Source organism: Leiobunum rupestre, chromosome 7, assembly GCF_980474605.1.
Source record: "Leiobunum rupestre chromosome 7, qqLeiRupe1.1.hap1, whole genome shotgun sequence".
Classification (NCBI taxonomy): Eukaryota; Metazoa; Arthropoda; class Arachnida; order Opiliones; family Sclerosomatidae; genus Leiobunum; species Leiobunum rupestre.
In genome coordinates, this window is record NC_143390.1 from 42,382,226 (window position 1) to 42,448,195 (window position 65,970).

Here is a 65,970-nt window from a genome sequence, read left to right on the forward strand (position 1 = left end):
TTTGCATTTCAATTTTATCTCTTTCGTCACCACCCCTACTTTACCGAAAACGTATTAAAATATAGGAATATAAAGTCACTGGAAAATCGAAATTTGAAAAAATGCATTTCTTTGGAAATAATCATTTCTGCCAAAAAGTTTTACCATTAAAATAATCCACATCTTGCCCTCTATCAAAAAAAAAAAAATTAAAACAAATTGGGGTGCGGAAGCTATTTTTAACTTTGGAGTTTGGCCCTATAATATTCTTACAAATTAAAGGAATTATTAAAATGTCGTAAAATTGGGACACGTACTTTGGCGACTGGAGGTGGTTATCAATGGGCGCGAATAACATAAGCAATTTAGGCGGATGAATACTAAACTCATAAGTGATATCTTATATACTTCTGGTGTAATAAATGTTCATATTGCATTACTGCTAATGTTATTCACTTGAAACTTGTACCTTTACAGTTTCGACTGCTTTTACAAAAATCTTTCTGGAAAAAAAAGTGCCGGGAAAATACTATATGAATAACATAAGTAACATATTTACATAAGTATGACACTTAATGCTAATTTTCTTACCGAACTGTTTTCAACACTGACACATTCGCCCACCTCCGACTTGGGACTTACAAACTAGAGGACTTTGTGTTGAATTAGACTGTGATTGAGTAGTAACTGTGAAAATCAGTATAATGGTACACAAAGTGGTTTTTCGTTTATTTATCCTTTCGTTCATATAAAGTGGTTTTTTGTTTATTTATACTTTCGTTCATATAAAGTGGTTTTTCGTTTATTTATCCTTTCGTTCATATGTACAAGTGTGGTATAATTCTAATCAATTAGATTTTAATTAAGTTTTAATCAGTATAATCATAAGTCTATAATATTGTTCCATAAGTTTGTCACTTTGGGGAATATTTCACTGAGAGTTAGTAACGGAGTGACGTCATCACCAGAAGAAAATCTCGTCTCCGTTTTGAGTTCGCTCGCCCCCGCATCACACGAAGCCTTTGACAGCGCCTCGCTAGGGGAGAAGTGGAACTAAAAACGGGAACCTGGTACAAGTACCGTGTGTCGGAAAATGTGTAGTTTGAGATCGGGAACGTTGACCGCGTAAAAACGTTAACGATACGCGATGCCATTTCGGTACCACGACCGGAACATCGCTGATGCAAACTACCGCCATCACTGACGAGTCTTCCGATCTTTGTTAACGGAGCTCCACGACCGCAAGCCATCCCCTTGGACAATGTCGTAAAACCATTTTTATATTTTTTACTTTAAATTGCTTATTTATTTCCACGGTTGCTGATGCGTGTATTGGTCGCTATTGACCCTCCTAACTTGAGTTACCCATGGCAAATAACCCCCAGGGGTTATTTACAGGGGTTCGAAATAAAAAAAAATTCGTACGACCCAAAAGACACATTTATTTTAGTTTTAACACATGTTTATTCGTATTTAGTTGATATAATTTGGAGCGGTATTCAAAAATTTTAAATATATGGTTCATAGATTTTACTAGAAATGTCTTAAATTTTATTAATATCGCGAGTCGAAATACGTCGATTTTTGTAATGTTCAAGGGGCTCCAAAGTTCGGTGGCAAAAAAAAAAGAAAATTGAGCATGCTTTTCATCCCCCCAACCCCTCACTCGGCCTTGGCAGAGGTGGGCAGAGCATGGGCCAATGAAATCTTTTATTGGCCCATGGGCAGAGTCAACCGTAAATTTCGCACTTTACTGACTTTACACACATTTTGCCACCGAACTTTGGAGCCCCTTTAACTTGTTACCCTAAATTTAAAAAAACCCGATGGGTCTGTTTTTTTTTTCGGGCTTATTTAGTTATTTTTCTTTAACAACATTTATTTCGCTCACCCCGATAGTGAAAGTGACGCGACTAGTGTAGTGAAGATGGACTTCAACCTAACGCCTAACCACTTATAATTATTTGGAGTTAACTTTATATTTATTTCGATAAAAGTTCACTCATGATACTTATTTGCCACGCACGGACTCATATGGTGTCGCGTGTTCAGTCAATAGGTTGACTGAACCCTTGTGTTTGGTTTCCTATCTCTCGGCATTTTTGTAACCTATTTAACTGACAAGGGGGAAGTTTGTAGTAATCTCAGAAAACATGGTTGTGATTTTGAACTAGTTGCAGAAAAACTAAAACAGATAAAAATAAACGGTTTTCACTATTTTGTAGAAGAATAAGTAAGGTATTTAATGGGTTATTTTCATGTTTCAAATTTTTAAATTAAATTTAATACAATTCGTTAAACTTTTGATTCTTTTTGTCGCAATATCTTTAATACTACTGCTCCGATTACTATCGCTGAAACTTCAATAAGTGGCCAAATATATGGAGTATTATGTTACTTGAAATTGTCCAAAGGAAAAGATTAGACGGGCTTTAGTTTTGCATGGCAACCAAAAATGTTATTGATAACTTAAAACCTACTTTTCCCTATGGCAATTAACATTGAGAAATCGCAGACTTTAATGGTCCCACCAAGAATGTATTTATTTATATCTAGGGAGAATGTCTATGTCGAGACGGTTTTTAGCCTTTCTCTCAATCCACCCGTTGGTCCCCCCAGTACGCTCCTCCGCTTAAAATAAAATGAATATATATATATATATATATATATATATATATATATTAATATAAATAAATACATTCTTGGTCCCACCTTTGAAAATTTTTTAAATATTTAAAAAAAAAATTATATTAAAAAAATTGTACACTGGGTAATTTCAGGTTAATTTGGGTAAATGCGTGTACATTTGGGGGAAATAAGCAAATTGGGTAAATACAAGTAAATTTAGCCACTTTACTTGAGTTTACCCAAAATTTATCCAATTTAATGGCATTTACCAATTTTACTTCCATAACCAAAATTTAGTCAACTTTACTTGCATTTACCTAATTTACACATTTTACTAATATTTTCCGAAATGCACATGCGATTTATTCATGTTAATTTCCATAGCGTTAAGAAGATTTTAAGTAATCAAAAACATTTTTGGTTGCCATGGGCGGCAAAACTAAAGCACCAAAATTAAATAAATCGGTGAAAATCACCTCGGGTCGTCTCCTTGTAAGTATGAGCTTATAAAAATGTTTTGCCCCCGCTATCGTAAAAACATTGGCACGCCACTGGTGGCGACTTTTTCACCATTTTGTTTTTTGACCGCCCATAAAGACCATTTTATTTAATTTTTAATTCGTTTTTGACTCGAAGATCTATTTGGTCCGAGTTTCGCGTCTTCATTTGATTCCCGAAGCCATTTTGGTACGATATCGAGTAACTCGTAATTTCTTTAAATTATTTTATGGTGATTTATCATTCTTTGCATTGCCGTCCATAGCTGTTTCTTATTAACTTATTCTCATAAGATATATATTATATTCTGGTGTTACATAGTATATGTCGATGGTCAAACTTTAAAAATTCTTTAGAAATCAACTGATTAATATTTTAAAAGCAATTTTCGCTATAAAATTCAGTTTTTACATACAATCCTAAGGATTTGTGTGTATTAGTCTCACGTACAGTGTAGCCGATGCCGATGCCGCCGTGTCGCGCATATCTCTTCAACGGTTATAGCTAGAAGAGTCAATGATATCTCGTTCGAATGTACATACATCGCCATTGATAGCCTTTCATAAAGTTTTCAAATCGGAGCCCTAGAAGTTGGGCCCCAATTTACTATTTTCGGTGGTTTTGCTTTATGTGGTAGATATTTTATTTAAAATTAAGTCCGATTATTGGATAGGTTAGGATTCAGCGGACCAACAACTTCGGTTATATCAGTAAATATTAAATTTAAGTATAGTTTTCAGGGTAATTTACGGGACCCCAATTTTCGTGGTTTTATATTTTCGCCTAAAAATCTACATACATTCCTTAATTTAAGTCCGATTTCCATGAAAGTTATATTTTTGAATAGCTGTGGTTTACATATAACCTAGAGTTGAAAATACGTTCCTTAATATTAATTCTAAGTAAGGTTTTTTGGACAGCGTATACGGACCCCTGCAATTTCCAACATTGTAAATCAGCTTTCAAAGTATGACTAGACGTAACAAATAAGTGTAAATACAATTATGTGTGACCGTAGATATATATTGGTTGTGATACCGGCGTTGCAGGTAGCTGTGAATAGCTCAAACAAACTTAACACATTAGAAGGATTGTGTGTATTCTGACCGTCGTTCTTTATCTATATGGCCATTGAAAATTAGGATTTATAAAGAAATGATTTTCTGAAAGCCGGGAAAAAAGTTTTATTTTGGAAGAGTGAGAGTTGGCAATCGATATCTTTCTCCCCACTGATTAAAGGCGTTTTCCCCCAAACTCTTCGGTCTCCCCTTTCCATAAAAACTTGTCGAGGTTAACGTTAATTCTAACAATGTAAGTGTAGGGAGCTGTTGGCTCGCGTGGGATGAAGGGCTTGCCACCTCCCTCCTACGCATTGTAATCCTGCCACCTGAATTAATGGCTTTAAAAGTCGCTCGATGCCTTAGGCCTAAGGTGGTGCCTTGGGTATTAGCCTAGCTGATTATTATTATTTAAAATCTGTCTCTAATGGTGTAACTTCGAAAATTGAACCCCAAATCAGAAAATATTTACGTCACTGACCGTTTACTGGCTGAGCTTGTGGGTCCTATAAAAAACGAGGCTCCAATATCATATTTTATTAAAACAAAATTTATAAAAAATAATTAACATATTACTTTAACAGAATTAAGTCTATAACAACCCACTTCTGGGTAGAAGTCATATCTAGTAACAACAGAGTTCCACCGTGGAACTATATAACGGTGGCGGACGAGTACTGATTTTTCTTAAGAATTGTAATCCTGCGCGATGGTCTATTTGTAGCGTACGCTTTTAACAATTAGCCGTTTCAAAATGTTTTATAAAATTTGATATTATAAAACACAAAGTAGACGAAAATCCAGCAGTTTTTGAGGTTCTCGCGTTGGCCGCTACGTGGCTCTATGTACACTGGAAAGGCTAATTGGAAGGTAGCTATAGTTCAAATCCCGGCTGTGACAGAACGTTAATTTATCAAGTGCTTCAAAACTTCCCTAATATTATAAACACATTATTTTCTTTATGATTCTGTATATTATAACGTGTTTTAAAATTTAAATTTTTAATATTACAAGTTAAAATGTTTCTTGTATAAAAATTATTTTCAGTTTGGTGACGGAATTCGAACACACAGCATTCCGTTAGAAAAAATCTTATGCCAAGATTACAATGTCACCACTGCGCCGAAAGAGATGCACTGCTTTTACCAAGGAGGATGGGAAGGAAGGGAGGCGAAGTACGAGGGATGAACGCGCCAGCATCCTTGTAGTTTAGCGCGAACTCGCCGGGAAAATTTCGGAAAAATGGCGGCAACACGTAGCGTAGCGGCCGCAATCTTGCCGCCATTTTTCCGAAATTTTCCCGCCGAGCGCGCGCTAAGCTTCTTACAAGGATGCTGGCGCGTTCATCCCTCCTATTTCGCCTCCCTTCCTATCCTCCTTGCTTTCACAACGGCTTTTCCATCGTCAGAAGTTTATAAAATAAAAAGTGCTCTTGCCCAACTTGTTAAATTGTTGCTCTTACGTCACAATACCCAGCTTTATTAGTGTATTCTTCGCACGAGCGATTTGCACGCGCGCTAGAAAAATCTATATTCCTCTGGCGACTGTAGCGCGCGCTCGTTGACTTGTAAAAGTAAGAGACTGTGACGTAAGAGCAACATTTAAACAAGAACGCCACGTTACACTATAAAAATATCTATAATTTTACAGTTTATGACGAAACTTTGTTTTTCGTGATTTTTAACATGGCGGCTATTGGAGTTTTCATATTCCCACAGTAAAGATTACCAGTAAATATTTCGTGAAAATTTAAAATCGTATAAAAATTTACAAAAATATATGCCTAAAAATACGTTCATTTAGTTTTCAGTTAGCATTAATTCAGAAACGCTCTGAAAGTATCCTTTTTCATCTCTATCCTTACTCATGGACAAAAGCTGAATACTCTTAATACTATCCGATCCAAACTGAGTATCGTAGTATTCTTCGTATAAGCGAGGCTCTATAGTTCTGATCCCCTAAAAATGAAAAAATCGATAATAATTATTTAATTACAATATAATTCAAAATAACTTACAATTTTATATAGTTGGGGAGCTTTTGACAGTTTAAAAAGGGTCAAATGGGGGTTAAATGGGCGTCCTTCTCGCACCTTAAACCCGCTACTTTCAAAACTGGCCATCAGTAGCTCGGTCATATCGAGCAATTTCTTCTTGGCTTCATCTTCCCTGATTTCGGCCACGACAATCTTTACAAAATAATTTACTAATAAATAATAATAATATTTACCAATAAATAATAATAATATTTACCAATAAATAATAATAATATTTACCAATAAATAATAAAAATATTTACCAATAAATAATAATAATATTTACCAATAAATAATAATAATATTTACCAATAAATAATAATAATACAAAGTATTAGCCTAAATAATATAATTAACCATAAGTATGTTAGTAGGGTTTACTGTTTCATAAATTAGATTTGGACAGAGACGATAAATATTAGGGAAAAAGCGTTACACTTTGACGATCTCTCGCCTATGTGAACACGTAGCTACGCGGACTACATATTTCTGTCAAGATGGTGGTTCGACAGGCATGTAGTCATAAGTCCATAATAGTAGCCAAAAGTATGATATTTCTAGTTCTTTATATGTAAAATTAGTACTGACGCCGACAAAAATGCTATCGTGACCAAAACGAGTCTAGGTGGCGCTGCGGAATTTCCGATGTAGCGCCTAGCTGCGTTCTCTTCGTGTTTGTTGCCAGAACCGTCCCTTGGGTAGGGCGAGAGGGGCAGGGGCCCAGGGCGCCAAAATGCTAGGGGCACAAAATCGATGATTTTCATTTAAATTATAGATATTGAAAATTTAAAAATTTCTACTTAAGGTTCTAGGGGCGCCATTTTGGTTTTTGGCCCAGGGCGCCATTTGGACTAGGTACGGCTCTGTTTGTTGCTCCTAGGTGTTACCATGAAGGAAACAAAAAATGGTAGGACTGTGCGAGTATTCGAACATCATCGAGCACTTGACCTTTTTGAGGTCGAGTACTCGAACTCGACCTCGAATAAGTAACTGGTGAATACTCGTCGATTACCGAGTACCAAAAAATTGCATATTCGGGTACCCGATTACTCGAATAAGCTGCTCTCTAAACTCGTCGAGTATTTGTTTTTTCTATCCTCGTTGCTTCAAAGTTCAAAGAGGGGTTTTTACAACATTTTGCGGGGCAATAAACGGTACCTACAAAGTTGTGGAAACTGTGGTTCATTTAAATTAAAGGAATATTTTAATTTAATTTCATAATTTTTTTAATAAAACCATCTCCTAAACAAGTACTCGTTAAAAATATTACTTGAGGTTTTTTTTTAGTTACTCGACTCGAATTAAAAGAATATTTTTCATCATTGAAAGTTACTTTATACTCCTTTTAAATTTAACCGGCTCCTAATAAAGAATTCGATAACCCGACTAGTTAAAAATATTACTCAAAGTTTTTTTTTAGATAAAGTTTCCCCTTAATTAAGTACTCGATTACTCGACTCGAATACTCGATAAAAAAAAATTGATACTCGATAACCGACTCGACTGCCTAAAACCAAAAGTAAATAGGGGGAGAAAGTCTATCACTGCCTTCCGATTTTACCTTCCACCCTGCTTGACACCCTTTTTGAAGAGCTAGTGATCAAGTGATATTTCTAACCAATAAGGATAGCACATTACGCGCGAAGTAGTGCATTGTGGTATTCCGGTCCGCGCTCAAGATGAAAATTTTGAATTTTATTCCCTGGCAACCATGTCACCGCCTCGCGATTTCAAATAGTCTCTCCAGTAGCGGCGCTAAGGTTTTTTCACAGGTGGGCTAATTATTTTGTGGCCCCTAAGAATTTTGTGGCCCTTAGCGGTAACCTTTGATTGACCATATTTCGCAAAAGTGGTGAAATCGAATAAACCCACAATTTTCCAGGAAGCGAGAATAGCATGGTCGTTTTATTGTTGCGGCTCTCGTCGCGTTTTCTGGACCCCCTACTGACCTTGTATCTGACCTGGAGGGGACACGTGCATGCCTGGGGTATTTCCCTAAATTCCCATAAGCCCCTTTCTTTTCAACTTTCTCTCTATTTCCGCTACCTTCCTCCCGAATCTATACGTTTATGGTCTACTACCTTTTTGAGTAAACAAATTGATTTTGAAAGATTTTTTCCAGAAAAACGTTTCTTCGCAATAAAACAAATTTCTAGATATAATGAAAATTCATAAATTAAAATATGTGGCCTCTTAATTATGAATATGTGGCCCTTTCAATATAAATATGTGGCTATGTGGCCCCTCTCAGAAATGCAGGGGGGCTAAAGCCCACTTCAGCCCACCCTTAGCGCCGCTACTGAGTCTCTCTTTCAAATGCTGACCATTATTTTCTTCGATAACGGTTGATTTTAATTAATAATTTTTTTTTAAAAATAGAGCTAATACCCAAGGCACCACCTTCGACCACGTAAGCAATGTTGCTTGTGCGTGATCAAGTAACAGGTGGCCGGGTTACAATGCGTAGGAGGGTGGTGGCAAGCCCTTCGTGCCACGCGAGCCAACAGCTCCCTACACTAACTATTACCGTTAACCTCAGCAAGTTTTTATGGGAAGGGGAAACCGAAGATCTCGGTGGAAAACCCCTTTAACCAGTGGGGAGAGAACTTACAAACTCTACGTAGAAGGAGTGGTTCCGGATTTTCACCCAGTGCCACTAGCTGGGATCGAACCCGGCTCCTCTTTCTGCGAGGCGAAAGTGCTAACCAATTGTAAAATAAACAAAAAAAGCTCGTAGCTATAGCTATTATTTCAGTTAAACTTGCAAATTGTTAGGCCTTAACATCGTAGATTTACCAATTAGTCCCGATCTCTGCTCTTAGATGGCGCCACGCTCTCCACGATTTAAATGAGCGTTATTCTAGTTACGGCTTATTACTTTTCAAAAGACTTTATTTAGGAACTAAATTAACCAAATTATCGAAAGCAAAAGTTTAATATTCACGTATTTTATAGAGAACTATTTTTCATCGTGGCGGAGTACAACCGATACCTTTGTGTCCCTGTAAAGAGGCGAGGGGGAAGTCATTTCCGAAGCCCAAAAATTTTACCCCTCAAATAAGACGTCGTGCGGTTGGACCCAAGTGCCAGACTTTCTCCCCCTATTTACTTTTGCTAAAACGACTAACACAGCCCTACAAAATGGTGTAAAAGTATAATAATATTATCCTTCCATTTAATCCTATCATAACAACATAATACGCGTAATTGTGTGCCATAGAAAGTTATTACGCTAGTGGCTGCCAAGCACCAATAGTGTCTGCTACCTTTCTAGTTTTCATCGGCCGCCAAAAGAGGGCGTAGCGATAGTGTCTTCGTAGCAGTTTTGCGTCCGCTCACTCTAGGGAATTTTTAAACAAAAAGAGTAATTTTCCGCCTACGCTGACGTCGTACCGTGAGCAGCTTTCAGTAAAAGATTTCATACTCATTGGCTAATATTATTGACTTATGATTCCAACATCAGCGTGTTCTGTAGACCAATGTTCAGATAATTTGATCACTTATTAGATAACAGTAGTCTAAGATTGTACTATAAAAGGAAACAACAATCTATAATATTTATGTCATAAGATTCTTAGAAATCTCGTAATTAAAAACTAGGCTTAGCTAGTGGTCTGGCATGTTACTTTGGGTAATTATTTAGGGTAACTTTCAATAACGCTTTTGGAAATAAAGCCTGGTTTTCACTTGGCGGAAAATCACCGACAGAAAGTTTGACGTCGGCGATATGGTTTTCGACGTTTCGCTCACTGTCGGCGTTTTAGCATTTTCACTTGGCGTTTTTTTTAGGGCGGAAATAAAGCGATTTCTTTCTGGCAGCGAGTTCGTCGGTTTTCGTCTGATAGTGGAGATTTAAGCCTAGGCCTAAAATGGATGATTTATCTGATCATAATAGTGAACTATTGATTAAAGCTCATGTAAGCATTTTAAATTTAATGTTATTTTACATGATCTATCGTGTTCAAAGAAATATGAGTTATGAAAGATCGGTTTGTGTGAAAGAAACATACTGGAAAAGAAGGCAACAAGGGTATCAAGAAAAACACGTTCCAAAATTCACAGAAAAGCACGTGGCCGAGTTCCGGATGCAAGAAGCGGGAAATTAACCATCCCCCTGACGTCACAGTCACCTTTCGAAAATGGTTTTTGATTGGTTGAAAAAGAGCGAAATCGCCCAACTGAGCGAAAAAAATAGAAATGAAAATCGCCACACAAAACCGAAAACCGACGGAATTTCCGCCCGGCGTCGACGGAAATTTTCGCCCATTTTCCGTCGACGCCGGGCTTTTTCGCCCAAAAACCGCCAAGTGAAAACCAGGCTTAAGGCTTAACTTTTGTCGCTGGCCGTCATACTTATGCTTCATTATGTTACTTATAGCAAAAGTGAAAATTTTGCATAAATAAAATTTACTTTATTATTAAACGAAGAAACCTTGCAAATGTCGAGATTAATCGAATTTTCGATTAATTTCTTGATATTAGGTACAGCTTCCTCCAATGTTTCTTTAGCCCTGAAATTTTAATAGATATTACCATAAGTGTATAATATTGTGACACTTCCTATTCTTCACATGCAAAAGTTTTACTGAGAGCTATTCACAAGACAGACTGCATCGCCGTTTTGCTAACGCGTCAAACGTAGCCTTTGACAGCGCCTCACTAGGGGGAGATTTTCTTCTTGCGATGACGTCACTCCGTTACTAGCTCTCAGTAAAATATTCCCCAAAGTGACAAACTTATAGAGTAATAGAAGTTCTTATGATATTACGAACTGAAAATTAAGAGGAAAATATTCTTAATGGGTAATTACTTTTGCAATTTCTCATCGTCTTCCGCGTGAAATACTAATAAAGTAATGTGCAGTTTCTTCAAAGAAACGAGAGCTGGCTCCAATTTGGGCTCAATCTTTAGAATATGATCCTGCACTTCCTTCAATCCTTCGATAATCTACAAAAATGATGTTTCAGATCTAGCATTTTTTGAAATGTGTTGCTCTGCCCTACGTTTCAGAAACGCATTATCTCCAAAAATGGCATTTCTAGATAAATCGATTATCGGGTATTCTTATGAAAAATAACAATAGTACAATACTACAGTATTTAGTTAACTGAAAACTAGTTGTTAGGGGTTTCTTTTAGTCCGCTTTCTAAATATGACAACGACTATCACCAAAATTAATTAAATCTCAGAATAATTTGACATAATGCGTTTTGTACTTTTATATTTGGCTAAAACTCTTGGCAGAAACGCATTATGTGGTATAATAATACTGAGGCCATTGTGACTGTGACCCTGGGAATGCAGCTGAAGAAATTAGAGCAGACGACATTATAAGAAATGAAGACTGTAATTGGTTAATAACGACATAGTGGGGTGGCGGAGTGGTTAGCACTTTCGCCTCGCAGCAAGAGGAGCCGGGTTCGAACCCAGCAGGGAGCACTAACCCAGCTTGTGGCACTGAGTGAAAACTCGGAACAACTCCTTCCGCGTTGAGTTTGCAAGTTATCTCCTTGCTGGTTTAAGGGGTTTTCCCCCGAGCTCTTCGGTTTCCCCTTCCATAAAAACTTGTCGAGGTTAACGGTAATAGTTAGTATAGGGAGCTGTTGGCTCGCGTGGCATGCAGGGCTTGCCACCACCCTCCTACGCATTATAACCCGGCCACCTTGGGTATTAGCATAGCTGATTATTATTATTAGTGCGTTTCTGCAAATTTCCGACGGTCTTCGATTTTAACGCGTTTTTGCATTTTCGCAGATAGAAATTTAGAATTAACGCCTTAAAATTAGTACGAGGAGCATTCAAACTCAAAAAGTCAAAAATGGTCGAGAATGCGTTTCTGAAACGTAGGGCAGTGCTGTTTACTTTTGGATTATTTATTTGAAGAGCCAGAAAATGCGTTGGACGCTTTCGTTTTCCCCTACTTTGATAGGTCTCTTGTCTCGGAATTTGTTCGGTTCGAATTCTCCAATTATGATCTGTTCGATCGTGCTTTTTGTAACGATCTCCAAATCGACTTCCCATAATGAACACCTCCGTTTAGTACCAATAATCTCTGAAAACTAGTCATTTACATAAATCTGCGCACTTAAGCTCCAATGTAAAGGCGTTTCATTTTTCCGGTTGTTATAGAGGCGTTTCAAGGTGAGAGATAAGCTATAATTGTTTCCCCCACTTTAAAAATTCACTGATAGCGCGCGACTATACCATTACAAATTTATTACTTCTACCATAAGTAACATAATAACCATAAGTATGACACTTCCTATTGTTCTAATGCTAATTTCCTGACCGAACCTTTTTTCCGTTTATTCCCATTCGACCGAAATCCCATTCGACCGAATCCCATTCGACCGAAAGAATTTTAAAATGTAGCCCAATTGGCGGGTTGATTTGGTATTTTATTTATAAGATATGTACTATCGAAGATCCATGTTTAGGTTAGGTTAGGTTCGGTTAGGTTAGGTTAGGTTAGGTTAGGTTAGGTTAGAGTTGGTTAAGTTTACTATTTCAGTTTTGGTTCAGTTACTTTTCTTGACTAGGTGAAGATAAAAATATAATTCATGCTCATTCCAAAAGCCAATTTATATAGCAGCGTTCGGTCGAATGGGACACATAAAAGCGTTCGGTCGAATGGGACACATAAAAACCGCACGTTTCGGCGGAATTCGGTCAAATGGGACACCTCAAAAACCGCCTTCGGTCGAATGGGATTTCGGTCGAATGGGACTAAAGCCCTTTTTTCGACACTGACATTTTCGACAAACTCCGACTTGGATTCGCACTCGAACTGACTAGCGTGTTATCGGTCTTTGGTACGCTTAGCCATATTTAAATACTAGGGGGCTCTGTGCTGAGAACTAAACCTCTTGGTTGTTCGAAATGCTTTTTTTCAAAATGAAAAATACTTCCTCCATAACTCAAAATGAAAAAAAAACAAAATGCATTTTGAAAATGGTTCTTCAAAATGCAAAATGTTTTTACAAATGCACAGCTAGTTTGTAAATATTAATAATTAATTAGTAATTAATTATAAATGATTAATTAATAATTCATTATAAATAATTCATTACTAATCAATTATGAATAATTAATTACATTTTGAAAAAGTAATTTGAATTTTTTTTTCCACATATCAAATCCACAAAATGCAAAATGTAAAATGCAAAATAGTTTCCTAGAAACTCAAAATGCAAAATGTAACATGCAAAATACTTTTTCTAACGCAAAATGCAAAATGGTATTTTTTAATTTGCATTTTCGAAATGCTTTTTGAACAACCCTGCTAAACCTAAATTGCGCCATAGCTCTGAAAATCAGATCGGTGGTAATTTTTCCTAATTGACATACTTATTGTTGTTATGTTACTTACGCTTCTACTAACATCGATTTTATCATAAGTAAAATAAAATCCTAAGTATGACACTCGTCGGGTCGTCGATACAGTTTTTCTTAATACCACCAGAAGTATATAATATATACCTAACGAGAGAAGTATTCAGTCGCTTGAAACATGTTCCTACGATGGCTCCCGTTGATTTAAAAAAAAAGTTTGGGAAGAAAAAATAGTGCGCGGAGCGAAGAACGTCATATATTAATTTTCTAACGTTTGGTAAATATCCCTACGCAGTGTAACTATTACATTTTATACCTTTAAGCCAATTAATAGACTCGGCAAATTTGGAGTCCTATTTGTCCGAGTAACTCGTTTCTAATTTTTTTAAATTCTTTTAGGGTTTAGCTTTTTCTTGTCCCTCTAAATTATCGACTTGACAATCTTTTTCCGTATTTCATCATTCATTACATTTCAGTCCAAATTTTGAGCCGTAGTGAGGTGTACACATCCGAGATTTGGCGGGAAATTCGCGACCAACGGAATTTGCCAAATTACAAATTTATTTTAATGGCCTAGATGGATATATTATAAACTTCTGGTAGTATCACTAGGGCGGTAAGAACAGCACCGGGTGTCACCCACAGATAGGTTAGTGTAGTTAGGTTTCTCCGTCGTTTCATTAATCTTCCAAAATACTTCGAACGTTTCCATAAACTGTCTTCCATCATTTGGAACCAGGAATGCATACAGCGAATTTGGAATGCTTCTCAAATTTCGCCCATCCCCGACTTTATCGTGTAGCAGATTCGGCTGAATTATGCGTAAAAAATTATATTAAGTCATTATTAAATTTAATTAATGCTAATTGTTGTGTAAAAAAGTAATTTTTTATAATATAGCTAGCGCATCTACGCCTGTTTGATGTTGAGTAGTTTCGTCCAACAGTTTTCTATACTGATTCTATCCTTCGCGAGATCTACTGTATTGGAAAATTTTCTCTGGTAAAATAAATTTCGGCGAAATGACGGCGATTAATAATCCTATCTGGATATATCAATTGAAAAAAAACCTGACCAACAAATGGCTTTTGCAACAGCAGCGCCGCTTCGGCGAAGTTAGCGGAGAATTTCCAAAACTCCCGTAACACGTAGCCTAGGTTCTACAAGGCAGAACCCATAACAAACACTTAACAAATGCACGCGGAATCATAGAGATAGAAAAGAAATAGAGGGAAGATTTCCACGTTAAGGCACCCCTGTTTTTGACCGAGAATATTCATCCCCCCCACGCATGTATGAAAGCGGAGATGGGCAGAATTTGCAACGCCATCTATCCTTCCTTTGTTTACATCAAATGACAGCTGATTTTCCCAAAGGCATAATGTATTTCATTTCACCGCGTGTCGATGGCGCCACGTAATCTACCCATCTCATGGCTTCCTACATTGGCGAAAAGGGGGTCAGCACTCGCGGTCAACTTTGCCAGATACAATAGTGCCCCTATTTCTTTTCTATCTCTATGCGCGGAACTATATCCAGGTAGGAACTACTATTATTTATCCAAGGCCATACGCAGTTTTTTTCTACAAATCTTAATCTCTATTAAGACTATATTCATTGACATTTGTATGGTCAAAATTAAGTTGAAATATAGGGTGATGTTTTGGAAATATAAGGCGATCTTTAGGAAATATAGGGTGATCTTTTGGAAAAATAGACCCTCGTCCATTATAGACCTATCATTTCTCAAAACACCAGGAGGGTCGCTGGTCGCATTCCCCGATTTCATGATAAGTGAACGGTAGCACTGCAAATAATAGTTTTAAAGCAAAAGCGAGAGATGGCGATAGCGTCGCTACCCTATATTTCCTAAAGATAACCCTATATATTCAAAAAGGATCACCCTATATTTCCAAAAGATCACCTTATATTTCCAAAACATCACCTTATATTTCCAAAACATCACCTTATATTTCCAAAAGATCACCTTATATTTCCAAAACATCACCTTATATTTCCAAAACATCACCTTATATTTCCAAAAGATCACCTTATATTTCCAAAACATCACCTTATATTTCCAAAACATCACCTTATATTTCCAAAACATCACCTTATATTTCCAAAACATCACCCTATATTTCCAAACCCTATATTTCAACTTAATTTTGACCAGGATGGCATGCCATACTAAATTAACCAAATTATCGAAAGCAAAAATTTAATATCCACGTATTTTATATAGAACTATTTTTCCGATACCTTTGTGTCCCTGTAAAGAGGTGAGGGGGAAGTCATTTCCGAAGCCCAAAACTTTTACCCCTCAAATAAGACGTCGTGCGGTTGGACCCATAAGTGCCAGACTTTCTCCCCCTATTTACTTTTGATACCACCAACATAAGATTAATTATGGCTTTTTGCCCACCCAAAAATGTATGATTTATATAAACTTCCATATGATTTCCTCCCCCACCCCTATTATTTCCTGAAGTACGGGCCCACCTAAGAATAATTTTCTAGAACCGTGCCTGGCTTTTTGTGCAGCTCTTTTGCAATAAATATAATAAATAAATGCTTAGCATAAAGGTTAATCCGACAGTGTAGAAGGCTTGTGCTGGAAAATGATGTTTTGGCGGGTTTTAGTACTTTCTGACTTTTGGGCCTTCTGCTGTTTGTCATTTGGGTTGTTATTGAATTTTGGGCTGTTAATTATTTGCCCATTTTGGTTTTAGACCAGGTTTGACGGATTTTTTTTACATTAAGGCAATTACTGAAGTTTGGGGTGTTCCTTAAATATTGAATGTTTTTTTTAATCATTCGAAAATTTTCGGACCCAATTTCAGGTGCCTCTTCCCTTCTGTTACGTAACTCTGTCATAACTTCCCTCTTCCCAAAACACGTGATTGTTTAATACAACCCTCAAAATTTAAATTATTGGCTCTTTAAAAAGAGTTTGAGCTTCCATATTCATGATGGTTTTACAGAAGCTATGGGTGAACGTCGTTAGCGACGTTAAAAACAAGCGTTATCGCGTTTCAGCAGACGAATTTTCGATTGAGTTCCTATTCCCTTTAAGCAGTTGGCCGTTTCAGTAAATTCAGTTACTTGATTTTACTTTTGTGCTAGAATAAGAACCTGAAAAAAATTCTGAGACCCTATAAAACACTTTTAAAATTATAAAATTTCATTTATTAAAAACCGTGCACATAATCCAACCAGGAAATGATATATAAATACGTGGCACCAGAAGTATATATTGCTTACAGAGATAAAGTTGTTTGGAAATTTCAGGTTTGCATTGCTTTACCAAATTTTATGCCGTAACAAAAAAACACCCCATTTTGTGCAAAAGTAGAAAATTAAAAATCAACATGAAATTTGGGTGGGTAATTAGTGTTAAGGTTTTGGCTTTATGTTTTGGCCTAGATAGATATTTATCTCTATATTATCTACTTCTGGTGATACAGACATAACTCATAAAAAATACATTTTTATCCTTATATAATCCAAAAATAATCCTCTCACCAATGGCAGTATCAGTAAATATTGGATAAAAATTTTACATTGTGTAAATGATTATGATCTTCTTCAATATATCTGTTTTCAATTTACATTGTAAAATTTTATTCAAATTTCAGGTAGTATCAAAGTTTAATTCAGAAACACAGTGATAATAGCCTTTTTCATCTTTAGCCTTATTCATGGACAAAAGCTGAATACTTTTAATACTCTCCATCCCAAATTCAGTATCACAATGTTCTTCGTACAAATTACTCTCAATTTTTCTGATACCCTAAAAATTACAATAAAAAATTTCAATTAAAGCATAATTTAAATAAAAGCCATATAGAAGGCTAACTTTTTTAGCTAGTTTTGGCGCTTGTGACAATTTAAAAAGAGTCAAATGAGGGTTAAATGGGCGCCCTTCTCGCACTCCAAACCCACTATTTTCAAAACTAGTCATCAGTAGCTCTGTCAAATCATGTAATTTCTTCTTTTCTTCGTCTTCTTTGATTCCAGCAAACACAACCTTTCAAAGGTAATAAATTAAAAAATTACAATTTTTAATATTCAACATTTTGCCCAAATTACTTGGTTTTTGAAGGAAGAAACATGGCAAATATCTAAATTGATAGATTTTTCAATTAATTTCTTGATATTAGGCACAGCTTCCTCCAATGTTTCTTTTGCCCTGAAATTGCAATATTATGAACTAAGATTTGGGGGTAAAATTTTCTTAATGGGTAATTACTTTTGCAATTCCTCATCGTTTTCTGCATTAAATACTAATAAAGTAATGTGAATTTTTTTCAAAGAAACGAGAGCTGGCTGCAATTTTGGTTCACCTTTTAAAATATGATCCTGCACTTCCTTCAAACCTTCGATAATCTACAAAATAAAACAGTGTAATTCCAACTTTTTAATTCATTGTTTTATTTACTTTCGGATTGTTTATTTGAAGAGCGAGAAAGTGATTTGGAGGTTTTCTTTTTTTCTTATGCTCCTGATCAGGTCCTTAGAATGAAAATTTATTAATTCGTTCCTCCCAGTGTTTATTACGCAACATTAAAACTCTAATTTATTCGTGCCATGATAAAAACTCTGTTATCTGATAATACCTTGTGTGAACTTAAGTCTCTTTAGTGTTTTTGGTTCTTCGTCACCTGTATCTTTAGAACTTTCTGGGGTAATTTGTTCTGTAAACTTGCTTGACTCTGGAACTATATCAGCTTTCACTGATAGAATACTTGATGGTTTAATAGTCTGTTTTATATTAGAAGTAACACTAACACTTCCAGTTAAATTTGGGAAAGCCCCGCTAGCTTCGAAAGATTTTGAGAGATCCTCTGCTCCAATTTCTATGTTATCTTGAGCTTTTTTAGGTGAAAGGGAAGATAGCAGTTTTGTACGTTCAGTGGGCAAGCTATGAGATTCCTTGTTTTCATCATCATCAGTTTTTCTTTTCTTACATAATGAAAAACAACATCCTGCCAATATGCTTCCGATACTACCTCTTTTAGCCGCTACATTTTTGGCTGTATTTATTGTCTCTTTCGGAAAAGCCATCTTGATATTATAGTGGCAGGGTTTCTTACCAGTCAGTGAGTTTTTATCAACAAAATTGCTTTTGTTAATTGTTACATTGTACTTACAGCTTTCATTGCTTAAAGTTTTAAGACTTGAGATTTTAGGTAATTTCGTACAAAACCGAAAACTAAAGGCAATCATTTCTTAAATGACAAAATAAAAACAAAGATAAGTTATCTAATCTAGTTGGGAAATAATATAGATTGACTGTCATGTGATTTCTTGGGGGAAAAGAAGAAAAACTCGTTAGCGTGGCCATGACCGGCCGTGACTTCAAAATTATGGCATTGGCAGATTATTTTCATTTAACCAATCGACGGCCTAGGATACTAGAACCGGAAATAGTGTCCAGATTTGGCCAATGAAACGTTTGATTGCTCTTATAAGTAACATAATTTAAAAACGTTAGAGTTTTAAGATCTTGCAGCTGATGCGTTTGTATGGATTTTTTTGACAAATAAAAGACTTTATATTATATTAAACAATTATGAATTGTGTTTTTAAAAATAAATCCGAGATTTTTCTTAAAAGTACATGTAAGTTAAGAGTTTTTACATATTAAGTTTCAGTATATTGTTAAGACTTGTGTTTGTATTTAAACTATTTAGTATTTTAATTTGAATAGTATTTTATTTGGTCCTTTTTAAATGTTTGGCCTTGACTAAAAATCAAAAGCACATTACCATGAAGGGCTGCATAGGGCATGGGTCATTGGAAAGAACCCTCAGGAAACTTGAACTACTAACTCAAACATTTTGCGTATTAAATAAAAATGTTAAATCGAAAATATTATTATTGCATTATTTTTCATTTTCAGTGTCTGCTTTAAATGGAAAGACGAGACTTTTGTCTAGTAGAGAAAATCTTCGTAAAAAGTTTATCAAGTTCGAAGGAGGAAGTGTATCTCTTCATAAAGACAATAATAGTGGCATTGCAGAAATTATTTTTCAACATAAAGATAAAAAGAATGCTTTTAGTGGTAAGTATTTCTGTTTTTATGAATGGGAAGGTCAACAAACACAGGAGTAGTTTCTTTACTTTAAAATCGTCCTTGTGTATTATTGTTCTTTAAGGTAAAATGATGGTTGAGTTGACAGATATTGTATCTGAGCTACAATGTTGGAATGAAGGGAAATCTGTTATATTGCATTCTCCTGGAGAGGTATTTTGTTCCGGGGCTGATTTATCCATGGTTAAAAAAATATGTACGTCATCTGAGGGTTTGCAAATGGCTACTATAATGCACGAAGCACTAACCAAGCTTCATAATTTACCTTTAATAAGTGTAGCTTTGTTGAAAGGGAAAGCAATTGGAGGGGGTGCTGAATTGGCAACATCGTGTGATTTTCGACTTTTAACTCCTGAAGCTGAAATACAGTTTGTTCAAATAAAAATGGGGGTTGTAACTGGTTGGGGTGGAGGTACTAGGCTTACTCATCTTCTAAATAGCTCTGAAGCATTGAAATTACTAGTCTCAGGATCCAAAATAACGGCTGAAGAGTGTTTAAGAATAGGACTAGCTACTGATATTTTGAGAAGCGAAGATCCTTTGGAGGAAGCTAGGAAATGGCTTGCAGACCATACCAAAGGATCTAGTGATGTAGTTCAATGTGTCAAGAAGATCATAGTAAACTCGAGGTTGTTGACTTACGAGCAATCTTTAACTGAAGAAAGGCAACTATTTTCTTCTGTGTGGGGTGGTAAATCTCAATTACATATTCTTAGTAGTCTTTCTAAGAAGTAATTACTAAATTAAACAGTCTTGATTCATAGTTGAAGGTTTAACTCTTGTTACTCTCAATATTATAAATCCTATGAATAATGATATAAAAAAATTACAGTATTTTTTCAACTTATTACGACACTATAACTCCCGAAAGTTAAGTGTCGTGACAAACTCCTAAACTAACTTTTGCTAATGTCAATTTTTAGTTCTTTTACATGAGGCAAGTAATAAAAAATAATGGAAATTATGCCATGCCATGTTGTCATTTGAAAGATATATATTTTAAATTTTAATCAATTTTTTATACACGTTATTTGTTTGAAATTAAATATATAACCAATGGCTATGTTTATCTTATATTTGTAACCAAGGTAGTTTTCTATAGTTATGAAATAATTCAATACCTGACTCTTGAATAATTCACAATTATTTTTGATAAACAATTTAATAAATATATTTAAAATTCAAAACACTCGAAACACTTTTATCAGTTGTAAATTTTTCATCCATGGAAAGCAGAAGAAGACATTTCATTTACACGTGACAAAGTCATGTTTCATAAGGAAATAATAATTTTTATCAAAATATCACATATTTTAGCATTAGGGGCACAAGCAAGCCAAGCACGACTAATTCAGGTTATAAGCTCTCAAACAATTTACGATTGAGGAAAGTTGTTTCCTTAAATTAAGTTAAGAAAATCTTAAAAACAACGCTTTCACTTGTGTATGAAACAGGATTTGATTTCACCGGTTGGAAAGTGACGGAAGAGACCTAAATAAAGGTATATTTAAACAAATACTCAGAATCATGAAAATATTACTGCAATTGTATATAATAATGCTCTTTTCCATACAATTTTTTTGCTATTTTAAAAAAATAATTGAAGTTTTTAATTTTCATAAACAGTTGCCATTTTTTCATAGCCTTTAAATCCAATTTTCAATATTTGTTCTTAATATATTTTTAGATGTCTACCTTTATAAGCAAACCCTCCAAATTATTCAAGCTCAAAATGTTTCATAAATACATAGGTATTATTTATAAGTTTTATAGACAAAAGTATTAGGATTTGAAAAGTAAATTAAAAAAAATTTACAGGCAGAAAATCATCTCTACCTCATACTAAGGAATATTCATCAATATTTCATTCTTCAAAATTACCCTCTGCTCATGAATTGGTTAAAATGAGAAATTCCAAAGGTAAGAATTCATTTAATACCATATTTTGAAATTTATACAAACCCGGGGAATACAGGTTATTGATAATTTAACGAGATAACTTTAATTAATTTGTAGCTTTTTAAAAATATATATATATACATAAATAAATTTTAAAATATAATATTTATCCTATAAGCATTGTAAATATAATTGAGCTTAAATTTGAATAAACAAGAGCATTTATGACCCAGCAACTATAGACAAGGCCTGCATCCGTTCGATCCTTTGTCTCTGCTTCATATCTGTGCTTGATGCGTTGTAATTTTTAGGTACTTGATTAATTGTATCGTTGAAAACTGTTGTAACATTTCCCCAATGATCTACTTCGGATCGAATAACAGCTTCTATAGAAGGCTGAAAATATTCTATCCTTTTATCGTAGAAAACAGGGAGCTCTTGTTTCAACAGCTTTTGCATGTTAAGTTTACTGGCAACACATACATTTAAGGAATGTTTCGCGTGATCTAACTTTACAAGATTATTACCAGTCCCTTCTTTGGTTTCTAACCTGGCCACTTTGATCTGTAATTTTTCGCAATCTTGTTTACACTGTTCATATTTTCTCAATGCAAATTTTAACTCCGGAAAAATACCGTTGAATCTTTTCACTGGATCTGTTAACGTGTAATGCAAATTCGCCACTAACTCTTCATCCGCTTTGGTTAACCCGCATGCGAAAGAATGCCATTCTTCGACCAGAGTACGTAATTGATCCTCTTCTTGGCACAGTACACTGTTCGACAGGTCCTCAGTCATTTTCTTCTCGCTTTTGCTCATTTCTAAAATGCATTCTTCGTATTTTTTGCAATTTTTATGCAATTTTCGCGCGTCTGCTTCTAATTGTTCTAACTTGCTTACGTAATTATCGAAACCATCTTCATTGTACGTGGAAATCCGCGATTGTGGCTTATTAGCGAATTTTTTAAGCGGATTCCAACTCATATTATGTAATCGTTGAATATTTTTATAAATTATAGATATAAAATTCCAATTTCAGCTTTTAGTAAAGGGTTAGATTTATTTTTAGTAAATAAACGTGACGCAACATCACGCGTTGACGTGAATGGCGGTTGACGTAGAGGCGAAGTTGGCAAAAGTTTCCTCTTGATTTTCCTCAATATTTTAAGGTTTTTGCGCCATCTATTCTAGAAAGCTGTTTATCACGTACTTATTATTTTTCAGAGAATAAAGTCTACTTTTCCGCTTTAAAAATGAATAAAATGGTGGAAGAAAATGATTTTAATATGTCAATAAGCAAAATAAGAGATGAGTTGTTACGATTTGATTCTGGTGGAATGCAACTTCTTAAAAACGACCAAACAGGTCTAGCTATTGTAAAAATTAGCAACAGTGAGAGGAAAAACGCGTTAAGTGGTAAATATACTGATATTTTTCGTTTGAGCCTTTACGGGGGATACATTTAGTGAATCAATTTGCAGGTAAAATGATCGTCGAGTTATGGGATATTTTAAACGAACTGGAACAGTGGAAAAACGGAAAGGCTGTATTATTTCATTCGTCCGGTGATTGTTTTTGTTCCGGCATGGACTTAACGATGGTCAAGGAAAAGAGTGATCAATTTGGCGGATATGAAATGTCCACTTATCTTCAACAAACATGCTCCAAACTGGAAGCCCTGAGTCTGGTTACCGTTGCACTAGTTCAAGGTCACGCAATGGGAGGCGGAGCCGAATTTATTACCTCATTTGATTTCCGCCTCTTTGGACCCAAAGCCGAAGCCCGATTCGTTCATTCTCGAATGGGCGTGTCTACTGGTATTGCAGGTGGAGGTTCTAGACTGGTAATTACATATTAATATTAAATATAATTCTTAAGTATTTATCTCCCTATATTGCTTATGTGACATTTTTCCGCGCATAGAGAGATGGGAATAAACTTTTTGAATACTTCATTTCTAAAATATATTATAGACTTCTGATATTAGTTATAAAATTTAGGTCCCCTGCAGAGCCTTTCCCAAAGAGTAAGCAGCTGACAAATCCCCTTGGGGCCTTTTTAGAAAATTTGTCGATAGATGTCGTTACGATCTCCATACTCTTTAAAATATCTTGAGAACAAATTAGTTGAGAAACTCGTCGATAGATGTCAACACCATCTGCATTCGATGTTTTTCTTTGTATTTTTCCAATAAGATCTATCATTCCGAAGTAGTTCGGTCGCGGAGGGGCAAAATCAGAACCAAAACAAATATAATAGTACCTCATGAAAAATTCCATGTAATACTTTGTTTGTTGTTTCTTTAAAAAATGCATTGATTGGAGCAAAACAGTTTTTTACAGCCGTACTTCCCTCATTTTGTGATCCAGTTGATTTTCACTGGTTTTGTTTAAATTCGGGGGATAAGTAGCCCTTTACGTTACTTGAAATTTCCAAACAGGAAAAGACTCGACGGGCTTTAGTTTTGCCATGGGAACCAAAAATGTTTTTGATAACTTAAAACCTACTTTTCCCCATGGAAATTAACATGGAGAAATCACAGATTTTAATGGTCCGCCTTTGAAACATTTTAGAATATTAGAATATTTAAAAAATATATATTAAAAAATTGTAATAAGCTATTTGGGTAAATTCAAGTAAATTTGGGTTATATTTTTTAAAATTTTGCCAATTTAATAGCATTTACCTAAATTTAGACATTTTACTATGGCACGCCATCCAGGTCAAAATTAGAAAATGAAATAAAAATAATTTGTTGTGATAAAAAAATAGTGGGAGAAATATTTGCGTTCCTGTTAAAAAAAATATTTTGGTATGCAAAAAAATATTTTGGTAAGCAAAAAAATATTTTGGTATGCAAAAAAATATTTTGGTATGCAAAAAAATTTTGTATGCAAAAAAATATTTTGGTATGCAAAAAAATATTTTGGTATGTAAAAAATATTTTGGTATGAAAAATAATTTTCGTGAAAAAAGAAAAAAACATTTTCCTTGTATTTTCCTCTCACACAAATTTTTTTGGGAATTTTATTTTATATTTCTAATTTTGACCTGTTCGCTTTGTGAAAAAAATATTTCTACCAATATATTTTTATATTTCGAATTTTGACCTGCACGACGTAATGTAAAAAAATCAATGAAAAGTACTGAAATTACCATAGATGGCGTTTGTGACAAAGAAAAGTAATCATGGATCACTTATTCTATAAAAGGACTAAAGATCGGGAGAACTTTGAAAGTGACTGATAGTTGAACACCCGACGCAATCGAATCAAACCCCGGTGACGTTTTTGTCTGGCCCCAAGCGCGAGAAGGAGAAAAGGCGTTCAACTATTCTACAAAAGGATTACAATTGAGATTTAGATTGAAAACAACTGAAATTTAACCATTTCAGGCAACTTTAATTGTAAATAGGCCAGCCAAAAATTGCATAGAGGGGGGCGCGATCGACAATGTATATGGTGGGATCGCTGTAAGCTGAGAACTGTCCCGGGGCTTTTATGCTTCCGTGCCAGCAAGTCTACGAATTTTGGAATTGTCCGGACCACAAAGACACACACTTTAATTATCACCATCGTGGCGACGGATTAATTTTTAGCCTTGTGGAAGGCAGGGATTTGCTTTATACTTTACCTAGAGAGTACCCCTTAATTAATTAACTTAATTTTACATTAGATGGCAAGGGTTTACTATGTGCTATGACCTCTGTAAATTACTTTTAGTTCTTATGTCACATAAGAACTAAAAGTAACTTATTTAAAAGTTCAAAGGTTATTTAAATTGAAGTTAATGTTAATTCTATTTACATTTTTATCAAAGTGGGATACATTTTATCTATTCGGGGGTGACATTTCTAGTCGATGGAGATATTGAGAGTTTGAATTAATTAATTATTACTATCGAAAAAGGCAACATTAACATAAACAGTAAAACAAGATGGTAAGAACCAGTTACTTTTATGAGGTGAGGGTTAGAATCTGTAGCGTAGGGGAGAGGGAACGAAACATTATTATTATCAAAAATAAAGAAACAAAATATTGAACCACGTTGTGGTTAGCCCTGGTCTTACGATATTTAGTACTTTTATAGAATAAGTGATCCATGATTACTTTTCCTTCCCACTAACGCCATCTGTGATAATTTAAGTATTTTTCATTGAATTGTTTTACACAACGTCGTGCAGGTCAAAATTCTAAATAAAAATATATTCCTAGAAATTATTTTTTCACACAAAACGAACAGGTCAAAATTAGAAATATAAAATAAAAATCGCAAAAATATTTTTACACGAAGCCAGCCAGGTCAAAATTAGAAATATATAAAAAATAATTGTAGTATATTTTTACGTTGTCATTTAGTTCATTTTTAAAACAAAAATTTACTACACGAATTTATTTTTTATTTTTTCACGAAAAATATTTCACAAAATTATTTTCACGAAAATTTTTCCCGAAAAATTATTTTCACGAAAATTTTTCCCGAAAAATATTTTTTTACACGAAAAATATATTTTTTCATATGAAAAATATTTTTATTTTTTAAATATGACCTGAATGTCGTCGTAATCTGTTACTTTTATGAAAAATATAGGAAAATGTGTAATTTTTTTATTTTCGTCACATAAAAGTCAATATTTTTTTTTCCTAATTTTGACCTGGATGGCGTGCCATATTTTACTTGAGTTAACCCAAATTTATCCAATTTAATGGCATTTACTAATTTTACTTCCATAACCAAAATTTAGTCAATTTTACTTGCATTTACCTAATTTACACATTTTACTAATATTTACCGAAATGCACATGCGATTTATTCATGTTAATTTCCATAGAGTAAAGTAGATTTTAAGTAATCTAAAACATTTCTGGTTGCCATGGCAAAACTAAAGCTTTTCCTTTTGGGAAATTTCAAGTTACAAAAAGGTCTACTTAACCACCGAATTTAAACAAAATCGGTGGAAATTATCTCGGGTCGTCTCCTTGTCAGTTGCAGGTTAAGAAGGCAAAATGTCTAGTACATTTGGCGTAAAGATACTCTCACAAATTTCCAGTAAATCGACGGCGGGAATTTTGATTTTGGTCGGTTTACGGTTTAATTTTTAAGTATACCCGCGCGCGTTACATAATTTTGGAAAATACCGTCTATTACATTATATTTCAAAGTGATAATTAATTAAAACATAGATAAGGTTTAAAAACAGTTGTAATAATTTATTTTTACCTCTCCGAGGGGACTTTATACCCTAGGAGGGGTTATACAACCACCGTGTCTGTCTGTCTGTCAGGCCAGCGAACGCGTTCGCATTTTAGGGGCAAAGGGTAATCACTGCGTACCCAGTAGAATCAGGGAAAAGGTTTTTCCAAAAGCGCCCTCTTTTTGTCATTGGGTGTAGTATAATTTTTTAATCGGCCGGTATTCGAACCCGAGCCCCCTTGAACGACAGGTGATTGTTCTACCGTAGTTAGTACTACATGTAAGTGAGGCATACCTAAAGAAATTCCGGTTGGCTAGTCCAGGGTAAGTATAGAACAGGTAATGCCGGGATTACCATGTTGACTTACATAAACTTGATGATTATTTAGGAGCAAAATACTAAAAATACGCTATAATGAAGCTTAAAAATAATAATCTACAGTAAATATTTATTGATCACTTTGAAATTTACGTAATAAACATTTCATAAATGGATTAATATAACACGCGTAGGAACCTTTAGGAATTCAAAATTTACCGGAAATTTCGTTCTAATATCTTTCCGCGAAATGTACTAGATATGTTGCCTTTCTTAAAGGGCAACGCAAGTGACCATTATAGATAAAAAGAACGACTGCGCATGCGCTATCTGCCATAGCCTTTCCCTCTGTAAAAAAAGCAGAACCATATTGGCCGAATTTATTTTGTATAAATGCGCCTCTCGCGGTTTTTACGCAAAATCCATGCATTCTTTAGTCGCGAAAATGGCCGAGGAAAGTGAAGCCTCCGTGCTTACCGACAAGGCGACAAATCGGATCCTAAACTTCTACAAAATAAATGTAATAAAAAAAGATAAATATTCTGTCGGGGTATAATGATAGGGAAATTGTTAAGGGAGACGGGATATAGGAGTGTGTGTGGTGTTGAATTTTCTTAATCCTATGTGAGGCTAGCGGCAGAGATTAACCGCGTCCAAGGCCTAATGTTTCAACTTCCATTATTAAAAATATTCAATTCACAAATAATTTTATTCCAAAACATTGTTAAATCGAAAATATCAAAGTCCAACTCTCGGAAACTAACCCAGTTCTTTTCTCCATAATAAATAAATTAAGCTAGGCCTAAATTCCTGGGTTCGTTGATTGCGAGCTAACTTAGTGAAGAAAATCGAAAAATTCGCGAATGAGAGCGAAATTGCGCCACGTGGCTACACCAAGGAGAATAAGGCTTTCGCGCTGTATAAAATCATCCTTCGAAAACCTACTTACGGCTTGTTGAAGAAAACATAGTTCCCCCCCTGCATGACCACTTGCGTTGCCCTTTAACCTGCAACTGAACATAGAAGATAATTAAGAATAAATGAAATAAAAAAGATGGAAAAGTAAACATAATTTTTCTGAAAAGCACTTTATATCTTACTTAAAGTAAATGAACCAAAGTTATCAGACCAGTGGCGTAGCTAAGACCCGCGAGGCCCCCCCGCAAAACAATATTTGGAATTTTATCCGGTATCTAGTAAATACTTTGATATGAAATTAGGGGGCCCCTAAAGCTCCGGGGCCCCCCCGCACTGCGGGGGCCTTATCTACGCCACTGTATCAGACTGCTATACCCCCCTGTTGGAGGCGTTTTCCTTATGAAGTTACATTTTGAACTCTTAATTTAAAATTTTGCGCGCTCCTAGGCCGAAAAAAAGTTTTTGTTTTTATGAAACCATTTTTTATACATAGAAATAGCTATACCCACAATTCCCAAGTGCAATTTATCGCGTCAAAAAACTGGGGTGAAAATTAGCTCTTATTTGACTTGAATTTCTCATCATTTTCATAAGGAAAACGCCCTCCGATTCTGAGCGCTATTTCGATAACTTCGGTTCGCTTACTTCTGATCTTACCATAAGTTTATAATAAGCTCTTATAGAATCAATATTAAAAATATATCGTTGATAGAAGTTTGCGCTCTTATTTTGTTTAAGGATGTGAATTCCGTGCCAATATATTATTATATTTTAATTGTAGGTACGATTGGTTGGATCATCTCAAGCTTTGAAAATACTTCTAAGCGGTGAAAAGGTTCCCGCCCAAAAGGCTCTAGAAATCGGACTAGCCAGTGCCGTCTTGGAGAGTGACGAAAATTTAATGGAACAAGGAATTGAATGGATAAAACCGCTAATTACGGACAGAGAAACGAAAATCGTCCAGTCCATTAAACAAATTGTTTACCACGCTGGAAATCTACCACTGGCCCAAGCGTTAGAGGTTGAAAAGGAAATATTTGTGTCGGCTTGGGGAGGACCGACTTTACTTAAATCTCTGGCAGAGGGGAAAAAGCACAAATAGCCACTTCCTTGTTGAACAACCTATTCGTATTTATATAAGTTTATAATTAAGTTAAGAATGTTATTTATACTTAGGAAGAGCACAAACCACCTACCCTGAGAAGGACTCGCATCGACCTCGAAAAAAGGTGTATCTCTAAAGTGATGCGGTTTTTTTTTACTGCAAACCAGTGCTTCCACTTCCAAAAGATCATTTTACCCAGACATAAGCTGAAAAATAGCCACTATTACCCATTCCAAATTTCAAAAATACCCTTAAAATTCCCACAAGAATCAAACAATAAAATACCCACTTTTACCCATTTCAAATTTCAAAAATGCCCTTAAAATTCCCACAAGAATCAAACAATAAAATACCCAATATTACCCATTCCAAATTTCAAAAATACCCTTAAAATTCCCACAAGAATCAAACAATAAAATACCCACTTTTACCCATTTCAAATTTCAAAAATGCCCTAAAATTCCCACAAGAATCAAACAATAAAATACCCACTTTTACCCATTTCAAATTTCAAAAATGCCCTTAAAATTCCCACAAGAATCAAACAATAAAATACCCACTTTTACCCATTTCAAATTTCAAAAATGCCCTTAAAATTCCCACAAGAATCAAACAATAAAATACCCACTTTTACCCATTTTAAATTTAAAAATACCCTGAAAATTCCCATAAAAAACAACGATTTAAAAAATGTTGTTAAATTATCACAGTTTTTTCTTTATTTTTTACAAAGAAAAAGACACTCATATTAAAAGGTAGGTATGCAATTCGCTTACTAAGGGACGAAAAGAATATTTTTGTCTGCTCCAATCGGCAAAGCTAACAACAGAGGAAGAACCTGAAAAGGTCTCGACATAAGCAAAACCAGCTTTCCACTTACGGCCAACTTAGTTACACTTTGTCAAAAAGGGAAATTATATTTCATGGTAGATTATTTTCAAAATTTTTAAATACCCTTATATTACCCTCATTTTACCCATTACCCTCAATCTCGAAAAAAATTACCTCTCGTGGTCAATTTTACGCGAAAAAGGGTAAAATACCCTCAAAGTGGAAGCACTGCTGCAAACAGAAAATAGCGCGTGAAAATTATTTATTTTCATGAAATGAAAATTTCGTGCGTGAGCCAGATTCTACAATACATTTTTTATTGCCACTACTTTCCGTGAGAGGGCGCGCTCTTAAAAAAGCTGCATCACCTTCGAGACATAAGAAAATGAAAATTACGACCAGAGATACATGTCCCTCTTGGGGTAGGTGGTCTGTGGGGAGAGTGATTATAGGTGGTTTCTTTTCGCTTGTTCCGGGATTTCGGAGTAGGGTAAGAAGAGTAAGGCTATGACGTTATTTTACTCCGATTCTGTGGTGGAGAATAGTTTGAGTCGTGGTAAAAATGTTTTTCCAAAATGATTGCAGATGACAAAATCCAATTTATTCCTTTACACCTCCTTTTCAGAAGGAGTAAAAAGAATAGCCCCTAATACTCCGAATACAAGCGAATAGTTTCTGGGGGCGGAGTAATTATAAGCCCCGGAACAAGCGAATAGTTCGTTTTAGGGTTAAAAGAGTACACCTTTAGTCCGAAAAGAGGCGAAAAGAAACCAACTTATGTTGCGATGATTCGCGGGCGTCATGGCCTACTTTTTCTCCACCTCCCCAGGAATTGAGGCAGGGTTGCCACACGTCAGGGAAATCAGGAAAATCCAGGAAATATAAAAATGGGCCTTAAAAAGTAAGGACATTTTTAAAAAAAAGTTAAAAATTCGGAGGAAAAGTCAGGGAATTTAATTTTCTCTTCACACTTTTTGAAGGTAATTTTACTCTAGATCTATAACAAATTCTATGATTAACATTTATTTCCTTGAAAGTTTGGCTAATTTTTTCAACATTTTAATAACGTTTTTACTGAAATATAAGTCCCTTTAAATTTATTGACTTCTGATAAAAGTATAATATAAAATAAAAATTTTGGCCTTAAAAAGCCAGGGAAAAGCTCTTAAAATGGTCAGGGAATTTGAATCTCAAAATATTGTGGCAATCCTGTGAGGGGTAAGGAAGTACGTCACCAATGCAACGGAAGACGTACGTTTTAAGGAACCAATCAGATACCGGGCTGATTTGATTTTCTTTAGGGGAAGCAACTTACTGTTAGCAAAAGGGGGGTTGGCGGCAACGTTAAAAATCGTCTCAACATATAGTCATTCTCACTAAGTAAATAAATTCTTGGTTCCACATAAGAGTGTCAGTTCCTTATATCTTTCCAAAATTTTTATTGAGAGCAATTTCTAGAATGACCAAACTTTTTTGGCGTGCATCAACACTAGGCGTTTTTAAGTTGCACATTTGTCTCGCTAGAGGCGCTTGTCTTCATTTTGGGAGGAGTTCGTCAAGCTATGAGTGTTTTGCTTTGAACGGCGTCTATTGAATAAAACCAAAAATATGTAAATAAGGGGGTCGAATAAAAGGGGATCAGATTTGTGGTTGTGGCCACCTTGTTTATTTTCTGTTCAGTTGGTTTATGGGTAAAATTTAAACGTCACTAATAAAATATGTATAAAGCAAAATAGTCACTATGGCTTGCTTATTTTTATATTTATCTTAATTTTACTTTCGCAATTGCAATATATCTGGCGCCATAGTAAAGGTTGGACTTTTAAAGAAATTGTAGATTCAGAGTAATTACAACGGGTGTCGCTTTGGACCGGGGTTGCTACACGTCAGGGAAAAGTCAGGGATTTTAAAAATGGTCCTAAAAAGTCAGGGAATTTTAAGATTTTGTGAAAATTCAGGAAAGAGTCTGGGAATTAAATTTTATCTTGGCACTTTTTGAAGGTAATTTTACTCTAGATCTATGACAAATTCTATGATTATCATTTATTTCCTTGAAAGTTTGACTAATTTTTGTCCATTTAAATTTATAAACTTCTGATAAAAGTGAAATATAAAATAAAAAAGTCAGGGAAAATCTCTTAAAATGGTCAGGGGAAACAGGGAATTTCAATTTAAAAATTTTGTGGCAACCCAGGACACTACAAACGGTAATTGAATACTTCTATCTTGATGAACTCCTGGTTATCATTTCGACTAATTGACACACTTATGGAACGCAATTATAGACTTATGGTACTTAGTATTAAATAGTGACTTAACTAGAGAATGCAGTATTTATTACTTCCGAGAAATGAACATTTATTACGTTACATTCTAATGGTTCCCATTTTTGTTAGGTATTTTTATAGAAACCTTAAATAAATTGAATGTTTTTCTCTATTAAAACTCGCTAGGTTTATTTATTTCTAGAATTGTGAGCGCTTAGTAACCGACTATTTCGGAGAAAGTTTTAATTACTCTTCAAGGTTGCAATTTAGAAATCTTGGCGCGAATTTAATTAACCCAAATTCGACGCCTTTGAAAAACGCGGGAATGTGGGTCCTCCGCTTTTGACATTGCGACTCCGATGACGGTGCTTAATGCGGTAAATAGGAAGCGAGAAAAGCACAAACGACTGCAACAAGTTGCCCAAACGAACCATTAGTCCGGCGCTTAAGTCGCCATCTACATTCGTGGAACTGAACGCGGAGAAAAGCACAGAAATTTTACTATTAATTTAAATCTCAATTTTAATTTATCGCTAGTTTAATTCTTTATTTTAATTTATCGTTAGTTTAATTCTTAATTTTAATTTATCGTTAATTTAGTTCTTTATTTTAATTTATCGTTAGTTTAGTTCTTTATTTTAATTTATCGTTAGTTTAGTTCTTAATTTTAATTTATCGTTAATTTAATTTAATTCTTTATTTTAATTTATCGTTAGTTTAATTCGTAATAATTTAAAATTCAATATTAATTGATTAATTTCCAATTTAATATGAATTTATTAATTTATAATTTAATATCACATTGATAATTTTAATTTAATATCACATTGATAATTTTAATTTAATATCACATTGATAATTTTAATTTAATATCACATTGATAATTTTAATTTAATATCACATTGATAATTTTAATTTAATATCACATTGATAATTTTAATTTAATATCACATTGATAATTTTAATTTAATATCACATTGATAATTTTAATTTAATATCACATTGATAATTTTAATTTAATATCACATTGATAATTTTAATTTAATATCACATTGATAATTTTAATTTAATATCACATTGATAATTTTAATTTAATATCACATTGATAATTTTAATTTAATATCACATTGATAATTTTAATTTAATATCACATTGATAATTTTAATTTAATATCACATTGATAATTTTAATTTAATATCACATTGATAATTTTAATTTAATATCACATTGATAATTTTAATTTAATATCACATTGATAATTTTAATTTAATATCACATTGATAATTTTAATTTAATATCACATTGATAATTTTAATTTAATATCACATTGATAATTTTAATTTAATATCACATTGATAATTTTAATTTAATATCACATTGATAATTTTAATTTAATATCACATTGATAATTTTAATTTAATATCACATTGATAATTTTAATTTAATATCACATTGATAATTTTAATTTAATATCGCATTGATAATTTTAATTTAATATCACATTGATAATTTTAATTTAATATCACATTGATAATTTTAATTTAATATCACATTGATAATTTTAATTTAATATCACATTGATAATTTTAATTTAATATCACATTGATAATTTTAATTTAATATCACATTGATAATTTTAATTTAATATCACATTGATAATTTTAATTTAATATCACATTGATAATTTTAATTTAATATCACATTGATAATTTTAATTTAATATCACATTGATAATTTTAATTTAATATCACATTGATAATTTTAATTTAATATCACATTGATAATTTTAATTTAATATCACATTGATAATTTTAATTTAATATCACATTGATAATTTTAATTTAATATCACATTTTCATGTAATAATAATTTAATTATTTTCATGTAATAATAATTTAATTATTTTCATGTAATAATAATTTAATTATTTTCATGTAATAATAATTTAATAATTTTCATGGATTAATAATTTAATAATTTTCATGGAATAATAATTTAATAATTTTCATGTAATAACGATTTAATGATTTTCATGTAATAACGATTTAATGATTTTCATGTAATCATAATTTAATAATTTTCATGTAATAATAATTTAATAATTTTCAAGTAATAATAATTTAATAATTTTCATGTAATAATAATTTAATAATTTAAATTTTATTTCAAATAAATATTAATTCTTAATTTTTAATTTAATTTAACCCCACTATATAGAGGGCTTCATATTATTAGAACAGACTGCGACGAAGCGAAAATCCCTTTATATACCGTGGGAGCCAGTTTGAAGATATCCAAGTGCCGTTTTTGGCCAACGAAATTAATGAAATTTGTCCCTTTATCCGAATATAAGTCTTCGCCGTTGTAGATGACGCCGTAACGAAAAGGAGAAGCCCGAAATCGAAAAAGGCAGGCGGCAGTATTAAATATGCCAAGGCGTTGCTCTTGACAACACTTTTCCTCTTCCGCGTTTCTCGCAAATTTTATTTTATTTTTTTATTAACTAGGACTTTATATTTCGGGGGGAGTTTATAGCGTTTTCAACGGATTGCTATAAACATAGCGAGTATTTATGGAAATCGAGTCCTTGCATTTTTGGAATTCTGGTGACGTTCTCTGATAAATCGAATTCCTCCCGAGCTTTGTCTTTCTACGATCAAAAATTCTTCTCTTTCTGTTTTTAAATGTGATATAAAAAACAAGTCTCCGGGTCACAAGTATTGGAAATAAGGGTGCTTTATTGTTTGGTCACAGTTGAAAAACCTTATTTCCTGCACTGGTCACATTTGAAAAAGAAAATTATTTCCTGCACTGGTCACAGTTTAATTTTTTTATTTCTGACACTGGTCAGAGTTGAAAAAAACCTTATTTCCGCACTGGTTACAGTTGAATTTTTTATTTCCGACACTGGTCAGAGTTGAAAAAACCTTATTTCCGACGCTGGTCACAGTTGAAAAAACCTTATTTCCTGCACTGGTCACAGTTGATTTTTTTTATTTCTGACACTGGCCAGAGTTTTAAAAAAAACCTTATTTCCGCACTGGTTACAGTTGAAATTTTTTATGTCCGACACTGGTCAGAGTTGAAAAACCTTATTTCCGACGCTGGTCACAGTTGAAAAAACCCTATTTCCAACGCTGGTCACAGTTGAATTTTTTATTTCTGACACTGGTCAGAGTTGAAAAAACCTTATTTCCTGCACTGGTCAGAGTTGAAAAAACCTTATTTCCTGCACTTGTAAGAGTTGAAAAAAAACCTTATTTCCGACACTGGTTACAGTTGAATTTTTTAATTTCCGACACTGGTCACAGTTGGAAAAACCTTATTTCCTACACTGGTTAGAGTTAATAAAACCTTATTTCCGACACTGGTCACAGTTGAGAAAAACCTTATTTCCGACACTGGTTAGAGTTGAGAAAAACCTTATTTCCGACACTGGTTAGAGTTGAATTTTTTTATTTCCGACACTGGTTACAGTTGAATTTTTTTATTTCCGACACTGGTCACAGTTGGAAAAACCTTATTTCCGACACTGGTTACAGTTGAATTTTTTTATTTTTTATTTCCGACACTGGTTACAGTTGAATTTTTTTATTTCCGACACTGGTCACAGTTGGAAAAACCTTATTTCCGACACTGGTTACAGTTGAATTTTTTTATTTCCAAAACTGGTCACAGTTGGAAAAACCTTATTTCCGACACTGGTTACAGTTGAATTTTTTTATTTCCGACACTGGTCACAGTTGGAAAAACCTTATTTCCTACACTGGTTAGAGTTGATAAAACCTTATTTCCGACACTGGTCACAGTTGAAAAAACCTTATTTCCGACACTGGTTAGAGTTGAGAAAAACCTTATTCCCGACACCGGTTAGAGTGGAATTTTTTTATTTCCGACACTGGTTACAGTTGGAAAAACCTTATTTCCGACACTGGTTAGAGTTGAATTTTTTATTTCCGACACTGGTTACAGTTGAATTTTTTTTATTTCCGACACTGGTCACAGTTGGAAAAACCTTATTTCCGACACTGGTTAGAGTTGATAAAAACCTTATTTCCGACACTGGTTAGAGTTGAATTTTTTTTATTTCCGACACTGGTTAGAGTTGATTTTTTTTATTTCCGACACTGGTCACAGTTGGAAAAACCTTATTTCCGACACTGGTTAGAGTTGAGAAAAACCTTATTTCCGACACTGGTTAGAGTTGAATTTTTTTTATTTCCGACACTGATCACAGTTGGAAAACCCTTATTTCCGACACTGGTTAGAATTGAGAAAAACCTTATTTCCGACACTGGTCAGAGTTGAAAAAAAAAACATTATTTCCTGCACTGGTAAGAGTTGAAAAAACCTTATTTCCTGTACTGGTCACAGTTGAATTTTTTTATTTCTGACACTGGTCAGGGTTGAAAAAACCCTATTTCCTGCACTGGTCAGAGTTGAAAAACCTTATTTCCTGCACTTGTAAGAGTTGAAAAAACTATTTCCTACACTGGTCACAGTTGAAAAAACCTTATTTCCGACACTGGTTAGAGTTGAGAAAAACCTTATTTCCGGCACTGGTTAGAGTTGAATTTTTTTTATTTCCGACACTGGTTAGAGTTGATTTTTTTTATTTCCGACACTGATCACAGTTGAAAAAAACCTTATTTCCGACACTGGTTATAGTTTAATTTTTTTTATTTCCGACACTGATCACAGTTGAAAAAACCTTATTTCCGACACTGGTTAGAGTTGAGAAAAACCTTATTTCCGACACTGGTCAGAGTTAAAAAAACCTTATTTCCGACACTGGTTAGAGTTGATTTTTTTTATTTCCAACACTGGTCACAGTTGGAAACACCTTATTTCCGACACTGGTTAGAGTTGAGAAAAACCTTATTTCCGACACTGGTCAGAGTTGAAAAAAACTTATTTCCTGCACTGGTAAGAGTTGAAAAACCTAATTTCCTGCACTGGTCACAGTTGATTTTTTATTTCTGAAACTGGTCAGAGTTGAAAAAACCTTATTTCCTGCACTGGTCAGAGTTGAAAAAACCTTATTTCCTGCACTTGTAAGAGTTGAAAAAAAACCTTATTTCCGACACTGGTCACAGTTGGAAAAACCTTATTTCCGACACTGGTTAGAGTTGATAAAAACCTTATTTCCGACACTGGTCACAGTTGAAAAAACCTTATTTCCGACACTGGTTAGAGTTGAGAAAAACCTTATTTCCGACACTGGTTAGAGTTGAATTTTTTTTCCGACACTGGTTAGAGTTGATTTTTTTTATTTCCGACACTGGTCACAGTTGGAAAACCCTTATTTCCGACACTGGTTAGAATTGAGAAAAACCTTATTTCCGACACTGGTCAGAGTTGAAAAAAAAAACATTATTTCCTGCACTGGTAAGAGTTGAAAAAACCTTATTTCCTGTACTGGTCACAGTTGAATTTTTTTATTTCTGACACTGGTCAGGGTTGAAAAAACCTTATTTCCTGCACTGGTCAGAGTTGAAAAACCTTATTTCCTGCACTTGTAAGAGTTGAAAAAAACTATTTCCTACACTGGTCACAGTTGAAAAAACCTTATTTCCGACACTGGTTAGAGTTGAGAAAAACCTTATTTCCGACACTGGTTAGAGTTGAATTTTTTTTATTTCCGACACTGGTTAGAGTTGATTTTTTTTATTTCCGACACTGATCACAGTTGAAAAAAACCTTATTTCCGACACTGGTTAGAGTTTATTTTTTTTTATTTCCGACACTGATCACAGTTGAAAAAACCTTATTTCCGACACTGGTTAGAGTTGAGAAAAACCTTATTTCCGACACTGGTCAGAGTTAAAAAAAACCTTATTTCCGACACTGGTTAGAGTTGATTTTTTTATTTCCGACACTGATCACAGTTGAAAAAACCTTATTTCCGACACTGGTTAGAGTTGAGAAAAACCTTATTTCCGACACTGGTCAGAGTTAAAAAAACCTTATTTCCGACACTGGTTAGAGTTGATTTTTTTATTTCCGACACTGGTCACAGTTGGAAACACCTTATTTCCGACACTGGTTAGAGTTGAGAAAAACCTTATTTCCTGCACTGGTCAGAGTTGAAAAAACCTTATTTCCTGCACTTGTAAGAGTTGAAAAAAAAAACCTTATTTCCGACACTGGTCAGAGTTGAAAAAACTTTATTTCCGACACTGGTTACAGTTGAATTTTTTTATTTCCGACACTGGTCACAGTTGGAAAAACCTTATTTCCTACACTGGTTAGAGTTAATAAAACCTTATTTCTGACACTGGTCACAGTTGAGAAAAACCTTATTTCCGACACTGGTTAGAGTTGAGAAAAACCTTATTTCCGACACTGGTTAGAGTTGAAATTTTTTATTTCCGACACTGGTTACAGTTGAATTTTTTTAATTTCCGACACTGGTCACAGTTGGAAAAACCTTATTTCCGACACTGGTTACAGTTGAATTTTTTTATTTTTTTATTTCCGACACTGGTTACAGTTGAATTTTTTTATTTCCGACACTGGTCACAGTTGGAAAAACCTTATTTCCGACACTGGTTACAGTTGAATTTTTTTATTTCCAACACTGGTCACAGTTGGAAAAACCTTATTTCCTACACTGGTTAGAGTTGATAAAAACCTTATTTCCGACACTGGTCACAATTGATAAAAACCTTATTTCCGACACTGGTCACAGTTGAAAAAACCTTATTTCCGACACTGGTTAGAGTTGAGAAAAACCTTATTTCCGACACCGGTTAGAGTTGAATTTTTTTTATTTCCGACACTGGTTACAGTTGGAAAAACCTTATTTCCGACACTGGTTAGAGTTGAGAAAAACCTTATTTCCGACACTGGTCACAGTTGAATTTTTTATTTCTGACACTGGTCAGGGTTGAAAAAACCTTATTTCCTGCACTGGTCAGGGTTGAAAAACCTTATTTCCTGCACTTGTAAGAGTTGAAAAAACCTTATTTCCTGCACTGGTCACAGTTGATTTTTTATTTCTGATCACAGTTGGAAAACCCTTATTTCCGACACTGGTTAGAATTGAGAAAAACCTTATTTCCGACACTGGTTAGAGCTGAGAAAAACCTTATTTCCGACACTGGTTAGAGTTGAGAAAAACCTTATTTCCGACACTGGTCAGAGTTGAAAAAACCTTATTTCCGACACTGGTTAGAGTCGATTTTTTTATTTCCGACACTGGTCACAGTTGGAAAAACCTTATTTCCGACACTGGTTAGAGTTGAGAAAAACCTTATATCCGACACTGGTCACAGTTGAAAAAACCTTATTTCCGACACTGGTTAGAGTTGAGAAAAACCTTATTTCCGACACTGGTCACAGTTGAAAAACCTTATTTCCGAAATTGATCACAGTTGAAAAACCTTATTTCCGACACTGGTCACAGTTGAAAAAACCTTATTTCCGACATTGATCACAGTTGGAAAGAACTTTCTTTCCGACCTTAATAACAGTTGCGGAGAACCTTTATTGACACTGGCCAAAGTTGGAAAGAACCTAATTGACGACGAAACATCAATTGACCCAGAATTTCTATAATTTTGTAAAAGTGTTTTGCGTTACTTTTCGTATTCCAGTTTTATGTAATTTTTTTCTTATATACCCAGCATACCAATATACCCCACATACGAGTATAAGTCACACCAAAATCGGAAATTTCTTACAAAATGGTGCGCGTTATATTCGCTAAAATACGGTACTTTTATATTGGTCATAGTTGTAGAGAAGTATTGTTGTAAGTCGGAAAATTTCCTTATTTTTCCGAAAAAATGAAAAAAAAGTTTCCATTTTTATGTTTTCCGATTTGGGGAAATTTTGCACAATTCGCAAAATTTTCCGGGAATTTTTCCGCACTTAATATTTCCAGAAAATTAACAATTCTAAAGAGAAGTTTGGAAAAGCTTTTTTCGGATACTGGTCACAAATATCATTGACGGTAATTTTGATGATACTGAAAGTAGTAATATCCGCCAGAGGCTGCAGTGGATAAGAATTCTGGCTGTCCTCGGAGAGCCGCCCACTGAAACAGTGGAAATTGCATAAGCTTCCCAAACTTACGAACTACGTACAATAAGAAGAAATATGAAACGAGGAATTTTCGAAAATGCTTCTATTACATTGTTTGAATTTATATTGAAGGTTTTATATTTGTATTATACTGTACATGTACTTCCTATAGCGGTGCTTATAGGTAACATACACGTGACGTCAATGTATCTATAATACAAGGCTATTTTTAAAGCTTTTGAGCTATATATATTCTTGAAATCTTATAAATCACTTTATCGCATAAAAAAGTTATTTTTTCATGACATTTTTGGCCAAATTTTGTTCATAAAACACGTATCATTTTCATTCCCATTTTCACACGCTACACGAAAAGTTGACCGTCGAGTAAATTACTCGTAATTTGGAAAATAAATACGTTTTTTCTACTACAAAATATGTTCATTGATAAAAGTATTTTATATTCATATTTCCATTTAGTTTTGTTCAATTGAAAAGATATTAAATATTAGGCTTAAATATTTATAGCTAAGCTTAGGCCATAAAAACTTGCGAACAATTTGGAACAAAAGCGTTTTGTGGCCAACACCGGGTTGCCACAGGTCATCGAAATATTAGGGAATTTTAAGAATTTGGAAAATGTCGGGAATTTTTAAAAATTTGAGAAAAGCCGGGGAATTTTAGGCATTTGAAAAATGTTGGGGAATTTTAGGCATTTGAAAAATGTCGGGGAATTTTAGGAATTTTTAAAAATGTCGGGAATTTTTAAAAATTTGAGAAACGTCGGGGAATTTGAGAAAAGTCGGTAAATTTTACGAATTTGAGAAAAGTTGGGTAATTTGAGGAAAATCGTGGAATTTCACGAATTTGAGAAAAATCGGGGTATTTTAAGAATTTGAGAAAAGTCGGTGAATTTCATGAATTTGAGAATAATCAGGGTATTTTAAAAATTTGAGAATAATCAGGGTATTTTAGGAATTTGAGAAAAGTCGGGGAATTTCTAGAATTTGAGAAAAGTCGGGGAATTTCTAGAATTTGAGAAAAGTCGGGGAATTTCTAGCATTTGAGAAAATTCAGGGAATTTAAACCGAGGGGTCGGACACTTGCCATTATTTTGTACGGGATTTCGGGATTTCGTAGAGATTTTGGCGATTTTATCATTACTTTTTGAAGTGATTTTGGGATTTCAATGTTAATTTACCATAGAGAGAGTTTAAAGATTTTGCGATTTTAGACAAAGTGTACGGGATTTTGGTAAATGTCCGACCCCTCGATTTAAACTATAACCTGAAGAAGTAAAATACAGTACCAAAATGACAAATTTTGGCCTTAAAAGTTGTCAGGGAAAATTTATAAAAGTGGTTAGGGAACAGTCAGGGAATTTGTAATTTTTGTGGAAACCCAGCAACACTTGTTTAAATGTACGTATTTTGCATTCTCACGGAGCAACTCGGTTGGCCAACACCGTTTGGCAAAAATGTTGGCTTACGTAGAAAACATTTTCACACCCAACAGGAAACGTTTGGGTAATATTTGGAAATAACACGATATTTCTGCCTCCAGTACCTTATAATAAAAAGCAGAAAAAAAGTTGAATTACCTTATTTCATTGTTTCATAATCCTGATTCCGTCAAACAGTTTTGGAACAATTGTAAAGTTAAAATATTTTAATTTGAATGATTAGCGAATCGGGCTTTTATTCAAAAGGGGAGTGACATATGTCTCTAAACCTTGATTCGGGCGGTTTTCAAGGCTACATTCTGAACGTCACTGTTTCATGGTTGTCGTTAAGACTTGATCCTCCCCTTATTTTACCCAAATTACTTTAATCAAAAAACCACTTTGATCTCGCCGTATTATGCAAATTGAAAGTTGAAAATACTGAAGAGTAAACTGGCAAAATAACATTTTAAAAATTATTGATTTAAAAGATGTACTTCATAGTGTATAAAATAGGTTTTTAGCAACGCTAAATTAATTTTTTTACTTTATTAATTTAATTTAGTTTAGCTTAATTAATTAATCAATTGAATCGATTTAATTAATTTAATTTAGTTTAGCTTAATTAATTAATCAATTGAATCGATTTAATTAATTTAATTTAGTTTAGCTTAATTAATTAATAAATTGAATCAATTTAATTAATTTAATTTAGTTTAGCTTAATCAATTGAATCAATTTAATTAATTTAATTTAATTTAATTTAATTTAATTAATTAATCAATTGAATCAATTTAATTAATTTAATTTAATTTAATTAATTAATCAATTGAATCAATTTAATTAATTAATCAATTGAATCAATTTATTTAATTTAATTTAGTTTAATTGATTAATCAATTGAATTATTTTAGTTTAATTGATTAATCAATTGAATTATTTTAGTTTAATTGATTAATCAATTTAATTATTTTAGTTTAATTGATTAATCAATTTAATTATTTTAGTTTAATTGATTAATCAATTTAATTAATTTAATCAATGTAATCAATTTAATTATTTTAGTTTAATTGATTAATCAATTTAATTATTTTAGTTTAATTGATTAATCAATTTAATTAATTTAATCAATGTAATCAATTTAATTAATTTAATCAGTGTAATCAAATTAATTAATTTAATCAGTGTAATCAATTTACTTAATTTTATCAATGTAATCAATTTAATTAATTTAGTTTAATTGATAAATCCATTTAATTAATTTAATTTAGTTTAATTGATTAATTAATTTAATCAATTTAATTTAGTTTAATTGATTAATAAATTTAATCAATTTAATTAATTTAATCTAATTAAATTTCTAATTTACTTTATCGATACATGAAAATAACTAATTAATTAGATACGAAAAAGGCCATTTGCAAATAAAAAAATCGATTTAAATTAAGTAATTAGATTTTTATATTGTAACTTAAAGAATTCTACAATACTGTCATCGGGCGTTTTTCAAAATCAGAATGATATACCGTTATATTTAATGTTTGAAAAAGTCACGAAGGAATTTGTCTTGACGTAATTCTAACGATAATTATGAAACACCATTTGAAGTTTACTTTGCGAGCTATGTGGAAATGACATTCCATTGAATGTCATTTTTAAAGTGTTGACGCGCGTCTTATGACGGTGACAAGATTTAGAAGTTAAAAAAGAGCCGACAGACAATCGTAAAAGACAGTTTCTTTTTTGTAATTTTTGAAGCCCCCACGCCATTTCTATAATTGTTGCGAAGGTCTTTTTGAGGCGCGCTAAAGAGCTTTCTTATTACGCTCCAAAAGTCGTTATCAGGGAGGCTTCTCACGTTACGACAATAAACTTGTAAATGATATTATTCGCGCTTTGTATGCAAATTAATCCGCGCAAATTCCGTCAGGAGGTCGGCTGTACTTCCTACGAGGACCTTGCACTTAAATATTCCATTTTACGCGTATCAGATAAAATTATTTCTTAACGAAGTTTTCACGATTTTACGCTGAGTTAGAGATAACAGCGTAAAACTGATAACGACCCTCATCGTTAATGAAATTAACGTTTTAAACGGTTTGCTTTGCTTGTGGCTTAAGGAATTTTTCTCAAAAATAAAACCGTAGACATTATATGAAAACCTAATTTAATTTTTGAAATTTGGCCAAGAATTTGAGGAAGAATACAGTAAAAGCCTATTTTTCGTTCAAGCTGAACGTTTCTGTTTTAACAACTACATAATTGAATTATAATTTTCTTATTAGGCTGAACCTTCCTTTAGTGCTTAAAATAATTTTGATGATTATAATATTAATAGTTAACGATATATAAGGTCCTAACTAAAGGGTAGTTTGGGAGCTTGCCCAACTTGTTTAGCTCCGGGGGTCCGAATTAAAACGTAATAATTTAATTACTTTTAAATTTAAAATTGTCAAAATTATTTTAAGCACGAAACAAGAGGCTGTTCTACACTTAAAGGGAATATAACCTGCAAAGCAATCTTTGTGGAAGACCCCTTCAATTTTTCAAACTTCCCTGTACAGTGGCGCCAAATATTTTTAAAGGCAAAGGCAAGAGCGGCCAGAACTGCAAACGTTGGTGTTCCACACCAAATACCTGGGGTTATATTCCCTTTAAATATTAATTTTATAAGTTAAAATACAAAATTAAAAGAGTTCAGCTTGAAATAGCGCGAAAGTAGACAATGGCCACTGTAGTCTTCCCCCTTAACACAAGCATAAAGTGAATTAAAGAATTTAAATGTAATACAAAGTGTTTGGAAAATTGGGGTAGTAATTTCGTTATTCCCCTTTCGTCTTTAAACTAATCATCTTGTCAAATTAGTTTTAAGAAATTTCTTGTAACGCAGCGCTCACGGATGGTTAACCTCGCTAATAAAAGAACACTTTTGCTAGTGACATGTTTCTCAGAATATAAGCAAAATTTGTTGAATTAATAAGTATTTTTCAAATAACTTATTAAAGGGTTTATGAATTTTCATATTTATGGTGGATCAACTAATTTAACATTTATGTCACCAGGTTTAACAGAAGGCTTCAGAAGCTAGGTGTGATTGGCGCTAGTTATGTTAACAGATTTATTGGGAAATAAATAAAAGTTTTATTTTAACCTAAAAAATAAAATTACATTAAAATAGATTATCTATGATTTTTCGATTTAGTTCATATTCCCTTTAAAATGTTTTCTACTGTTCTCAACGATTTTGAATGTGAAATGCGTTACATCGTTGTAAATTTTGACGAACTCACGAGTGAGTCGGGCCAAAACCTCCCTACACTAACTATTACCGTTAACCTCTACAAGTTTTTATGGAAGGGGAAACCGAAGAGCTCGGGGGGAAACCCCTTAAGCAGTGGGGAGAGAACTTGCAAACTGAACGCGGAAGGAGTCGTTTTTTAGTTTATTTCTAACAACTTAGGTAGTGTAATTGCTAATTGGATTGTGTCTTTAAGAATCATGTACAAATTTATAATTTTTCCATAATTGGGGGATCTTAAAATTAATTTTGCGCGTGAAAATACGCCGGTATGTTAGGGTATAAAAGCAGGTACATAAGCCTGCTATACATCGCAATGTAAAGGTACTGTCACGCGCAAAAACGTAATTTCGAAATCGGACAATTATGAAACTTCGCATTTTTCATTATACACATTTTCCACTGACTTGTGAGAGGTTTTAGCAACACAGACTCTATAACGAGCTTCATTACTGTTTTGCATCCGCTCGCTCTCGCATCTCACGTAACTTTTTTCGTCGATGACGTATCTGTGAATAGTAGAGGTATCCTAGTAAAATATTTCCCAGAGAGACATACTTATTGAAATATCGATCCCACTTTCAAACAGGACTATCCTTGTGAAGATTATCGCTGGAAATTACTGAAATTCAAACGATACAATGTACTTTTTTTTAGTATTGTACTGATTAACAATGTAACACTATTAATGTTTTGTAGTATGTCTACTGTTATTAGACATATTATATCGATAAAAAGTTAAAAACATTAAAAACCCTTAAAAAGTAATTTATGTTTCAATTTTTTATTTTTCCTATTTGCGGGAAAATTTTCTGGAAATTTTTCCGCATTTTATTTTTCCGGAAAATTAACAACGCTACTTTTTATTAATAATATCATATGTAACATAATCACTCATAAGTATGCCATAAAAGTATTTTCGTTAATGAAACCTTGTTCACGGGATATGACGTAAATTACGTCACTTACAACTCCGTGACGAAATACGCGTCATCAACTTTACTGATGGGAAACGGAAGTTAGTGAGAATTCCTCGCGCGTTTCTGGCTTTGCCCATGTCAAGTTTAGCTCGTGCCTCGCGATCACGTAATTTCATTTCCATGGTAACCTTTTCAATAGCGCAAGGATTATAAGCATTTTTGCATTTTTGGGTCCGCTTAATGTATGTTCCGCGTGAAACAAGGTCTCATTGAATTTTTTTCAATGGAAATGTTATACAGAGGCATACTTATGATAATTATTGTTACATATGATAATATTTATTAGTCGAGAAAGTAACCTTCGCGCTGTATTTATTTCTCATTTTCTCAAAAGTTCTCTTTACAAATGTTTTTAATCGTTTTCTACTTTTCTAATATAGGGAAAAGTAAAGATTCTGATTAAGTTGATAGTTGAATCCGCTTTTGATGGGAATCCAACAAAAAGAAGGGCCAGCACTGCTTTGAGCGCGCCCAACAAGAAAGAGAGACGAGGTGCATTTTTAATTGGAATTGAAATTTCGGATTCCCGCGAGGTGTCACTGGCGTCTCATTAGTCGCCGTCTATTTCGCCATAGAGAAAGATCGCCCTCTCTTTCTCCAATTGGAAAAACGCGTCAACAGGGTTTGACCAAAGAGTATAAAAACTACGTAACCTAGAGATATAATGACGGCCGAAAGCAGTAAAGGAAGTTGTAGCAACCGGGGGGAAGGCACTCAGTGAATTTGCACTTGAAATTTCGGTACCGCAGCGCCACTACGGCAGTTTTAAGTGGCAATCATTTTGATTTAGATCAACATTCTTGAAAATTCCTTAAGGACTTGGCTACCTTTAGGACTTGGCAAGGTTAGAAAACAAACGCCTTATTCTTCAATTTTTGAAAATAAACACCGAAACAACGAATCCACAAATTCTAACTAAAAAAATCACGAAACAGTAACCAATTACTGTCACTTTTTTGAATTGACAGATATTAGACAATTAAATATCCAAAATGCCAAATTTAGCACCTCCGCAACACCGTAACTGCCATTTTTCTCCGGTATTATTATTTATTGTACTATAAACTGCCGTAGTGGCGCTGCGGTACCGAAATTTGAAGTGCAAATTCACTGAGTGCCTTCCCCCCCGGTTGCTACAACTTCCTTTACTGCTTTCGACCGTCATTATATCTCTAGGTTACGTAGTTTTTATACTCTTTGGTTTGACTTACGCCTGAAAACTTGGGAATACATTTTTGGGTTATCGCGCCGTTGGCGCTAGATGTCATTTTCGGCAGTTCCTCCAACCTAGTGTATTAGGTCCGATTGGTTGAGTTTAAAAAGGTTTACGAACGGGGACTAAATAACTGCCATTTATTTACAACTGTGCATGGCGTTCACCGTCTTATGACCAAGGCTTAGCGTCAAATTGTGTTCGATTGAACAAATCCGAGGGGTTTTCTTAGAACCACAACTTGCTTTAATACATCGAATAGTTTGGTCGAATATTTTTGAATACAAAAAAAAACAAGTTATTAAATTTTGCCGAAATACTGCGTTTTATTCTTATTAAATTTAACGGTCCTATTACCATTGTTTAGACTTAGTGGGTTTTACCGTTTTAGTTTTATTTCACTGTTCTTGGAAATTCCCAAAACACGCCAAGCCGCGATAATCTAGAAAATAAGAGACCTAACAGCTGACTGAGCAGTTTTCTTTTGCATGGGCTGGCAAGAATTTTTCCCTCCGGTCTCCGCGTCGCTTTTTGGTCTCCGGACCTCCGGTCTCGGCGTCCCTTTTTGGTCTCCGGATCTCCGGTCTCGGCGGCGCTTTTTGTCTCCAGATCTCCGGTCTCCTCGGCGCTTTTTGGTCTCCGGATCTCCGGTCTCGGCGTCGCTTTTTGGTCTCCGGATCTCCGGTCTCGGCGGCGCTTTTTGGTCTCCGGATCTCCGGTCTCGGCGGCGCTTTTTGTCTCCGGATCTCCGGTCTCCGCGGCGCTTTTTGGTCTCCGGATATCCGGTCTCCGCGGCGCTTTTTGGTCTCCGGACCTCCGGTCTCGGCGTCCCTTTTTGGTCTCCGGATCTCCGGTCTCGGCGGCGCTTTTTGTCTCCGGATCTCCGGTCTCCTCGGCGCTTTTTGGTCCCCGAATCTCCGGTCTCGGCGTCGCTTTTTGGTCTCCGGATCTCCGGTCTCGGCGGCGCTTTTTGGTCTCCGGATCTCCGGTCTCGGCGTCGCTTTTTGGTCTCCGGATCTCCGGTCACGGCGTCGCTTTTTGGTCTCCGGATCTCCGGTCTCGGCGTCGCTTTTTGGTCTCCGGATCTCCGGTCTCGGCGTCGCTTTTTGGTCTCCGGATATCCGGTCTCCGCGGCGCTTTTTGGTCTCCGGATCTTCAGCCTCCATGGGAATTTTAAGTTTCCGATTTCCAATTCTGGATCCTGGAGGACGAAGCTGAACATTTTAGCTCCACTGTGTATGCCTCCCGGCCGTCTCCACAGATGGGCAAAAACCGAATTTTCCGAGCTCGAACTCTTTAATATTGTTCTAGATGGCGTCGTACTCTTTTTGGTCTGAGACTGGAGCTCGCGCTCGCGCTTTTCTCTTTTATTGCAGGAGAGTGAAGCTCGCGCTCAAAAATAGCTCTCGCGCTCTTTGGAGCTCTGCCCGTCTCCAATTTTAACAACTAGTGGTCTCCAGTCTCCATGCCTCCAGTCTCCGCAGCGCTTTTCAGCCTCCAGCCTCCAGCCTCCATGTAGCCGGCAATGTATGTTCTTTTGACGGCCTTGAAACTCGGCAATCAAGACAAACCTTACAAGAAAGACGAAATAATTTCTAATATTCCATTATTTCATCAGGACCAGGGGCGCAGTTGATAGTGTACCAGTAAAGTATGTGAAGTGTGTCTCTTGTCCGGCGTCCGGCTATTTTTCATTGGACTACTAAATTGGGTACGGGTAATTTGAAAAGACATATATATTAATACTTCTCTACATATGTCTTTATTAGCATTTCTGCAGGTGATTTGCAGGTTACCCGCGCAGGTTGCAGGTTGGACAGGTCGTTGCAAATTGCTGCAGGTTCCCCCTTTTGGGGCGCAACATCATGGAGTGTCCGAACACCCCCTCGAATCCAACGGATACCCCTTCCCAAGGTGTCCACGCAAATGTCTCGTGTGTTTTTTTAGTCATTAATGTAGAAACTTAATGGACACCCCCTGTTGTGCATGGCACCTCTGATCAGGACAAACGAATTATTTCGTGTTACCAAATTTTTAGCATACCTCTACATTTTTCGGTAGTTGATGTAGAAAACGAGTAGGGAGAACGCCTAGATGTTGCGTGAAATATCTATTAAATAACCTTAATTTAAAGGGCTACAGAATAGTTTGAATTTTGAGGGTGTGACTGTAGAATCACGTTTTTTGGGAAGCGATTAGGTATGCCTGTGACGTGACGGGAGGAAATTAGCTACCAGAAATTCTAACAGAATTTTTCAAACGATTACGTGGCTCTTTTATCGACGAAATAATCACAAGAAAATATATAAGAGGAATAGAAACTTTAGCTTTGACAAGGATCTCAGCTAAAGTAAATCGAAGCTAGTACCTCGAAATAATAAATCGGTCTAGTTGCTATTCCTCTTATATGTTTTCCTAATATTTTTTCGAATTAACGAAGACAGTTGAGGCATCAAGCAAAGCCTTAAAGCAGGGGTGATCAAGTTTTCGCTCCTAAAGATAGCCTTTTTTGAAGGTCGAGATTACCAATTTCAAGGTCGATATAATCATGTTTATAATAGTTATTTTTTACTGTAAGTGTTGATATGTGTGTATGTGTGTATGTGTTAACCCCGAGATGGCCAGGGGTTCCGAGAATTCGCAGCGCGACCATCTTTGTTTTTGTCAAGAGTTTAAGATAAGTAAAAAGATGAGTTGGGGTTCCGCCAGAATTAGGTGAATAATTTAGGGTTCCATAGAAAACAAAATTGGAACGGCTGCACTATGTCGTCTACTATGATAGGAATTTATTGTAGGTTGAATTTCTAGTACATACAGGGTGTTTCAAAAAGTTATGCAAAAATTTTAAGGAGTTGTAGGGGTTGAGTTGAGAAGTATGCCTGTTATTGTCCCATTTTCCTACGATGAGTTAAAAGAGCGCCAGAGAGCTTCAAAGTGTGGCCTACTAGCCCCTGGAATTAGGCTGCAACAAGCGCAAAATAAAGCAGCAGGGAAATGAGAACATAAAGGTTTGGTTTCATGTGATAGGTTAAAGGGGTCTTGGTAAACAAATCGAGGTAATTAGCGTAAAAAATTAAACATAAACCGTATTTTAAGTCGTGATGGACCGCTATTTCTCATCACTTTCAAACTAGAGGTCGGGGATGGTTAACTTTTATTCAATAGATAAAGCTATCAAAATTATTCGTAAAATGTTTTGATCAAGTAATTTATATATCTGTATTATCCGTTTAATTTTTTGATAAATTTGTAAAATTAATCGGAAAAATGACGTTTTTTTCGATAAAAAGCTCAAATTTTACGAATAATACATGTTTTTTAATCATTTTCCGAAATATTAACCGGTAAATTTCTTTGTTTACATTTTCCCCCCAAAAAAATCAATTTAATCATGGATAATGATTAACCGTTACCGACCTCTATTTCAAACAGCAACAATGGAGTTCAAATCGGAAGAACTGGCGGATATTCATTTAGTGTATGGACTAGTGGATGGCAATGCTTTGGCTGCTCAACGTCTCTAGCAGGAAAGGTATCCGAACCGGCATGAATGAATATTTGAATGAATATTTATTTTCCCATTAAAATACAAATCCCTTTTATAACAGGGAGGAAACCATTTACTGGATTCGCGGCGCATCCCCGTGCTTGTTGCAGTCTACTTTCAGGGGCTAGTAGGCCACACTTTGAAACTCTCTGGCGCTCTTTTAACTCATCGTAGGAAAATGGGGAAAAAATGGGCATACTTCTCAACTCACATAAAAGCGTATCTTAAAACAGTGTTAAAATGGTTTTTATAATAAATCAGTAGGCCTAAGTATTTATCCACTTCCACTCAAAAGGTACAAATTGGCGCTATCTAGTATAAATAGGCCTTTCCATAATATATTTCTAAGTGCTCTCACTGTTTATTTTACGTCACCCACCACCAATTTCGCTAAAACTAAACAAAAAGTTGGCTGTCCTTTTAACATTTTCCGGAAAGATTTTCCAAACATTTTACACGGAGCTCAGGTTAGGCTTAGTGACTTTGGAGTTCAAACTGATTTTAATTTTTTTCGATACTAATTAAATGAATTATTATTGCAATACTCATATCAACTCTGTGAAAGTATTGTTAATACTTAGATATTTATTTGTTAGTATTTTATGATAAACAACAATCTTTACCTGATACACTAGCTACTGTGATTGTCAATGAATTATTAAGCCCTAGTTCAAGAGGCTATGAACTGTTAAACATCATCGAAACCGTACCAAATTTTTCGTTATTTTAAATATTTAAATCCTCTCCTTATAATACTTTTATACTTTAAACATTTGATATGACAAATTTAACAATATCACTTGGGTTAATTTTAATCCGCCGTGTTTTGTAAATACTTGCACTCGGTAACAGACGACATACCGAGCTCAAGAGTCCAGCGAGGGTAAAATAAATTACGAAGAACAACTTTCTAATTGGAATTTTTGCTCTAAACCTAATGGCTCTCGAGATAATTTAAGTATGACCTTGAAGACGTGGTTCAAGGTCATACAATTTTCCGAATATTAAAATCTCCCACCATGATGAGATTGTCTAGCAAATTTCGATCATGTAGTACGACTGGTTTTGGAGTTATTAGCGCTTTCTTGCAATTTTCCCTTTTACGACCATTGTGATTTTGGTAAAAGTTTCTTCAACTTCCTATTGGTCGAATCCCATCGGGTTTACGTTATTAAGGTCTAAAACGTGACGGGGAACACTTTTATAGTTGGAACCAACTTTCTAACACATACTGTTCTCGAGATAGTTTTTGGGTGACCTTGAAGACATGGTTCAAGGTCATCAAATTTTCAAAGTAGGTTTCCCCCTACAAACGCTATACGACCTAAAAATTTCAAATTCGTACCTCCAGATATTTGCCCTGAAAAAGTCTATTAAAGCATTAAAAACGACCCACTAAGGGCTTTCTTTAAAGGGGAATGGCCAAGCTTTTCCAAATATATGGCCTTATTTCCGTATCAAAAGATTAACAAGACGTTCATTATACTAACACGTACCTTTTTTTGTCTTGAAAAAATAGCTTTTGGCCCAAAAAGTTGAAATGAAAAATAACGCCAGGTGTTTGGGTTTGAATTTTCGCCGCCATCTTAGGGGCTTTCGCCAGCGCCCCTAACCCCGTACGAGCGATTTGCGAACTATCCTAACTTTTAAAATCGCGCAATTTAGGCTTAGGTCTCTCATAACTGGAACGCGCCGCGCGTGCAAAACATGTTTTTTGCGTCTTCAGCAGCGCGCGCTTTTACGTTGTTTTTCTGTCTCACCGACTTCTCACCAGGTGTCGTGCGCTTTTCAATTTCCCGAAATTTCTTTATTTTATTAAAAATTAACCACTCAATATTTTTTATGCGGTTTTCGTAATAAATTTTAGTTTTTAATGGGCTATAGGGCTATCTAACTAATACCGCTCCCCTTTAAATATTTTTTCTGAAAATAAATTTGTGAATTGGTATTGATGTCTAAACCCATTTACCAATGCAAAATATTATTTATCAAACTAGAAGGCAAATCCTTGTTGCTTTAATGACCATTTTAATTCCTTATAAGCCAGTTAATTTATCTTGAAAATAGCGTTTTCGCCAAGAATGAAGCCTACTTTTTGGTCCGGTAAGATGTATCGACGGAAAGAGAGATCGACCATTCGAATCGCCGTCATCTCGATGATAAAAGCGTTTTTGGGAGCCGGTCATTTGTCGGAGACATCCGGAAGACCGAGACGCTAATCGCGGACCGACGCAGACTTCACCTTCCCGAGATACTCGCGGCCGAACTGAATGTTGATCTTGGCTCCGACGGTCGTAACGAGGGGCGTAAGGATCCCTGACATTGTTGTTTTTGCCCCCCCACGCGGCGACAAGCGCGACCGAAGACAAAAAGAAGGGGAGTAAAAAAGAAAAAGGTTGGAAGGTCCAAAGTCCCTCCGGGTTGCGTCCCGATGGAGAATGCGCTAATATTACGTGTCTTTCTCTCCGGGTGCCCTCGCATCAGATTGGAATGCGACGGATGGCAGACCCACTGCCTCCGCCGCCGCCCCACAATCGCATTCATCAGATGGGAGACAATAATAGTGGGTCTCTCTCTCTCTCTCGCGACGCGATCTTCTGCCGGGATGATCATAATGAAAAGGAGAACTTTGGGAGGCTGCGAGGTAAAGACCTGGCAAAGGTGTCTCTTCCATTAGATGCTCCGTGTTCTCCTTTTTCTTATTCTAGCTAGTTTCCGGACGACTCCGCTGCAAACTAACACCGTACATTCTCTCTTCGCGCTATCCACTAAAAATAGAATTGTTAGTTGCTACGGAATAATCGGCTCCAAGGTGGGAAATGCACTATTTGTGACTTAGTTCCTTCGTGTTTTTGATTTTTATTGCTTCCACAATTATTTTATGTCGTTATACCATAAGTTTATAATTACGTTATACCATAAATTTATAACAGGGTTGCCACGGTACCTGGAAAAACTGGAATTCCTGGAAACGTCGGGGAATTTCATTATGGGTCTAAAAATCAGGGGAAAGTGAGGGAATTTCAATATGGGTCTAAAAATCAGGGGAAAGTGAGGGAATTTCAATATGGGTCTAAAAATCAAGGAAAAGTCAGGAAATTTTAAGAATTAGTCTAAAAATCAGGGAAAAGTCAGGGAATTTTAAGAATTAGTCTAAAAATCAGGGAAAAGTCAGGGAATTTTAAGAATTCGTCTAAAAATCAGGGAAATGTCAGGGAATTTTAAGAATTAGTCTAAAAATAAGGGAAAAGTCAGGGAATTTTAAGAATTAGTCTCAAAATCAGTGAAATGTCAGGGAATTTAATTTCGGTTGCAAATAGGAAACCTTTAATGAAATTTAGGGTAAAAAATACAAAATTTTGCCACAAAATAAGTCAGGGAAAATCTGGAAAAGTCAGGGAATTTGAATGAGAAAAAACTGTGGCAACCCTGTATAATTACGTTATACCACAAATTTATAATTACGTTATACCATAAGTTTATAATTACGTTATACCATAAGTTTATAATTACGTTAAATCATAAGTTTATAATTACGTTTTACCGTAAGTTTATAATTACGTTATACCATAAGTTTATAATTACGTTATACCATAAGTTTATAATTACGTTAAACCATAAGTTTATAATTACGTTAAACCATAAGTTTATAATTACGTTATACCATAAGTTTATAATTACGTTAAACCATAAGTTTATAATTACGTTATACCATAAGTTTATAATTACGTTATACCATAAGTTTATAATTACGTTATACCATAAGTTTATAATTACGTTATACCATAAGTTTATAATTACGTTAAACCATAAGTTTACAATTACGTTAAACCATAAGTTTATAATTACGTTAAACCATAAGTTTATAATTACGTTATACCATAAGTTTATAATTACGTTATACCATAAGTTTATAATTACGTTATACCATAAGTTTATAATTACGTTAAACCATAAGTTTATAATTACGTTATACCATAAGTTTATAATTACGTTATACCATAAGTTTATAATTACGTTATACCATAAGTTTATAATTACGTTATACCATAAGTTTATAATTACGTTATACCATAAGTTTATAATTACGTTAAACCATAAGTTTATAATTACGTTAAACCATAAGTTTATAATTACGTTATACCATAAGTTTATAATTACGTTATACCATAAGTTTATAATTACGTTATACCATAAGTTTATAATTACGTTATACCATAAGTTTATAATTACGTTATACCATAAGTTTATAATTACGTTATACCATAAGTTTATAATTACGTTATACCATAAGTTTATAATTACGTTATACCATAAGTTTATAATTACGTTAAACCATAAGTTTATAATTACGTTATACCATAAGTTTATAATTACGTTATACCATAAGTTTATAATTACGTTATACCATAAGTTTATAATTATGTTATACCATAAGTTTATAATTACGTTAAACCATAAGTTTATAATTACGTTAAACCATAAGTTTATAATTACGTTATACCATAAGTTTATAATTACGTTATACCATAAGTTTATAATTACGTTATACCATAAGTTTATAATTACGTTAAACCATAAGTTTATAATTACGTTAAACCATAAGTTTATAATTACGTTATACCATAAGTTTATAATTACGTTATACCATAAGTTTATAATTACGTTATACCATAAGTTTATAATTACGTTATACCATAAGTTTATAATTACGTTATACCATAAGTTTATAATTACGTTATACCATAAGTTTATAATTACGTTATACCATAAGTTTATAATTACGTTATACCATAAGTTTATAATTACGTTAAACCATAAGTTTATAATTACGTTATACCATAAGTTTATAATTACGTTATACCATAAGTTTATAATTACGTTATACCATAAGTTTATAATTACGTTATACCATAAGTTTATAATTACGTTAAACCATAAGTTTATAATTACGTTAAACCATAAGTTTATAATTACGTTATACCATAAGTTTATAATTACGTTATACCATAAGTTTATAATTACGTTATACCATAAGTTTATAATTACGTTATACCATAAGTTTATAATTACGTTATACCATAAGTTTATAATTACGTTATACCATAAGTTTATAATTACGTTATACCATAAGTTTATAATTACGTTAAACCATAAGTTTATAATTACGTTATACCATAAGTTTATAATTACGTTATACCATAAGTTTATAATTACGTTATACCATAAGTTTATAATTATGTTATACCATAAGTTTATAATTACGTTAAACCATAAGTTTATAATTACGTTAAACCATAAGTTTATAATTACGTTATACCATAAGTTTATAATTACGTTATACCATAAGTTTATAATTACGTTATACCATAAGTTTATAATTACGTTATACCATAAAATTATAATTACGTTATACCATAAGTTTATAATTACGTTATTCCATAAGTTTATAATTACGTTATACCATAAGTTTATAATTACGTTATTCCATAAGTTTATAATTACGTTATACCATAAGTTTATAATTACGTTATACCATAAGTTTATAATTATGTTATACCATAAGTTTATAATTACGTTATACCATAAGTTTATAATTATGTTATACCATAATTTTATAATTACGTTATACCATAAGTTTATAATTACGTTATACCATAAGTTTATAATTACGTTATACCATAAGTTTATAATTACGTTATACCATAAGTTTATAATTACGTTAAACCATAAGTTTATAATTACGTTATACCATAAGTTTATAATTACGTTATACCATAAGTTTATAATTACGTTATACCATAAGTTTATAATTACGTTATACCATAAGTTTATAATTACGTTATACCATAAGTTTATAATTATGTTATACCATAAGTTTATAATTACGTTAAACCATAAGTTTATAATTACGTTATACCATAAGTTTATAATTACGTTATACCATAAGTTTATAATTACGTTATACCATAAGTTTATAATTATGTTATACCATAAGTTTATAATTACGTTATACCATAAGTTTATAATTACGTTAAACCATAAGTTTATAATTACGTTAAACCATAAGTTTATAATTACGTTATACCATAAGTTTATAATTACGTTATACCATAAGTTTATAATTATGTTATACCATAAGTTTATAATTACGTTATACCATAAGTTTATAATTATGTTATACCATAAGTTTATAATTACGTTAAACCATAAGTTTATAATTACGTTAAACCATAAGTTTATAATTACGTTATACCATAAGTTTATAATTACGTTATACCATAAGTTTATAATTACGTTATACCATAAGTTTATAATTACGTTATACCATAAGTTTATAATTACGTTATACCATAAGTTTATAATTACGTTATACCATAAGTTTATAATTACGTTAAACCATAAGTTTATAATTACGTTATACCATAAGTTTATAATTATGTTATACCATAAGTTTATAATTACGTTATACCATAAGTTTATAATTATGTTATACCATAAGTTTATAATTACGTTAAACCATAAGTTTATAATTACGTTAAACCATAAGTTTATAATTACGTTATACCATAAGTTTATAATTACGTTATACCATAAGTTTATAATTACGTTATACCATAAGTTTATAATTACGTTATACCATAAGTTTATAATTACGTTATACCATAAGTTTATAATTACGTTATACCATAAGTTTATAATTACGTTATTCCATAAGTTTATAATTACGTTATACCATAAGTTTATAATTACGTTATACCATAAGTTTATAATTATGTTATACCATAAGTTTATAATTACGTTATACCATAAGTTTATAATTATGTTATACCATAATTTTATAATTACGTTATACCATAAGTTTATAATTACGTTATACCATAAGTTTATAATTACGTTATACCATAAGTTTATAATTACGTTATTCCATAAGTTTATAATTACGTTATACCATAAGTTTATAATTACGTTATACCATAAGTTTATAATTACGTTAAACCATAAGTTTATAATTACGTTAAACCATAAGTTTATAATTACGTTAAACCATAAGTTTATAATTACGTTATACCATAAGTTTATAATTACGTTAAACCATAAGTTTATAATTACGTTATACCATAAGTTTATAATTATGTTATACCATAAGTTTATAATTACGTTAAACCATAAGTTTATAATTACGTTAAACCATAAGTTTATAATTACGTTATACCATAAGTTTATAATTACGTTATACCATAAGTTTATAATTACGTTATACCATAAGTTTATAATTACGTTATACCATAAGTTTATAATTACGTTATACCATAAGTTTATAATTACGTTATACCATAAGTTTATAATTACGTTAAACCATATGTTTATAATTACGTTATACCATAAGTTTATAATTATGTTATACCATAAGTTTATAATTATGTTATACCATAAGTTTATAATTACGTTAAACCATAAGTTTATAATTACGTTAAACCATAAGTTTATAATTACGTTATACCATAAGTTTATAATTACGTTATACCATAAGTTTATAATTACGTTATACCATAAGTTTATAATTACGTGATTTAATCAATTTAATTGTGATTAAACATGATTTAATCAAAATAATCACGATTAAATCGGATTTAATCTTTTGAGGGGTGCGTCGTTAATCAAGGAAGTGACCTGCCCCTCGATTTTCGTCCATTTTGTAGAACGAGCTGTCGAAGAACTTTTACCATTTATTGGCGAAAGAGCAGCTTTAAAGAGAACATAACCAAAAGGTTCGCATATTACCCACTCTCTCCTGTGGCATTTGACATTTTCGACGCTGCTTAGTGGTTTTGTTGAGGAGGTAATCCTTGAAATTGTTGGGGTTTCCAGAAAGAGCGCTTTGGAGGTTATATTCCCTTGAAAACCCACTATAAACCTGGCATTTTTCTCGTAAAGTTCGCATTAAAGGTTTTACAACAACAGCTTCCGGGTTAAGTTAAGGGGCGTTCACACTACCACTTTTAAAGGTCAGTTAAGCCCAGTTCACACTATACATTTAATTGGACCACTTAATGGTATCCAACTAATTGTAAGGAAGACAAGTTGGCAAGCCAAAATATACCTCTCCTCGGTAGAATTGTCCCTAGTGGTATTAATTTCTCGTGATAACCCTTAAAGATATATCTCCGCAATTTAGAGTTATTTGTTAAAAATATTAACCCATTTCTATCCCGCCCGGTATAAAATTTTAATTATAATTAAAATAATTGAGACGAAACGACCAATTTTAATTTATTCAGAATATCATAAGTTAAGTAGTTACAACAGTACGTTAGACGTACTATAACAATGCACAATTGAATTAAACCCTTTTACAGAACACGTTTATCAGTTAAATATAATACGACGCAAATTTTAATGAAAGAAATATCTACAGAGGCTTTTTGGAATTACTCGCTTACGAAATACTTGCCGCATCTTTAACGCTCATTTTATTTCAACACTCGCCCTTGATGAAGATACCGTAGATATCTGGTAGTGGACAACTCGTTCACTTCCTGTTGACGTTGTGACGCATACCACATGAAAAAGACCAATGCCGTCCAATTTCCAATATCATATAATGACTCGCACACCCAAGAAATCGTAGATATCCAAATATCCACACCAAATGTATTTACAAGAAGCAAAAACCTTACCATCAACAAAGCACAGAGAGCCACTTGACTAACCGCCAGCTTTTAAAGCAATTAACGTTAAATTATCTCCTTTGAATTAACAGAACTATATATAGGTCGTTAAGAAAGTGGACTACCCACAGGGTCTACCCTTTAACCCTCTAATCTCGGCTGACTGCGCTAAAACAAGATTTAACCTTTAAAAAATACCAGATTAGGCCTTCATAAATTCATTAATAAAAAAAGACTTTATTACCTATTATGCTTACGATGCCTGTCTTAATTTCAGTGAATCTAAGCAGCTATCGGTGGTTCTGTGGTAGAGCGCTCGACTGCCAAGCCGAATGGTCTGGGTTCGAAACCTGGGTGGCGCATTTGTTTTTAATCAATAGAGAAACGCTAAATTAGAATTTCTTCGATGCAATAATTTCAATTTCAATTCTATTTCAATTAAACCAAAATTTCGTACTCTATTAAATACGCTTCCGATAAAGCTGAAGGTCTAATTTTCAATAAGGCGTAACAAGTGTCGGTGGTTCTGTGGTAGAACGTCCGCCTGTCAATCAGGAGGTCTCGGGTTCAAATCCCGCCCGATACGATCGCAAATTGATACTAAGACGAATACCGTGTACAACTGGTGGAAACCCTGCCATTGAACGTTGAGAGGTAGCATTACACTCAGCACTCGGTCCGTCCCAAAGTCATTAAGAAGAAGTTGGAGAGAAAACGCCCATATAAACACAACAGACTCAACATGCACATCCATCAGAACACAAACACAACAAATTCAACACTCACAACCTACGCATAAACATTACAAAAACGTAATACACCAAACCGTCACGACGGTGAGTGAAAAAACACCATCCAAACCAAACCGTAAATGCATCCGTTAACGCTCACCGTCGCACGGTGGTTTTGCCAACCCTTTGAGAAACTGCGTACGCAGTGATTACACTTTGCACCGAAAATGCGAACGCGTTCGCAGTCCTGACTGACAGACACACCCACAGACCCACCCACAGACCCACCCACAGACCCACAGACAGACACGGTCGTTGTATAACCCCTCCTAGGGGACTTTGTCCCCTCGGAGAGGTAAAAATTGTATAGCGTGAACAGAAATATTGTAACAATGGTTCCAACTATTTCTGTTCACACTATGCAATTTTCTTGTTTACAATTAGTTGGATACATTTAAGTGGCCCAATTAATTGTATAGTGTGAACTCAGCTTTAGTTTGGTGGACAGAAAGTTGGTTCAACTAATTTTGAATGCTATAAGCAGTGTAAACAACGAAAGTTGGTACCCTTTTTCGTTGGTAAAAGTTTCTTTTTGGGAAATCAACCTATAGGGCTTCTAACGGTGATCTGGTTTCTGTTGCTTTCCAAGATTACCTGGATTATTTTTAATCCGATACCTTTAGCGGATAACATATTTTGTTACTCTAATGGCAGTACGTGGATACGCCTTGCGCTTGTCTGACAAATCTAAATGATTTTCACGGATTGATCTGCTTTTTAACTTGTATCTTTATATTGTCTTGGTGGAATTAAGCCAATTTTTTGTTGCCATACAAAAATTTTAAAGGATAAAAAACATTTAACTAGATGTCTAAAGGTTGACAACAAGAACACCGATATCTACGCGCTTTATCTGAGAAAAAACGTCTTACTATACCTGTGGTCTCCTCGGTTACCGAAACCAAATAAAAAAACCCGATAGCCGCGGGTCAGATAAAAAAGGGTAGCCAGAGAAAACAGGTTGTTTATCGGAAATATATCTGATATGAGATATAGTAATCAGTTTGCCTTATTCAGATACTCGTTAGAACCAATTAAATTAGGTTATTATGTGACGTCACTCACTCTCTAACTTGAAAACCTTTGATCGAGCGTCTGCTTATTATTTAATAATGCTATTATGGAAATAGCAGCTTTGTTTTTGTCTAAATGGCATAAATTATGTACAGAAAATAGTAGAGCTGAAAAAATAGCAGACGAAAATAAAAGACGACCATAAAACCCGATAAAACCCTAGCTCCCTCGTGTGGATAATTGTTGTACTATTGACGGCTTTTAAAATTCATTTTGCGCGTGAAAATACCTCTACATGTTATGGTCAAAAAAGCACGCAAAGAAGGCTGTGGGCCCAAGACATGTACCTGTAGTGTCGCGCGCTAAAACGTCATTTCAAAATCCGTCAATTGCGACTCCCCAAAATTTAATATAATAAATTTCGCACACTTTTGTTTATGCTTATAACAATTATAAGGTTAAAATATTAAGAAATTCATAATTTAAATAAATTTTTGGCAAGATTTTGAAGCAAATTAAATATTTAGCGGGGGTCTCATTCTATGGTGCATACGGTCAAGTGTAAGTGGTTCAATTTTGAAAACAAAGATTGCATTTTTTCGAATACCCGTCGACGATACCTTATATGTGATTAATAATTGACGGATTTTGAAATGACGTTTTAGCGCGCGACACTACAGGTACATGTCTTGGGCACACAGCCTTCTTTGCGTGCTTTTTTGACCATAACATGTAGAGGTATTTTCACGCGCAAAATGAATTTTAAAAGCCGTCAATTGGTTTCTGGGAATTGAAATTTTTAAAATGGACATTTTACATGTAATAGTTGGTTGGAAGTGAGAAAAATGTTGTTTAAGCATATCAGTGTGCAAAATGTATTAGGATTAATTAGTCATGGTATCATTAGTATGTGAAACCAAATGGAATGAGCCAAAACCCATTTTTTGGTGAAAACACAAGGACACAAAACACACTAATAGCTCGTACCGATAGATCTTCGAGCGAACAAAAAGACGCGAAACTCGGACCAAATGGATCTTCGAGTGAAAAACTAAATTAAATTAAATAAAATAGCCAGAAATTACAACGGTAGACCGGTTTCGTCCTATTTGGGACTCGTCAGTACCGTGCGGGAAATCTGGCTCGCGACTATAACACCGAATAGAGAAGCTAAGCCTAAATATTAAAAATTTCAAAACGAGTTGCGAAGCAACGGAAAGCCGAATAGGGGGAGCGTGGTGGAGATTAGTATACACGCAATGTTAAGTTAAAAGGAACCACCTATGGACTGCATTGTAAAGGATTATATAATTAGCGAATAAGTGGATTAGTCCATTATGAAAAGGGATAATAAAGCTAAACCCTAAACCGGTCTACCGTTGGAAATTCTGGCTATTTAATTTAATTTAATTTAGTTTTTCACTCGAAGATCTATTTGGTCCGAGTTTCGCGTCTTTTTGTTCGCTCGAAGACCTATCGGTACGAGCTATTAGCAGAAGTTTATAATAAACCCCTTCGGGGGAAGTATTCAACTTCCCATTGAGCCCATGTTATTTTAATGATATATCATTCCGCGACAGTTCAAAAACCGCGCGTCACTACGGTCGCTATTCATTCGTTCTTAAAATCATGACGTTTTTTAAAATAAAAGTAGTACCAGAGGTCGACATCGGAGGATTTTTTTATTAAAAATAAAATGGCGGGAATCTACCGAGTTGGCAGTGGTGTTAATAAGGAAACACAATGTAATTTTTATATAAAAGATAATTTAAATAAGTCATGTCAGACTCGTGAATCAACAATTAAGAAATCAGTTAGTGGCAAGCGAACTAAAAATACAAAAGAACCTATACATCAACCAAAAAGGATTAATTATTGTCAGAGCCAATTAAGGCCTAACCACAATCACGATTTACGAAACACTAAAATAAGCCAGCCACTCTTAGCAACTTTACAGGTAAGAATAAATTATAATAGGGAATCTTATATATTACTTCTTTGGGTGTAATTTTAATGCTTGGTTTATTTATAGATCCTTATTTGCTGGTAGTGTATGCACTGGGTTTTAACTAATGAGTCAGTAATGACATGGTGAATTGGTTCAGTGTATCAAAGATCTTTAACTATCAAGCAGCGTTTATACCAACTCATCTACTAAGAAGAAACCTTTCCTCAGGTAGACTAGGAGTTGCGATAAAAGATGTATAGAAATAGTCAAGTTTATTTGGAATGCATCAAGAGCTTACCGAGCCAATTTGATGTAGTACCGTAAAAGTGTTTGTCAGTTAATTTTCCACGCTTATATCATTTGTTACAATTTATACCTTGACTAGGCTATGTAAATGCCAGATAATTAGGTAGAACAACAACGTATATCAAAAAGCAGGACCATTGTTTTACGTGTGATCAATATATTTAGCTATAAATTGTTTTAGACAATTACCAATTTTTGTACACTCGTGAAATTGCTGTTTTTCTATTTATTTTATAACTAGATTTATTTTAATTGCTATCAGCTAAGTTTTGAAATAAATATATTCATTTTCTAACAGAGAATTCTTTTCGGAAAATGTTGACTTATAATAGTAATTTATCTTATTTTCATTCGTTATTTTATTGGTGCCCAAACCATATTATAAAAATATATTTTTAAAATAAAAAAACCATTAAACTGTGTAAAAAATGCAATAATAAGAGTAAGAAAATTATATAATCAGAAAAAACATTTTCATGCACTATTTTATGGCTTTAAAAAAGATTTTGGATAACCTCTCATTCTTCAGAAACTGATTTGCTTTCCCTTCGTGGCTATATTATATAAATATATTTTAATAAAATAACGGATTTAACTATAAAAATTATAAAAACTAATAATAAAATTAGAGTAAGAAAATTATTAATTAGAAGAGCCAATCTTCCATTATCGAGCTCTCCTATTGGTCCGTGACTTGGGTATAAAAATTCGGAAAAATTACAGCGTTGCCGATTAACAGGAATCGCTAAAACGTTTCTGCACCGCGATTTCGGTTGCGAGGATCGCAAAATAAACAGCTCGCTAAATCTGAATCGCTAAATTGCGATCCTGTTAAAATTAACAGGAATCGCAAAACGTCTCTGCACCGGGCGCTTTAAAGCTTGTAAAAGAGCTTTGAAACACAGTGTCAATAAATTAGTTATGCAATTCCAGAATAGTAGTTCCTTGAACATCAATATTAAACATAAACGTTTGGCTTTTACAGCTAAATAATATATCATCTAAACATTCCATAAAGTTCTCTATATTTTTTAGTTCCTCCATAATCTTGAATAAAAAAAAATATAATTTAGTATTAAAATAATTCTACAAAATCGCCATAATATTCCTTAAAAAGTTTACTGCAACCAAAAAAACCCCGCCAACCCTCACTGTACTGTAAACGTTCCTTACATAAGTCTAGTTTATTAAAGCGGACGACGGAATGGATAACGGCGGCAAACGCTCGTGGCGTAGGATTATAACCAACCGCGAGTAGGCTCTGTTTGTATTCCGCCACGTTTAAGCAAAACCCCTGAAGTGCCGCGGAATGATGTATCACAAATAAAGTGAAGTTGAATACTTCCCCCGAAGGGGTTTATTATAAACTTCTGCTATTAGTAAGTTTTTAAATTTCTTCAAATTAGTTTGGGTTTAGCTTTATTATCCCTTTTCATAATGGACTAATCCATTTATTCGCTAATTATATAATCCTTTACAATGCAGTCCATAGCCGTGGTTCCTTTTAACTTCACAAAACACACTTCTTTCTATAGAGTGCCAGCAGCTTGAAACCCTGCGACGTCACCAATGTTAAACGTCCATTGCGAAAAAACGCGAGTTTTCATGACAACCACTACGGAAGCTACGGCTGTGACGTCACTAACTTTTAAAAACGCATCAACTGCTAGCACTCTATACCTCTATCGGGGATTAGCGTCTGCTGGTTTTTAAAATAGGCCGCTTAATTCTTGTGATACTTGCGCAGTAGGCCGGGAGTAGTGGCTCACTCCTGTAATCCCAGGCGTCCGGGAGGCAGAGTTTGTGGAAGGCCGTGTGAGGACGACCACCAATCCCCCAACGGGTGGTTGTCATACTTCCGCCACGGGTGTCCCAACCCTATCCCCAATTATCCCCCCGTTGGCGTGGCCGTTACACATATCTCGCACCTGATTAATCAAGTGGACGAGCGGACTGTATTGTCCCACCCGTCACAATGGCTCACAACGAGCAAAAAAAAAAAAAAAAAACTTGCGCAGTAGCGGTTACACATTTCCCCCGATAGACGGATAGTAAGAAGAGTTTTCGCGTTTGCTTAAGAAAGTCACCGACACCTAAACGTCCCTATATTAATTAGTCCAAGTTGGAAAAGTCCGAACCGCGTAGAGGTAGCAATTAGTAGATCGGATATGAGCAACTTATGGGCTACAATAAAATTGCATAGTGTGAACGTTTGAACGTTACTTTGTAGTTGCTCCGTGGTACGTAAACAAACCAATATTTCATCATTCTGTTCCATTAGAATCCTTTTACAGCGTCAAGTTCGCGGTAGAAAGGTTTGTCTAACTTGGCCAATAAAAGCGGGCGTGCTCGACGAACATTGAGTAGTGGGCCCCACCCTCTCGCTGCTGAAATTGCAGTTTGTATTTCGACAGTCGCGCTAAACATTTAACGAGCGAATTACCGATCCTTATCGAAGGTGTAACCGCTTTAGTTCCTCTCGAGCCGCCGAAAATCGCCTTCTCGCAGCGAGATGTTTATCCCTTCACTTACATCATCCCAAAGTGTACTTTTATTACGTGGCCTTTTCGTAA

General features: G+C 34.1%; 5 protein-coding genes across 8 annotated transcripts; 2 read left to right on the top strand and 3 right to left on the bottom strand.

The window, feature by feature from the left end:
- Positions 1–4,691: 4,691 nt before the first annotated feature.
- LOC149936368 (A-kinase anchor protein 7-like) lies at positions 4,692–53,084 on the bottom strand. Of its 4 annotated transcripts, XM_090152966.1 has the most exons (9): positions 52,759–53,084; positions 29,153–29,267; positions 27,988–28,051; positions 14,174–14,341; positions 12,061–12,250; positions 11,009–11,145; positions 10,610–10,709; positions 6,181–6,351; positions 4,692–6,121 (listed from the first exon to the last, which is right to left on the bottom strand). In XM_090152966.1, exons 5-9 carry the CDS (start codon positions 12,217–12,219, stop codon positions 5,963–5,965), a joined length of 726 nt encoding a protein of 241 aa, XP_090009092.1. In that variant the 5' UTR covers positions 12,220–12,250; positions 14,174–14,341; positions 27,988–28,051; positions 29,153–29,267; positions 52,759–53,084; the 3' UTR covers positions 4,692–5,962. The 4 variants fall into 4 exon arrangements, with proteins under 4 accessions (XP_090009092.1, XP_090009089.1, XP_090009091.1 ...); XM_090152963.1 differs by lacking the exon at positions 14,174–14,341 and having other exon boundaries at positions 12,120–12,250; XM_090152965.1 differs by lacking the exon at positions 14,174–14,341.
- LOC149936369 (ethylmalonyl-CoA decarboxylase-like) lies at positions 14,885–20,669 on the top strand. The gene is made up of 4 exons (XM_090180705.1): positions 14,885–14,913; positions 14,987–15,069; positions 19,436–19,597; positions 19,692–20,669. Exons 1-4 carry the CDS (start codon positions 14,885–14,887, stop codon positions 20,360–20,362), a joined length of 945 nt encoding a protein of 314 aa, XP_090036831.1. The 3' UTR covers positions 20,363–20,669.
- On the bottom strand, positions 16,814–19,003 carry LOC149936370 (A-kinase anchor protein 7 isoforms delta and gamma-like). The gene is made up of 6 exons (XM_090152961.1): positions 18,150–19,003; positions 17,972–18,045; positions 17,783–17,919; positions 17,623–17,722; positions 17,390–17,560; positions 16,814–17,323 (listed from the first exon to the last, which is right to left on the bottom strand). The coding sequence occupies exons 1-6, from the start codon at positions 18,757–18,759 to the stop codon at positions 17,165–17,167; spliced, it is 1,251 nt and encodes a 416-aa protein (XP_090009087.1). The 5' UTR covers positions 18,760–19,003; the 3' UTR covers positions 16,814–17,164.
- Positions 20,840–22,743, bottom strand: LOC149936371 (bridging integrator 3-like). Its single transcript, XM_090152967.1, has one exon. The coding sequence runs from the start codon at positions 22,508–22,510 to the stop codon at positions 21,749–21,751; it is 762 nt and encodes a 253-aa protein (XP_090009093.1). The 5' UTR covers positions 22,511–22,743; the 3' UTR covers positions 20,840–21,748.
- On the top strand, positions 21,456–29,411 carry LOC149936372 (ethylmalonyl-CoA decarboxylase-like). Its single transcript, XM_090152962.1, has 4 exons — positions 21,456–21,547; positions 22,751–22,942; positions 23,008–23,369; positions 28,738–29,411. Exons 1-4 carry the CDS (start codon positions 21,532–21,534, stop codon positions 29,056–29,058), a joined length of 891 nt encoding a protein of 296 aa, XP_090009088.1. The 5' UTR covers positions 21,456–21,531; the 3' UTR covers positions 29,059–29,411.
- Positions 53,085–65,970: the final 12,886 nt, after the last annotated feature.

Bases quoted from the DNA above. Each gene is read 5' to 3' on its own strand.
- LOC149936369 (XM_090180705.1), top strand. From the start codon at position 14,885: ATGACAGCTGATTTTCCCAAAGGCATAAT. The intron at 14,914-14,986 runs GTATTTCATTTC...ATTGGCGAAAAG, and splicing joins GATTTTCCCAAAGGCATAAT to GGGGTCAGCACTCGCGGTCA. The intron at 15,070-19,435 runs GTAGGAACTACT...TTTCATTTTCAG, and splicing joins ATGCGCGGAACTATATCCAG to TGTCTGCTTTAAATGGAAAG.
- LOC149936370 (XM_090152961.1), bottom strand. From the start codon at position 18,759: ATGATTGCCTTTAGTTTTCGGTTTTGTACGAAATTACCTAAAATCTCA. The intron at 18,046-18,149 runs GTATTATCAGAT...TTTCATTCTAAG, and splicing joins GAGACTTAAGTTCACACAAG to GACCTGATCAGGAGCATAAG. The intron at 17,920-17,971 runs GTAAATAAAACA...TTTATTTTGTAG, and splicing joins TTCAAATAAACAATCCGAAA to ATTATCGAAGGTTTGAAGGA.
- LOC149936372 (XM_090152962.1), top strand. The intron at 22,943-23,007 runs GTAAATATACTG...ATCAATTTGCAG, and splicing joins GAGGAAAAACGCGTTAAGTG to GTAAAATGATCGTCGAGTTA. The intron at 23,370-28,737 runs GTAATTACATAT...TTTTAATTGTAG, and splicing joins CAGGTGGAGGTTCTAGACTG to GTACGATTGGTTGGATCATC.
- LOC149936371 (XM_090152967.1), bottom strand. From the start codon at position 22,510: ATGAGTTGGAATCCGCTTAAAAAATTCGCTAATAAGCCACAATCGCGG.
- LOC149936368 (XM_090152963.1), bottom strand. From the start codon at position 29,251: ATGATCTTTTGGAAGTGGAAGCACTGGTTTGCAGTAAAAAAAAACCGC. The intron at 28,052-29,152 runs GTAGGTGGTTTG...TTCTATGTTCAG, and splicing joins CGATGCGAGTCCTTCTCAGG to TTGCAGGTTAAAGGGCAACG. The intron at 11,146-12,119 runs GTAGGGGAAAAC...TCATTTTTGTAG, and splicing joins GAGACAAGAGACCTATCAAA to ATTATCGAAGGATTGAAGGA.